Here is a 72,089-nt window from a genome sequence, read left to right as displayed (position 1 = left end):
CCATGCTCTCCGTCTCCCGCCGCTTTCATGGCTGGACTCTGGAAGCTTGCAATATTGATGTATGATGAATGTCAAACGGTTCGAGCAAGGTTTTATGTGCATGCACTCTAAGGTCATGCCTTATATGTTAAGCATATTGAATGAGCTCCAGTAAAGGAAGCCTTCTGTGCTCCCTTTCTTTTTTAGATTTCAACTGAGCCCAAAAGTCCTAATTCGTATGTTTTGAAGCCTCCACAACCCACAGTGCACTCATTTTGCATGGCTACTCTCCTTGGCCCACTTTCAAGGCCCACGGACTTTAAAAATGGATTTTCGAAAAGTCCGGTTCCCAAATAATTCAATTTCACAATCTTTCATCTTTAGTTCTTTTTAGGTTTTTTTTTTTTTTTTTTTAGGTCTTAAGTTTTAACTCTTAATTTCCAAATTTCCCCTTCATAATTATTTATCTAATTATTATTATTTTTATTATTCCATCCATTTACTTATTCACTTATTCTTTTATTTAAAATTCCATCTCTAACTAATCCTCCAAAATCCCGACTTCCGAGTTTAATTTTCAATCTAAAAAATCCCACTATTCACATTCATTCGTTTAAACATTATTTTTGTTATTATTATTATTATTCCATATTTATTTATTTATTTCTTTTAAAAATTTCAATCACCAAAGTTCAATTCTTCAAAAAATTTGACTTTCGAATTTAATTTTCAATATCATAAATTCCACTATTCACGTTCATTTATTTAAACATTATTTTTGTTGTTATTATTATTATTCCCTATTTATTTATTTATTTATTTTAAAATTTTCAATCATTAAAGTTCGATTCTTCAAAAATTTGACTTCCGAATTTAATTTTCAATCTAAAAAATTCCACTATTCACGTTTGTTCGTTCAAATATTATTTTCATTTTATTATTATTATTCCATTCATTTATTTTACAAATTCCAATAATTAAAGTTCAATTTTTCAAAATTTCGTTTTCTAAATTTAATTTCCAATCTTAAAAATTCCACCATCCTCATTCAGTTGTTTAATGATTATTTTCATTATTATTATTATCCCGCTCATTTATTTATTCACTTATTCATATATTTAAAATCTCGTCTCTAAATGATTTCTCAAATTTTCAATCTCTAAATTCAATCTCCAATATCTAAAATTCTATTTTTCGCAATTATTTACCTAATCTTTATTATTTCGTCATTGTTATTATTTCATTTATTTATTTATTCACTATTCATATATTTAAAATGTCGTCTTTAAATAATTCTTCAAAATCCTGATTTCCAAATTTAGTTATCTGAAATTCTAATTTCCCAATTCCCGAACTTAATTTTCAATTTCCAATATTCCAATTCTCGCATTTATTCCGTTACTTATCATTATTGCTATCATTTTATTCATTTATTTCTAAAATTTTTGCCCCCGAATGATTTCCAAGATTTCCAATTTTTATAATTCAATTTCCATAGTTTCTACTTCTCAAATAATTTTCAATTTTGATTTCTTTCAAAATTCAATTTCCAAGGTCCCAATTTTTGTAATTTAATTTTTAAAAAAAATCCCGAACTCTCAAATAATTTTCAAGATTCCAATCTCTTTCAAATTTAATTTATAAAATTCTCATTCTTACATTTAATTTCTAAAAATCCAATTTTCACATAATCTCTAAAACTCCAATTTTCAAATAATCCCTAAGACTCCAATTTTCAAATAAACTTCAAAAATCCAATTTTCCCTCGAACAGTTTTAATTTATGTTTGGTGATGCATGTGATATGTTTTGTGCTCTTTATTGTACACTAACTCCATTTTTATGATAGCGCATTGCTTGTTCGTGGCCCGGGTACTCATCCACGCTCTTTCTGGTCATTCTCTATGCATGTTTTGATTCTCATATGTGCATGATCGACTTGAGTATCCATTGATTTTTCTATTGATTGCCACGTTAACTTTATTTTATTAGTAGAGACCCGACTTTTGGGACTTAGAGGGGTGTTACGATCTTTACTGTACCTTCCCGATAAGTAACCTAACCCCTGGGCCCGATCCGGTTTTTCACAGACCACATTTTCCAAAATAAGAAGTCACACTTAAGGTTTTCTTTCTTATTTTGTTTACCCTCTTAAAAATAAAACAAAAATAAGTGGCAACTCCAAGTCATTTTCTAATAAATAAAATCATTTTCAAACAAAAATCAAGCTCGCCATCGAGTGGAAAACGCATAAGCCAGAATGCGGGGTCCACAATATCATATATTACTCCTTTAATTATCATTATCATTCATGCGGTAACCATGTGTGACAAAATGCAAATGAAATAGTTTTTAAGGTTGAAACTTACCACCTATGAAACAGATCCAAAATTTCCAAAAGAAATGTAGACTATGAAAGCATGATTTTTTTTTTTTTTTTCATGTTTATAATACTTGGTTAGGCCATTCCAATTTGATTGGCGTGTTGAACTAGTATAACTTAAATGGTGGCACTTCACAAATAGCATCGATCATAGATATTCTACATTTTAACTCTACTAATAATCATGTTTCTATATATGACGGAAATTAATGTGCTTAAATGTAGAAAAGATCTAAATGAAGTACTATCAAATTTATTTTATGTTTCTTATGATTTCTAGTTATTTCAACTTATCATATGTTTATGATGTTTTATTTTTGACAGGTATGAGTCAGAGCACATTAAGAAAATTACTGAAGATATTTTCAATAGGTTGAATTATGGTTTCATATATGTTAACAAGAATATTGTTGGACTGGATTCCCATTTGAATGAAATGACTTTGAAATTATGTATTAAGTCAAATAATGTTCGAATGATTGGAATCTATGGATGTGGTGGAATAGGTAAAACTACCCTTGCCAAAGTTGTTTGTAATAGAATCTTTCATCAGTATGAAGGTACCATCTTTCTTGGAAGTGTGAGAGAAGCTTGTGTAGATCATTGTGGTTTACTTAACTTACATAAACAACTTTTGGGATATCTTAGTGGGGGAAAATCACAATGTAAGTAGTTTGGACCAAGGAAAGCTAATGATAAAACATACACTCAATTGCAAAAGGGTTCTTATTATCCCTGATGATATAGACGATCTAAGCCAATTAGAATCCTTAGTTGGAAGCAAGGAATGGTTTGGTCCAAGAAGTCAAATTATTATTACAACTAGAAATAAACACCTATTAAAACTTCATCATCTAGATGATTCATACCAGATGAAGGAATTAGATGTTGAGGATTCCATTGAGCTCTTTAGTGGGAGCGCCTTTAGACAAAACCATCCCAAACAAAAGTATGCATACCTCTCAAAGTGTATAGTAGATTATGCTAAAGGGCTTCCATTGGCTCTTAAAATCTTGGGTTCTTTATTATACGAAAGAACAATACTTGAATGGGAGAGTGAATTGCGTAAATTAAAAAGAATACCTAACATGGAAATCTTACATGTTCTTTAAATAAGTTTTGATGGATTAGATCATGAACAAAAGGAGATATTTCTTGATATTGCGTGATTTTTCAAAGGGTAGGATATAGATTTTGTGTCAAGAATTTTGGATGGTTATAGTGGAATAAGACATCTATCCGATAGAAGTCTTATCACTATTTTAAATAACAAGATACATCTGCACGATCTTATACAACAAATGGGTTGAGAAATTGTTCGTGAAAAATATCCTAGAGATCCTAACAAGTGGAGCAGATTGTGGGAGCCTGAGGATATCTATCGAGCATTTACAAGGAAGCAGGTAAGAGGAAAATACATGAACTTAATTTCCTTCATACTACTATTTTTGCCTTATATATATATATGTGTGTGTGTGTGTGTGTGTGTGTGTGTGTATGTATAATTTTAGTTAGCTTATATATTCTATTTTCTAATTCTTCAAGGGAATGGAAAAGTTGAGACAATATTCATGGACTTGTCTAGAATGAAGGAAATACAATTCAATTCACAAGTTTGGGCAGAGATGATGAAACTTACATTGCTCCAAATCATTTGTAATGATGATGAAGAGTTTATGAAAATGGAGTCTAAGGTGCATTTTCCTGAAGACTTTGAATTTCCATCATATGAGTTAAGTTATCTTCTTTGGGAAAGATATCCTTTGAAATCATTGCCCTTAAATTTTTAGGGCGAGAACTTGATTGAAATCAACTTGAAGAAAAGCAACATAAGTCAAATTGGGCAAGGGAATAAGGTATGACGACTATTTAGTTATTGTGGTTTTGTCACATATTAATTTTGAGGATTATAAAAATTTATTTGTTGAAATAATTTTCCTTTGGCTACAGTGTCTTGGAAAGTTGAAGGTCTTAAATTTACGGGGATCTACGCAGCTTGACCATATATCAAATTTCTCAACTATGCCAAATCTAGAGAGACTAGATCTTAGATTTTGTGGAAGTTTGGACAAGATTGACTCATCTATTGGAGTCTTGACAAAGCTTACTTGGTTGAATTTGAGTGATTGCAAAAAATAAAATAAAATAAACCGTCTATTAAGTACAATCTAGACAATTAAAAGCAAAATAACAAATACAATCTTAGTATATCATTTTACTATCATCTCATCACTTTAGAATGTTTGCATGCTGGTTGTTATATGTTTGTTTATTATGTTAGGCTTAAACTATAGTTTGGTCCCACCCTTGTCTCCCTCTCTAGTTTAGTATACTTTACTTGTGAGCTTATATTATTTCTTTATTTATTGTTCTCTTCCATTTTACCCTTTTTTTTTAATAATAAGAAAAATAAGAAATTATATATGTATTAAAATATAAATAGTAATAATAAAATAGGAGATAATGAATAAAGTAAAATAAAAATTCAAATAAAATCATTAACTTGTTAGGCAAGCAAAGTCTAAGAGCCAAATGATTGAAAGACTAAAAAAAGAAAGAGTGAAAAGTGATAAGAAAAGAAAATACAAGAAAAGTTTCTCCTGAAGACATATTTTACCAATTAAATTCTTCTATTGTACATGTAGGGCTTTCTCTGGCTTTATCAATTGACTTAATGTATTTTTAATATTTACCGGAGAGCTTAAGGGATAAAAATATATAGAGAAAAGCAACCCAAAGGCATAAAAAGAGCAAAAGTAAGAGGAGAAAAATTGAAGGCATATAACGGCTAACACTCAATAAGAATCTATAAGAAATAAGTGTGAAAAATATTTATTTCAACAAGTTGAGGTTTCAACTTTTATGATTTTTTTAGCAATGTCCTTCCTTTCACCAAAATTTAATGTTATGTTTGGTTACAAGAAAGAAGAAAAAACCTAAATAAAAATAATTTTTCATATTTGATTTTATTATAAAAAATATAAAAGAAAGTTAAGTATATTTAATATTAATTACAAACTTATATTTATAATTAAATTATTTAATCTTTATATAAAATGATTGAAATAAGGAAAATGAATTTGAAGTGGTATAAAATACTAATTCATAAACTTCTAATATTTTTTTTTCCTTCTATTTTCTTTGGGAAAAAATAATAAAAGAAAATTTTATAATTTTTTTTATATAATTAAAATTGAGTATAACAATTCTTTAATAGCTTTGCATGAAAGAACTCCTTCATCTTTTCAAATTTTTTAAATAATTACTCATGGTCTCTCGAACAGATAGTATTAATACTTGTACCCATAAATTTCTTTTAAGATTAAATTGTTCAATTTTCTTAGCTTAAAAAATTAGAAATATTATTAAACCCTAATTAAAAACAATGCATAAAGCAAAGAGGAGAGACTTTTCTTCTTGTGTAATTTTACAAAAGAAATGTATAATAAGCTAGTGCCTTATCGTTTATTTTAGTAGGAGTTTCTATTTATCTAGTGTCTCTTATCAATAAAAAGTAATTATAATTGAAGAATTTTAATTGATTATAAATATTAATACGTGTGTTCCTATGAACTCACACTTTCACAACTTGGATTCAACAAGCGTTTAATCCTCCACCTACATGTAAGGCCCCAAGCCACAACTGCTCACCGCCCCACCTTTTTGAATTTGATCATCACTAATAAATATTTTTAGCATAATGAAACACTATAATTTTTTTATTTGAAAAGCTTTGTTGACCATAGGTGGGAATTCCCCATAAATTCTTTCATAGAAATCTATGAAAATTTCATATTCCCTTCACAGCCACCATCGCAATAACTACCCACTTTCTCTTCAAGTTCATCCCCTCTGTGTAATTTCATTCACTTTTCTATTCATATTTATTAATTTTTTTAATGATTATAATTCTGATCTTTACCTAAATATGTAATTAAAAATAATTATATTAACGGTTGTGGCCTCTGAGTAACTCAATATGTGGCTAAAAAATTAAATGGGTGGAGAACAACAACATGGATCAAGGAATTTTGCATGAAAAAATTTATATATAAAAAAAAAATATGACGAAGGTTGCTTAAAGATTATTCTGAAAAGAAAACTGAAAAAATATATATATAATTATATAGAAGTAAATAATAATAAATAAATAAATAAATATGCATGTGTGTTTGTATGTACTTTTTTATGTATTGATAATTATTAATTATTTAGAATATATAAAAACTTATCAGTATAGTAAAATATATGAATATATATTAATCACATAAAAGGAAAAAAAAAATTACAAATAAAGCTACATAAAATTCATTCAAAAAATGTTGTTAATATGTCCTATTCCAAAAACAATGAGTTGATTTTATCTATCAAGATGTAAATTTCTTGAAAGGTATAGAAAATTTCGTACCAAGTTTGTAAGGAGTTGCAAAAGAGCAAAAATAATAATAATAAAATAAAAAGTATAGCAATATTTATTTTACCACCAACAAAAGTATAGAAAAAAAATATAACAAAAAAATGATACATATTACCAACAAAAAAATATTTGTTTTTGTTTTTAATTGGGGATTTCTCATATTCATAATTATGTTATCCAATTATATTTATATTTATTTTATTTTTAGTTTCTATATATATATATATATATATATATATATATATATCTTAAAAAATAGAAAAGTCGTCCAATGAACTCCTTCTAAACAACTAAATGATAATAAAAGAAATCAAACACTTCAAAAAACGGAAGGAAAATGACATTGCAATAATGATGATAAAAGCAAATGAAGATTCAAAAAGAAAATCACATTAAAAAATATGACAACTGCAATTTAGTTCCATCAATGATTGAAGCCTAAGTAGTCAAGTCTAACAATTCCACTGTGTAAAGAACTTAACCTAAATCTTTCTCTACCATCCACTTTGGAAACATTATGAATTCTATTGCATGTGAACTAAGTAATTGAACTTGTCTGTAGGAACTATCCCAAGGCAAGCCAAGCTATAGAATGTGTCCACCTCATGGTAAACATCATTCAAACAACAGATTGGGAATCTCGAACTAACATGTGAGAACAACCTCTTAATCAAGACTAACAAGTTGAGGAAGTTTAGCAAAAAAATTAGCCCTAATAAAAACGCATCCAGGACCACGATTAAATCTCTAATGGTGAAGTACAATAATAGAATTCAACCACAAATAGTTCGAAATTCGTGTGCTACTTGTCTACCTTACCTTCAATTCATGGTTGGTGACCCCACAAAATAGGTACATCATTTGTATAGAGCTAAGGTAGCAGTGCATGACAAATCCATAGAAAGCTCATCCTAAGGCCTAAAAGCCTATTGGACTAGATACCACATGAAGGACTCTCAGAGAATAGCTAGCTTACCTCAAATTGAAAATTCTTCAAATGACCAAGCTTGGAGTTAAACAAAGTTGGGACACAAGTGTAAAGAATTATCTATGAAGGTCCATTGGTTAAAATTACAAGACGACTTAGCCCTAGAGGCATCAAAGCATTGGAACCAAGCATGTGCATCACCTATTGTTCCCCATTTGCTTCAAAGAGAGTCGCCTATTCATTATGTGACCTAAAGGTTCAACCTATATGATGGCATCAAAAATCAATCGAACATTTTTACCATTATCAACAATTCATGATGCTAGTAGGTAAGGGTCTCCAAAAAGCCCGCGGCCCGGCCCAAGCCCGGCCCGGCCAGGTGGGCTAAAAGCCCGACCCAAGCCCATTTCTGGGTGGGTCGGGCCATGGGCCCCAATTTAGGCCCGGCCCGCCCGTGGGCCCGCCACTTAAAAATATATATATATATATATATATATATATATATATATATATATATATATATATATATATATATAAATATATATTCAAGAAATAGAAAATGTTACATTAATAAAAATATTCATTGCTAACTATTTTATTCATTGAATATATACATTACATTTGAAAATGTGGGAAAAGTTTACATCACTACAAAATAAATACATCCCAACTAGGTTGGCACCTACTTATTTGTCAATCATTTGTACTTTTCAACCACAAAAATAAAAATAAAAATATGACATATATTTAGTAAAATATTTTAATCATTATCTCTTGGCGGTGATGGCGAACTATCGCAAATCCATGAAGATCTTGATGATTTTAGTTTTTCCATATCGACAAGCATATTTTCTTCTTGAATAGAATCAAATATCCTTTTATCTGCTATTGCCCAGTCTTTCACACATATATTTGCTTCAATAGAATCCGGCGCTAAACTGCATCGTTTATCACTAACTACTCTTCCACCTGCACTAAAAGCAGCTTCTGATGCAACTGTACTCACAGGAACTGTTAGTACATCACGAGCAATGATAGAAAGCACAGGATATTTGTGTTGTTGTGATTTCCACCATATTAAAATATCAAAATCTTCATCATCTTCAAATGAAATTAAATCAATATTAAGATATCTATCTAAATCAGTTGTGTTGTTTGGAGAACTATTTGTTGTCTTCTTTCGACTTTTTAACATTTCTAGAGCTCCTTTATAAAAAGATGAAGAACTTGTAGATGTAGGTGGTAATTTAATAGAACTAATATCATCACCATATTTTTCTTTATAATAGTTATATAAATTATATAATAATGAATTTATTTCATTTTTAATTTCTTAAATTTTTATTTGGTCATTAAAATAAATAATTGTTAACCATTCATCCAAAGCTTCAAATTTCAATCTAGGGTCCACAATTAAACCAAGATAAAAAATTAAAGGTATTTCTCCCCAATATTTTCTAAATTTTTCTATCATTGCAAATATTGCATCATTAAATATATCCAAATTTAAATATTTTTGAAGTACAATAAAAATATTAGTTATTTGCATGACAACTCGGTTTGAAGATGGATAATATACACCACAAAATTTTTTTGTTGAAGTATCAAATACTTCAAAAAGATCTCTTAAAAGATCTGCAATATGTCAATCATAATCATTTAATGCATCAATATCTGCTTCACAATCATTGCTAATTAATTGTATTTCATATAGTTCTACTACTTTTCTATATTTTATAATAGTTTGTAAAAGTTTATAAGTGGAATTCCATCTAGTGGGCATATCCAAATTTATATTTCTTTTTTTCATATTTAACATTTTGCAACAATAAAAAAATAATTCATGTTTTGCTTGAGAACTATTAAGACCCGCAGCAATGCCTCTAATTTTTTATAATGTATCATCAACGTGTTTTAATCCATCTTTTACAATTAAATTTAAAATATGTGCACAACAACGCACATGAAATATTTTACATTGATCTTCTTTTATTTGCCAATATCGTTTTAATCTAGATACTACTGCATCATTATTAGAAGCATTATCTAATGTTATTGTAAATATTTTATCACGAATGCCAAAATCTATAATTTCATCATTTATTAAAAATGCTATATTTTTACCATTATGTAGAGCATTTATTATTTTAAATGAAATAATTCTTTTATTTAATTTCCATTCATTATCAATATAATGAGCAGTTATACATAAAAAACCACTGTGAGTTAAAGATGTCCAAATATCAGATGTTAAACAAATTCTTCCTTCAAATTTGCAAAAAAAAATTTTAAATTTTCTTTTTGTGTTTCAAAATTTTTTATAAGATTTATTTTAACTGTATTTCCAGAGCAACCTTGAAACTGAGGATTAACAACTCGTTGCATTGTTCCCGTAAAATCATGAGTTTCCATGAAATTGAAAGGTTGTTCTGTTCTTATTATATAACCAATCATTTCTTCACGACAATAAGATTCATCATAAGAAAATGTTTTTAAATTTCCACTTTCATCTTTACCTAATTGCATATAATTTCTAATATCTACATTATTTTTAGTTTTACAATTTTCATGATGCCTTTTTAAATGACTTGTACCTGCATTTGAGCCACCACTAAGAAGTTTGCTACAAATTTTACATTTTGATTTTATTTCTTTTTTATTATTTTCTAAATTTATTTCTATTCTATAAAAAAAATTCCATATATTTGAAGTAAATTTTTTGCTATCACATGCATTAGATGAAGAACAAGAACCACTTGCCATAATTATAATTATTGATAAAAATATTATGCTAAAAATAATAAATGTAAAATTAAAATGTAACAAATAAATAAAAGTAAAGGTGAAGTATGTTACTAAATTGGAGAACCAAAGCAGAAATTCCTTCAAATTTGAACTCTTTGAACCACCAATGCTTGTTTTTCACCACCAATAATATTGAATAATTTGAGACAAAATGCAATAATCGGAAATATTGTGGAATGGGAGATAGCTTAAGAGTTGAGAGAATAGAAAAAAATTGAGGGTATTTAATATTTATAGGGAAATATTAGGATTTAATTTTTATTTTTATTTTTAAATTTCAAGACCGTTCAACGGTCATAATATTGAATTATGAGTGGCAGGCATGTTCAACGGCCACATGACCGTTGAACAGTCAGCTCACTTTTATTTTTTTTCAAAAATCATACAACATTTCTAATATATATGTAACTAATGCAAAATACTTACACAAAAGAGGGCTAGCTCAGTTGGTGGCTAGCTCCCTTATGGATCCATAAGGGAAGGGGTTCGAATCCCTTTTCCTTCAAAACTGAAAATTATTTTAATGTTTACCCAGGCCTGCCGGGCAGCCCGCCCAGCCGGCCCGCCAAGCCCGCCCAGCCAGCCCGCCAAGCCCGTCCAGCCCGCCCAGCTTGAGGGCCCACGGGCTGGGCCACGAGCCTTAGATATACGAACGGCCCGGCCCGTTGAGCTTAGTGGCTCGCCCCGGGCTGGGCCATAGGCCTTACTCCTCCGGGCCGGGCGGCCCGGCCCGGCCCGTTGGAGACCCTTACTAGTAGGCAATCGCGAAGGACTATTTTTCAGAGTTTTTTCTATCAATTTGCGGCAATCTACCCTCATATGGCCCTACTAATCACCTAGAAAGTCAATACATGGCTCCATCTGCTTTGCGAGGTCTTCTTAAAATGCTACACCTATAACTCTCGATCAAAGAAAAGTTGAGCTATCTTTCCAATGCAAGGAAGCTCACCCAACATGCTCTTTAACGATTATTTTCAACAACTAAAGAGGTTATGACTTTGACTCGAACTATAGGCTCTTATGGAAAGTATTTCTATGACAGTTCTACTTGATGCAAAAGCTGGACTAGCTCATACTACAGCCCCACCCCTAGTGGAAAAATCTCGTAATGCTATTTTTCAACAGCTTATGGCATGTTTTAGACATTAAAGGACCTTCAGCTAGCTATCACATGGGTTTACTCAACCTGTCAATCTATCAACAATGTTCCGACCTAGGATAACCCTTTTCATATCTTGAAAATGTCACTTACAAGTACCTATGGGCTTACTTACCCCAACGGCACTTAGTTGCCACGTCCATGAACCCGACATACCTAAAAAGGTACTATGCTTGACTAAAGCTACTTACTAGCTTCCTTAAGTTTTTTGTTTCTATGCACTCTATGTGACTAGCAAAATACTCTCTAAGAATAACGGATTGTGCTCCATGTGAATAATAAACCTAGATCACATCTTTTTTAGCTTCATTAAACTATTGCAACTTTCTTACATATGCCTTCAAGGGAGATAACAAGTAACACGATAAGCCTAAAGGTTGTATGAAGTGGAATTGAGGAGCGAATGAGAGTTCAACACCTGTCCAAGGAATATTCGGAAAAGCTGCAGGCCGTTAGTGGAGGGTGGTGTTTCTGTTACTGGCAGAAGAGGTGGCGTTTTGGAAAGGTTGGCTGGAGATATTTTTGTAGGGTTCCTTTTGGCTTGGGCTTGGGCGGTGACCTTCGGAGGTGGAGAGATTTTTAGGGGGTTCCTTTTGGCTTGGGGGGCAAGTCTGGAGGTGGGCAGAGAGAGTGAGGGGGAGAACTTCAGAGGGAGAGATATTTTTTTTGGAGAGTATGGGTTTTAGTTTGAGCAGCAAGCAAGAGAGAGGAGAGAGTTTTCTGAGATACTCTTAGAGAGATCCTGGGGCTTGAGGGTATTCATTGAGTTTTGAGGAGCAAGCTGCAGAGGTGAGATTGTGCTGGCTTGTGTATTTTTTTTGGTAAGGACAGATCCCACTTGAGGCTCAGTGTGAGCATGGTTTGAGTAGAGTTTTTCCCAGGTATGGTTTTTGTCATTTTACTATGATCTCATTCACATTTTGTTCTTCTTTATACCTTTTTTTTAATTCCTAGACATCGTTTGTATTTGGTATGGACATCATGATCACTTGTTTGTTTGCTGAATCTGATTGTTTATAACCTTGCTCTGTTTTAGTCGTATTCTTGGGTTCTTTGTTTTTCTCTCTGTAAGCAGCTTGATTCATTCTTGAGTCTGATACTTGGTGAACACATACATGTTTCCCTGTTTGTCTCACCTGTTCATAGGCCACTGATTTGAAACATGGAACCTGGTTTTTCTTGGTTCATTCTATTTCTATCTTTTTGTGCTCTGTTTTTGGATACCTTTCCCTGTCCCTGATACTTATCTATGAAGTTTCTTCCCAATACTGTTGGACCATGGAATTCAAATTTGGAAGAACGGGATGGAAACTTATGCTGGCAAAAGGTATCCTGCACTTTTTGTCATCAATATTATGAAAGGTGAGGTGCATGCTGTTGGAGGGATTGGCAAACCCTTGAGTGCAGGACCAATTACATGGGCTTCATTGGCTGAAGGTTTCGGTCAATATTTGGTTTTCTGTTGGGTGGTCATCAGGGACAAGGAAGCAATAGCAAAACTGTCAAGGGCAATAGCATTCAAGGCAGATCTTCACCTTCTACACCTGAGGGCAGCCTTTCATGAGCACATTGGAGATGTGTTGGGTGCACTGCGAGACTGTAGAGCTGCCCTCTCTATAGATCCTGACCATCAAGAGATGTTGGAACTTCGTAGCCGTGTCAACAACCATTACCCATTCCACCCATGATGCCTATTACCTTCATTCATTACACCCATCTGTTACAACCCATTCCACATAGCCATATCCTTTATACCCATTTTCTCACTACCCGTGTATATGCTTCATAGCCTTTATCCCTATTCCCATGCAAATGCCTCACTAATCACCACCCTACTCTCTAATACCCAGCTCATTCACTCTTTTCCTCACCACCCTACCTTCATTATCTCATACCCACCATACACCTATGTCTCCATTTCCTCTCTCTAGACTACTCCTGGAGGAGTTCACATACCCAATCAATGAAGACGATGTGCATGGAGATGTTGTTCCTGTCTTTGAAGAGGATAAAGGGAATATTCATACAGCATACTTGACAAGGCATCCCGATGCATTCTGGGTTGATTTTGGTGACTTCTAATTTATGCGTATTGAACCAAAAGTAGTGTGTTATGTGCCTGGGATTGCAACGGCTCTCTTGGGATCAGAAGAGTTTACTAAAGAGGTCTATACAGCTGCAAAAGTTGATCCAATAGCTCAGTTTTCTAAGCCTGTGGCGTCTCACATGAACAGAGATCATGCAGGAGATATTAAGCTGACTGCGCAACACGTGACATCTATTATGGGTTTCGGGCATGAATCCTGAACCAGGTATTGCAAAACAGAACGCTCTATCCGATGATGGTGCGCCAGTTGATGGGGATCCATGGCCAGATGAACTTCGGTGGGTCCGCGATTTAGTAGGCTCAGAATCAGCAGCAGTTGGGGGGTGGTGATGCTGGTAGCGGCGGCAGCGAAGATGGGGAGGCCTCGAGCAGGTTCTCTGTCAGAGGTCGCGGAGGTGTTTCGGCGCTGAAGAGAACGCGTCAGAATGCAGATCTTGATCTCGATTCCGATTATGACATTGGTTGCTGCTCTTGGCAACACAACCACAAAGCTTCGAGAACAGCGTACGACGAAGAAGATACTTCTTTGAGCTCCCAAAGGCCATGTTACGAACGGCAACCTACAGCCGATTGCTAAAGCTTGAAGACCAAGACAAAACAGACTCAACATTGTTGATGGCGAAATTCTCATGCTACAGTAATTGTCAACAGCAACAGAATCTCGGTCAACGCATAGTAGTAATTTTTCATTCCTCCTGCAAAAAGATGTCCGGATAGGATGTCCGGGCACACCCTCCGATGGTTTTGTTAGCCATGGCTCAAAAGATCAAGCTATCAGGTTGTTTCAGGGATAGTCAGCCTTACCTCCCTCTTTGTGTGAAGGCCCTTTTATATAGTGTCAGAAAGTATGGCACCGCCTTGCTAGCGGGTCCCATTGTCATGATTGCGGCTCATAGGGAGGCTAAACAATCATGAAATTTCTGATGTCAAGTGGGGGCTGTCAGGAAGGTATTTAGGCGGTGGACGTCGCCGCAATTTATTACTTTTAAATATCGGGGATGAGTCAGGAAACCTGAGAAGACTTGGGAATGTCTTGTCGAACGTATCTTGCATTAATGATGAGTGACAGTTCAGGAGACTTGGTCGTCAGTATTGTCAGAGTTATCTTCTTGATTGCGGGCGGAAGTGGATCCGGCGAATCGCGAATGTCTGACGAGCTAAGCTGCCTGGGTATGTTGTCACTAGAGTAGCCGGACATGTCTGTCCGGAGAAGTTGAATCGTCCTCCTTTCTCATCCGGCGGAAGGCGCCAGATGTGAAATATCCGGAGAAGGTGGAACGTCGATCGAATCCGGATATGAGATATCCAGCTGAGGTGGAATGTCGGCCGGATATAATGGCGGCTGTGAGTCATCCTGGTGGAATGAGTGATGATTCCTGTCTGGGTGGAATTAGCTGTGCCATGCGTCGCAAGGGGAACCGTCCGCGTGTCTAAGGGAGAGGGAGCCGCGTGGCACTTTTTAGTGAGGATCCCACAATACCCCCTTTTATATCGCCTGTCTGGCTTGGTCAGAAACGGCGGGATAAAAATGTTACCTTTACATAGTTTCTCTTTCATATGGATAGCAGTGGTACGTGGTGCTTTCTCATTGCGGGAGCCAGTGAGGTGCGCCGTCTTTGAAAACTGTGCCAGGTGGTGTGTCGTTTCGGAATTTGGCGCAATTAAGTTTCCTATCGTTTAGGGGATTTCTCAGGGCTTTGTTCTTATAAGTAAGGGCCCAGGGCCCTTTGTTGATACTTTTCATTCTTCTTCCAGCCTCCCAAGTGCTTCCAAAAACTCTTCAGAAAAAGTTCGAAGGCGTGGCGACTGGTCTTCAACTTTTCTCAGAAATTTTTGCAAGGTTTGTCATTTCTCTCTTCCTTTCTCTCTCACTTTGCTGCTTGCGATGTTGTTTGTTTGCCCTTGAGATGATGGATTGGGTTGGTAGAAGTGAATGATACAGGTAGTTTTTGTTAGAGTTCGAGCCTTGAAGAGGCCAGGATGTGTTGGGGACTGATAAGGGGTTTCTGATGTATTTTGAGGGTTTTCATAGGTTTCTTTGAATGTGAGGTTGCTGAGAGAAGGGTTTTTTCTGGCGGGTCTGTGTTGGTTTGTAGGGTTTTTTCGGGGAGTTTTGATTGTGTTTTGGGCGTGTTTAGGGTTTCTGTTGCCCCCCTGCGCCTTTTGTGGGCCATCGATTCTTTGTTGGGGTAGAGTCAAGGGTTCGGATGGATATGTTGGTGATGTTAGGTTTTTTGGGCGTTTTTGCCGTTAGGGTTGTGGGGCCGAGTCCTTGTTTTTTACTGTTGGCATTCTTCCATGTAGGTTCCGTTTCAGCCCCAGCCTAAAAAATGTTTGCTAACAAGGAAGCTACTTCGTCTAGCTCGTTCGGACAAAGCGGCAAAGATGCGTCCGGAGATGTTCACGCGGAGAAATCATTGGACAAACTGAATGTGAGAGAGTTTCGTGAACGCTTCTGCATTCCAAATGGAGTGTCCGTTCAGCTTGTGGACAGAGAGGTTGAGTCGACTGAGAAATCTGAGGACAACGCTGTCTTCTTCACCAATGAGCAATTCAATGCTGGGCTCCGGTTCCCCCTTCCGTCGTTGTTCAAGGAGTTTATCCAATTCACCCAGATTCCCCCCGCTTACATCCATCCCAACATGGTCCGGGTGCTGATGGGGTGCAACATTTTGAGCATGCTATTCAACCTGGACCTTTCACTACTTGAGGTTCTCTTCATCTACTCCATTAAGAAGGGGAAGAATGACATCTTCAGCTTTGTCGCCAACCTTCCATCCCTTCAGTTGATGACCAGCCTTCCTGACTCAACCAAGGGGGCCGCGAAAGGACACGTGCTAGTCAAGGGCCTATGGGCGGGTTTGGCGATGCATCCGGACAGGCAGTTCGCTCCCAACCATTCATTGAAGACCCCAGGTATGAATAAGTTGCTCCCTGTCCTCCTGCGGTTGCGAGTTGAGTCAACACTATTAGATGGCTGACATGCTTTGTTCTCTTGGGTGCAGGCAAGGAAAAAATGGGAAAGTTGGTAGAGTGGGTGGAAAAAGCTTCGTTCGACCAGTTGAACATACTTTTCGAGATTACGGCGGACGAGAGGAGTTGTGAAATGCTTCTCTCTGCGCAGAATCTCCGCTCGGTTACCCAAGAGCCCCAGCCGTACGTCCTCAACATACTCTCGAGGCAGCTACCCAATAATGTGGTGGTCGGAGAACACTTTGTTCTCAAGGACCTCTCATTCTACGCGGAGGTGCGAAAGGCAGACGCCTAGGCACGCAAAGCAGTTCTCAATGAACGGGAGGAGAAAAGGCAAGAAGGAACGTTGCGGAAGGCTCCTGGTGATAAACGTCCCGCGCCCTCTCCCCCTGCTAGCGTCCTAGTGAAAAAGAAGAAGAAGGTTCTTGAAAAGGGAAAAGAAATAAAACTTCCAACTCCCCCAAAGGAAGTGGTAATACAACCTCCAGCTCCAGCTTTCGTAAAGGGAATAATAATAAGAACGCCAGTTCCCTTCGGCTTGCCCTCTGTTTCAAGCGGCTCCGGACGTCTCGCGTGTCTAAACGGATCGGGGCCTTCAATTCCAGCGGCTGAACAGCTGGCTCTTCCGGCTGAGGAAGCAACCTCAGTGTATCAGCCCGGCTCTCCTCGTCCGGACGCGGATGTATCTGGGGTCTCTTGCGCTGAAACTTTGCCTCCAATGGAAGAAACAGGGGCTGAAAAGCAGGGTTTGCCCCCTTGTGAGCCAAACTCCCTTGCCCTTGTACTGGTGAAGGGGCCAGCTACAAGGAGGTCTCGTCCGGCTCGCGACTTGAAGTATGGCCTCATCGGGCGGCTTTAGGATCATCTTATGGAAACCATCGAAGTCAGCTGCTCATCCGCCCAGGAGGATCATCCGGAGAGGAGTGAGACGGAGATGGTAGAAGAGAACCCAATCGACCCAGTGCTAGTCCCGGATGGGGGTTCTCTCGAAGAGATCCAACCGACCGTGAATGATGGGGGCCTGGATCCAGGGGAGGTGTCACGCCCTATCGCCTCGTCAGGGGGAAGTCCAGTTGATGATGCGGCTTGTATCTCTGCTAGCCCTTTCAGCTATGCGGAGCTGGGAGAGATGCTGAAATGGATTCCACCCGGCTCAGATGTTGTTGTGCCTTCAGCAAAAATGTTTGAAGCAGCGGAAATGGTATAGTTTACTTCTTGATTTTTGTTGCCATACTGATGTGTTTGTCACATGGGTTGTAATTTGCACTTCTTGTTTGTGGGTATTTCTGCAACTGGTGAGCGGTATTCGCGGCATGGCTCAACAACGCGATCTTTTTTCGGACCTGCTGCGAACTGCCGATTATATGAAGGCCTTCATCTCCCAGCGCATGAACAGTGAAGAGGAACTGCACTTGAGATTGGAGCGGGCCGAAGCTAGCTTATTCGCTACCCGGAAAGCCTCTGAAGAGAGTGCCGAAGCTTTGAAGAAGTCCCAGGAGGACAACGAGGCTCTTCGGATAGAGTTAGCTGAGGCGAAGAGTCGGGAGGAATCTATAGAAGCCCGCCTGAACGAGGTGGTGGACGAGATGGCCCAGCTGAGGGTGGAGGTGAGACAACTCCGGACAGAGGTGTCAATTGAGAAAAAGCAGAGAGAGGATTTGCAGTCGCGCTTATCAGCACAAAAAGAAGAGTTGGAGGCTGAGTTTGCTGCGCAAAGGGAGGAACTTGAGACGGATTACCAGAAGTAGGTAGACTAGATGTACTTCTTCGGCTATCGTTGTTGCATGAAGAAGCATGGTATCAAACGGGACATTCCTTCGATTCCCCCGGGTGAGGAGGAAAAGCTGCGCGGCAAGCCTTCTCAATGATAGCTTTTCTTTTTGTAATTTTTACTGCGATTCCTTCCTGTATTTGTAGTCCGGAGAGTCTCTTTGTATACAATTCTTACAAGTATTAATAAAACATACTCATTGAGTTTGTGCTTCTATCTTTCTTTCATTGGTAGTATTGCTTCAGATTGGCTGCATTCCAAGGGCGGAGTAGAGGGGTTCCACTTAAGGTTTGCAAATGGTATGATCCATTTTCGTTAGCTTTTGACACCATATAAGGACCTTCCCAATTGGCCTGAAATTTTCCGGCTCCTTTCTCAGCCGTGTCTTCAAAAACTTTTCTAAACACCAATGACCCTTCCTTGAAAATTCGAGGTCGCACCTTCCTGTTGTAGTATGCAGCTGCCTTTTGTTGATATGCGGCCATCCGGATGGATGCTGCCTCTCTAGCCTCATCCGCCCAATCCAAGTGCCTTGCAAGCTCGTCGTCTTCATTTCTTTGACCTTGGACGGCAGTCCGGGCTGTAGGCATACCCACTTCAGTTGGGATGACGGCGTCTGTTCCGTATGCAAGGGCAAACAGGGTATTTCCTGTCGGCCTTCCAGGTATAGTTCGATAAGCCCATAGGACGGCGGGTAGCTCTTCTACCCACTTTCCTTTGGCTTTTTCCAACCTTTTTTTCAACGCATTTAATAAGGTTTTATTGGTTGCTTTCGCTTAACCGTTGCTCTGAGGGTACCACGGCGTGGAATACAGATTTTTGATGTTAAGTTCCGCGCAAAAACCTTTAAAGGCAGAGCTATCAAACTGAGGGCCGTTGTCGGTTACGATTGCCTGAGGGATTCCAAATCGACACACTATATTTTTCCAGACGAACCTTTTGACATCCTTGTCCTTGATGCTTGCGTAGGCTTCAGCTTCTACCCACTTGCTGAAATAATCGGTAGCAACGAGCAGAAACTTCTTCTGAGCGGCTGCAGTGGGAAAGGGTCCCACGATATCCATCCCCCATTGTGTGAAAGGCCAGGGGCTTGTTACTGAGTTTAACGTCTTAGCGGGCATATGCGGGATTGGCGCGTGTCTTTGGAATTTGTCGCATTTCCTAACATGGATCACTGCGTCCTGCCTCATTGTAGGCCAATAATATCCTTGCGAATGCGCCCGGTGCGCTAGGGTTCTGCCCCCTGAGTGGTTGCCGCAAACACCTTCATGAAGTTCGGATAGAACATATTGGATTTCCGGTTGGATCAAGCATCTGAGGTACGGACCTCCGAAGGATCGCTTGTAGAGATCACCTCCGATCAGGGTAAAGCGGGATGCTTGTACCCGAATTTTGTGGGCGTGCTTGGGATTGTCAGGCAGTGCTCCCGTTTGTAGATAGATTCTGATGTCGATCGCCCAATCATCTATCTTTGGGCTTACATTGCAAATGTGTGATTTAGCAATGGTGGGAGTGGCTTGAACGTATACCGGTAGCATTATTGACTCTTTCACGGGAAATGATGCAGCTATTCCTACCAAAGCGTCGGCCTGCACATTATCTCTCCTTGGGATTTTCTCAATGATCCATTCTTCTAGCCGGTTGAGTGATTCTTGTACTTTCAATGAGTATTTGGCCATGCGCTTGTACTCTTTTAGTATTTGCCCCACGACGAGCTGGGAGTCGCTGTGGATTTTGACTTTTAAGGCGTTCAAAGTGGTTGCAAGGTTCAATCCGGATAGGATGACATCATATTCAGCTTTATTGTTTGAGGCGGGAAAATCCAGACGGATGGATTGCCCCAGCCGTTCTCCGGTTGGCGCTCTGAGGAGGAGTCTGACTCCTGATCCGGACGAGCGGGAGGCCCCATCAACATGCAGAGACCACCAATCATCCGGAGTCGATTCTTTGTCCGCCGTGTTGGGACGTCATTTGTTTTTATTTTTGGCTCTGGCCAGCCATACCACCGAACTGTGCCAGACGGGGGCATCACAACCGGAATGGGCCAGGACCAGAGTGGCCTCCGTGTATGTAGTTGATTACTGCCCTAACAGGAGCCGCTGGGGCGCGTGGGCCTCGACCATGGGAAGATCCTTCACCTTTAGGCACTATTCGGACGTGCTGCTTCAAGTGTCTCGCCTTTAAGAGATCCTCCACCATGTAATAAAGGTTTCTACACGTTTCAGTGGTGTGCCCATGATCTTTATGGTAATCACATCTTTTGTTGCGATTCCTTTCTGAGGGGTTCGGTCTTAATGGTTCTGGCCATTTGAAGCCGGGCAGATCGCGGATTATAGGAAGCAGTTTTTCGTACGATATGGTGAGAGGTGTCCGAATGAGTGGCGGGCGTCGATCATCTTGCCCCCTATTGGATGACCCGGGATGGTTGGGTGCTTTGAAGCTTCTGGTGGCTTCGCTTCTCGCGGCTTGGCCAGCTACCAGGACCTGTTGTGTAGCGGCTCGGACGTCATCCTCTAGCATAGAGTATTTACTCGCATGCCGAAATAAATCGTCCATGGATGTAGGAGGTTTTTTGGCGAGGAACTCGAAGAAGGGGGTCCCTGGGCATATGCTCCGTTTGAAAATTTGGAGGATTGCATCCATGCTGTACGATTCGACTTGTAGGACAGCTTGTCCGAAACGCTTCACGAATTCTCTCAGAGTTTCATTTCCTTGTATTTTGATGATCTGCAAGGTGCTGATATTTTGCTTATGCCTGACTGAGCATAAGTACTGTCCCACGAAGACCTCGGACAGACCCTGAAAATTGTCAATCGAGTTCGCGAGCAGTTGGTGAAACCACGAAAGAGCGTGGCCTTGTAGGCTGGCTGGGAAAACTTTGCATAACAGCATATCATTCCCTATGTCAAGAGTCATGAGCTGCCGATAATGCATTAGGTGATCAAAGGGATTGCTGGATCCATCATAAGTGGAGAATTTCGGGACGATGAACCCTCGCGGGGGTTCATATTTAATGATACGAGAGCTGAAAGGCGTGGAGAGCATGTCGTTTAGACGCCTGCTGATAGAGCCCGGAGGGGCTGTGTGCGAGGGATCTTTACCACCTCGCGCCACTGGGGGGCGGGCGGCATGTCCCTATAAAGTAGGCGAGCTCAAGGGCTCAGAGTGTGCACCCAATGATATGGTGGCATGAGGCCTGTTTTTGTAGGGTGTTTGGGGTCCCAGACGCGCGTACATGGCATCAGATATTTGGGGCCTTTTCTCACATCGTAGTTTGGATGAGACTCGAGTGGAGCCTGAGCTTTCGTCTCGTTGGACACGGTGGGCGTGCACCGGGGTTTCAATAGGCCATGCTTCATGCGCCTCGAGGGTTGGGCTCGCCTCTCGGGGGAATGGAGCTTCCTGGCTGTGACAGGGGTCCTGCCTCCACTAATAGTGCTGAGGTTGGGGAGAGCTTCGGATCCTCAAGACACTGTTTTCTTCCCTGAGTTTCTTTGTTTCTTGGAGCAGAATTTGCATTTGTCGTTCGTGCTCTCGCTGTCGTCTTTCCATGGTGTCCCGCCACTCGAAGTGACTTTCGACACCTCTGGCTGAAGCACAACTCCTTGAGGGTGAAGTCATCTTTACAGTTGGAAGGTATAGGATTTACTGAGAAGAAAAGACGGTTCCCACAGACGGCGCCAGTGTTGATGGCGAAATTCTTATGCTACAGTAATTGTCAACAACAACAGAATCTCGGTCAACGCATAGTAGTAATTCCTCCTTCCTCCTGCAAAAAGATGTCCGGACAGGATGTCCGGGCACACCCTCCGATGGTTTTGTTAGCCATGGCTCAAGAGATCAAGCTATCAGGTTGTTTCAGGGATAGTCAGCCTTACCTCCCTCTTTGTGTGAAGGCCCTTTTATATAGTGTCAGAAAGTATGGCACCGCCTTGCTAACGGGTCCCATTGTCATGATTGCGGCTCATAGGGAGGCTAAACAATCATGACATTTCTTATGTCAAGTGGGGGCTGTCAGGAAGGTATTTAGGCGGTGGACGTCGCCGCAATTTATGACTTTTAAATATCGGGGATGTCTTAGGAAACCTGAAAAGACTTGGGAATGTCTTGTCGAACGTATCTTGCATTAATGATGAGTGACAGTTCAGGAGACTTGGTCGTCAGTATTGTTAGAGTTATCTTCTTGATTGCGGGCGGAAGTGGATCCGGCGAATCGCGAATGTCTGACGAGCTAAGCTGCTTGGGTATGCTGTCACTAGAGTAGCCGGACATGTCTGTCTGGAGAAGTTGAATCGTCCTCCTTTCCCATCCGGCGGAAGGCGCCGGATGTGAAATATCCAAAGAAGGTGGAACGTCGACCGAATCCGGATATGAGATATCCGGCTGAGGTGGAATGTCGGCCGGATATAATGGCGGCTGTGAGTCATCCGGGTGGAATGAGCGATGATTCCCGTCCGGGTGGAATTAGCTGTGCCATGCGTAGCAAGGGGAACCGTCCGCGTGTCTAAGGGAGAGGGAGCCGCGTGGCACTTTTTAGTGAGGATCCCACAAACATCGACGACGATCATAGGCTCGATCAAGAGGTTCCAAAAGAGCATCACCTCCTGTGACGACGCGCCGGCCATGATTCTCGGAATCTGCAAGTTGAGCAAACATCCCTGGCCCTCATTCCTACCAGGCCATGCATGGCCACCTTTAGTATGGGCCACCTTTGAGCCACGTGTCCCCCTCCCTCTGTTTCATTCTTGTTTGGTTTTTACAAATAATCTCTCACACTCCTATTTCTCAAATCTTTTTCAAATTCTAGCTTTTAAATAGTTTTCCAATTTCTAAACCCTTCAAATAATTTTAGTTTTTTTTCAGATTCTCATCCTTATAGTTTTAGGTTCCAAAAATCACATTTTTTTTTAATAAAAGTTGCTGCCACTTCCCATTCGGCAAGCAATCTTTACATTTTCTTAGTTTTTAAAACGTTTTTCAATTAAGCGTGAACTCAATTTTGTAATTCCTGAATAATGGAATCTCTGAAATTAATTCACGCGAAAAATAAACGGGTTTTGGTGGAGGCCCGACATATGAGATTTTTTTATTGATTAATTGATTTGATTGCTATATGTTATTGATTTATTCTATCCTATGATATGCACATAGTTATTATGTGTTTATTCACTAACATTTGCTTCCCATAAAATAAATCAAGTCATCACTCATGTACGTTCATTGCCTCTCATATTCATTCGGGTATTTTGTTGTGATTTTCATTTGATATTCGTTGATTTACTCATCAATTGTCATGATTATTTCATTTTATTAGTAAATACCCGACTTTAGGGACTTAGAGGGGTGTTACGGTTTTTACCGTACTTTCTCGATAAGTAACCTGATCCTCGAGCCCGATCCGATTTTTCACAGACCATCTTTTCAAAAATAAGGAGTTACACTTACGATTTTCTTTCTTGTTTTGTTTACCCTTTAAAAAATAAAACAAAAATAAATGACGACTCCAAATCATTTTTCAAACAATAAATCAATTTTTTAAAAATCAAAATCGAGCTCGCTATCAAGTGAAAGCGCATGAGCCGAAACACGAGGTCCATACAATGCCTTATTTTCCTTCAAAAATGCTTTTCATATTAAAACTTAAAATGGTTTTTCGAAATACTTCTAAACGGACTGTAAGTCTCACAGTTTCATTGGAAAATAAAAGCATCAAATAAAAATGAAAGGAATAAATCAAAAAGAAAGAATGCAAGAAACATGGACATGGCATAGATGTAAAAGAATGAGCAAAGGAAAGGAAATAAAAGTACAATGAGAGAGAGTGAAAAAAAAAAGAAAAAAAAATTGAAATCCAGAGTCGCAAGTCTCATTATTGAGGCCAGTGTGAACACGCCATGACTCCATCTAAAAGCAATCTGAGAAAATAGGCAGTACTGGCAGCCCCACAATTGGAATAAGACAATTTAGCTTGTGGACTCGAACAATATTATTCTTTCTTCTTCCATGAACTTTCATTCTTCCTTCTTTGCCTCCAACCCAAAAGAAAGGATAATTGCTTGCTAGAGGAGAAGAACAGTCATTTGCAACCAAAGAAAACAAAAGAAAATTGAAAAAGTGATAAAGAAAATCAAATGTAAGAAAGATGAATAAGAGAGAAAAGTGAGAAAAAAATTAGTGGAGAGTACACCTACCTATATTAGCTTTTAATCCACCCACCTACATGCAAAGCGGTAAGCCACATAATGAAATACTGTGATTATGTTTGTTTTTCAAAAGGTTGTAGGGAAAGAAGAAATGATGGATATTTGGTTGTATTATAAAAAATAATAAATGAAGTTAAATATAATTAAAATTAGTAATAAAATTATATATTTTTATGTAATTAAATAAATAAAATAAAAATAATTTATTAATTTTAATTCTATATTTTATTTTATTTCTTTTTTTTTCTTCTCTAATTTTATTTTACAATTTTTCATTTGAAAAATGGATATTGTAATTGCATTAATGACTAGAAGTACAATGGAAGTTTTGTTGACTATCCTGTGGGCATTCCCTAAAAATTCTTCTATAGAAATATGTGGAAATTTCATGTTGCCTTCACACCTACCATCCAAAGGCCCTTTTTCTTTTCAACTTCATCCTCTCTATAACCCACTATTATTGAATGTCAAAAAGATCAGGAGAGAAAGAATCACATTCTTTTCCTATTTTCCTGACTCTTATTACTACTCCCTTTCAGGAGAGAAAGAATCACATTCTTTTCTTATTTTCCTGACTCCCTTTCAGGAGAGAAAGAATCATATTCTTTTCCTATTTTTCTGACTCTTATTACTACTCCCTTTCAGGAGAGAAAGAATCACATCCCTTTCAGGAGAGAAAGAATTACATTCTTCTCTTATTTTCATGACTCTTATTACTACTCCCTTTAGGAAAGAAAGAATCACATTCTTTTCCTATTTTCCTGACTCTTATTACTAAATTTCAACATGTTTTCTTCCTATCTACCTACCATGATTAAAATTGCTTAGGAAAGTCAATGGAAGCCACTTATCTCTCAATAGGGATTAAACATATACGAATTTGATAATATTAATTTGTGTGTTTCGATGCACCTAAAAATGCTAGGTTGAAATTATTATTTATTTTTAATTTTTTAAGGTCATGTAACGATGGAAATGAGAATAGAAAAAAAAATAAATTTATAATAATATCATTATACATTGTTAAAATAATTTTTATTTTTATTTTAAAAAACTCTCAAATGAGACATAGTTTAAAATAACTTTCTATTTTTATTTAAAAAATAAACATCTTTGACCTTTTTTTTACACTAAAATAAATAAATAAATAAATATAATTACATAGAAGGACGTAAAAACCTATAAATTAGTAAAATAAATAAACATGTATGTGCCTTTGTATGTATGTCTCTCAATGTTTATAGATATTAATTATTTGAGATATAATAAAAATATATGAGTATTGATAAAGTTTTGTATGAGCTTTAAGTGACTTAAACTCAAAATGAGTTTGGATTACTTAATTTAACTTACTTAAATCTTAATTAATTAATTAATACAAATTTGATTAACTAATCAGTCAAAAGTAAAAAACCAATTTATAAGATTTAGTACAACCTTAGGCTTTTATCAAAACACTTTTATGTACACTTATGAATCTTAAATCCAAATTCCTCAAAACTAATGTACCACCATGAATTAAGTGCTCAAATGAGAATTATCGGGATTCATACAAAAATGATAACTCTCTTATAATCTTATTACAAAGTTAATTCAACATTTCACTAAATATAATCAATTATATTTCAATATCCTATGAAATCAGAATAAGGCAAAACACAAATTAATTGGTGTTCGTAATATAATATGATAGTGTAATTACTTATCAAGATTACCCTTAATATCAATTTTTACTTCACAAATACTAATTCAAAAATTGAATTCTTTGCTTTGAACTATCAAGATCATCTAATCAAATTATAATTATAATTAAACATTATTCTAAGATACCATATAAAAGTCCTTAACTCCCTACCTCAATCATTATTGCATTTATTTATATCATAAGCAAGTTGCACCTCCTACAAATCATGAAAATTAAAAATTATTTAAAACATCAAGAACCTTAGTGAATTTCTTTCCATTGTAGATATATTTTTACAATGCAAGTGGCCTTCCCACTCTTTATGGTACATTAGTCTTGAAAATAAGCTTGGAGCCTGTTTTTGTCCAAAAATAATCAGGAGAAAAAGGATCTTCAGAGACTATTTTCTATTCAAATAGAAAATTTTTAAATATCTCACTCTCCACGGGTGCAACTCATGCACAAGGACAATGATTCATTGAAAACGTCCCATAAGCCACATGGGTACCAGCATTCATGAAAGGGTCACCATGCATTCTTGGGCAGAGCAAAAGCAACTTGAATTTATAACAATTCTTTAATAAAAAAAAAAAAAAAAGGGTCCATAGCTTTTCGTGAAAGAACTCCTTTTATCTTTTCAATTTTTTTTACTAATTACTTATGGTCACCGGAGCCAATAGTATTAATACTTGTATCCAATGATAAAAATATCGATAATCACGGATATATCGATACTTCGATTTTACGGTTATATCGGAAATATATTAGTGGATATTTTAGAAAAAAAATATCGATAGACTTAAAATTGTTAAAAACTTATAAAAATATAAGAAAAATCTCATAATAATATAATTAGAAGTATAATAGACATTTTAAAATTATTTTATTGAAAAATCTGATATACATATGATATAATTTACGATATTAGATGTAATTATATCATGTCGATCTATAAAAAATGTTAATTTTGTAATTGTTCTTATTACAAAGTCACATAAAATATTTCATTTCATTAAATATCAATAATTTGTATTAAATAAACATATTTCACAGTCAAAATATACTAGTTCATATGATTTATCGGCGATTTATTGCCACTAGAGGCAATTTTTTCACAAAATCGCCGATTTATTTCCCCGAGTCGATATATCGTCGATATATTGACGATTTTTGAGGAAATATCTCCATTCCAATTTTTCTCCATGAAATATCGTGTCGACCCCTCTCGATACACGATATATCGACGATACACGATATATCGGCGATATATCCCGATATTTTCTTCCTTACTTGTATCCACATATTTCTTTTAAGATTAAATTGTTCAATTTTTTCGGCCAAAAAAATTAGAAGTATTACTAAACCTTAATTAAAAACAATGCATAAACCAAGGGAGATCTTAAAAAATACTTTTAAAAAATTTAAAAATTACTTATAATACTTCTAAAAAATCACCTGATTAATGATTCTCACATAAATATTTTTAGGGAAAATGCTTCCATTGAAAGTAATTTAAGTACTGGCAGCCCCACAATTGGAATAGGACAATTTAGCTTGTGGACTCGAACTGTATTTCTCTTTCTTCTTCCATGAACTTTCATTCTTTCCTCTTGCCTCCAACCCAATAAAAAGGAAAATTGCTTGCCAGAGGAGAAGAACAGTCATTTGCAACCAAAGACCCTTTCTTTTCGTTCTTAGCCTCCTTGTAACTTTGCCAGATCCAGTTCAGAAATGGCTTCTATCAGCACCCTACAAGCGTCATCTTCCTCTTCTAATCCTCATACTTATGATGTGTTCTTAAGTTTTAGAGGTGAAGATACCCGCAAGACTTTCACTGGTCATCTTTATGCTAATTTGGTTGCAAATGGAATTCACACCTTCAGAGATGATGAGGAACTTGAGAAAGGAGGAGACATCGCATCAGATCTCTCAAAAGCCATCGAAGAATCAAAGATTTTTGTTATTATTTTCTCAAAACGCTATGCTGACTCCAAGTGGTGTTTGAATGAACTCGTAAAGATCATTGACTGTAAGACAGAAAAGGGATCTGTGGTTTTGCCGGTTTTCTACCATGTGGAGCCAACAGATGTACGAAAACAAGGAGGAAGTTTTAAAGATGCATTTTTGGAGCACGCAAAAGATGCAGATCAAGAGAAGGAGAAGACAATAGAAACGTGGAAGAATGCCTTGATGACAGCAGCCAACCTATCTGGATTTCATCATCTGCAGAATCAGTAACTATACTTCTTTTCACCTCTACTATATAAATTTTATCCTACTTTAATAATTACAAAGCTGAGTATATTTCCTATGTGAAAATTATATTTTTCTATTTATATGGAAACTTACTCCATGCTATCACTATCAGATTTTAAACAAAATACATGAATTGGTTGAGAAACTCTAAACTAGCCTAAGTTTATGATTGGATTGAAGCTTTACGGGTCCATTTTTGAATCAAATCTACTTAATATTAGATATATTACCCTTCTGCTTTTTCTTTCTATTTGTTTAATTATATGACCAATTTATTTTATGCAAGATGGTGAAGTTTTTTATTCAAAGTATTTAAAAAAAAAAAAAAAAAAATCTGAACTACGAGATTTTATCAATATAAAACATTTAACATTTCACCACCATGATTTCATGTATATTAACTTCATCATTTTAAGTTTAATAAAATAAAATAAAATGTATAAAGCCTGAAAATGCACAAATATTAATTTAATTTAATCTAAATTATCGTTATTATATGAAATAATAGTAATTGTATCAAGGTTTGATTGGTCTATGACCAATATTCCAACATACATTTTAGTTATTACCTATACTTTCATGTGGTTTTACTTATTTTTATCTTCAAAATTTTGTTCGTGATTTTACTTTATTCAACCCTTTTGATTATTTTTTCACATGTACATGCGGTAACATGACCTTTGATTTCACGGTGAGATCTACAAGTAAATCATTCTCTTATTTTGTTAATAAAAATGGTCAGATAAATAATTTAGTAGTGTAAGGACAAGGACAATTTGGAAAGAGGAAGGGGAGGGAATTGAGAGAGGATTTTGCTTAGAGTACCTTGGATACATAATTAAAGTGAATCATGATTAACATGTTAATTTCTTGTAAGGATCTAGGGTTGGAGGAAATATTACTACTAAATATTTAATTGGTATTTGATCAATAAAAAAAAGTCAAAATGGCTTAATTTATTTTTTTATTTTTATTCCATTTTAATTTGTTATTTTATCTTTTTTCATATTTTTCTTTTTCTATAGGAAAACTACTACTAAATATTTGACTAATATTTGATCAATAATAATAAAAAAAGTCCAAATGGCTTCATTTATTTATTTTTTATTTATCTTTTTCCTTCATTTCACTTTTTCTGTTTTATCTTTTTCATATTTATCTTTTTGTTCTTTCATGTGATGATGATGATGATAATAATGATTATTATTATTATTGTTGTTGTTGTTGTTAATGTTACTACTTATAATATAAATACTATCAATATTAATTAAAATTACTATTACTAATAATATCATTATGTTATTATTATTGTTGTTATCATCATCATCATTATCCACTCTAATATATTCAGAATCTAAAGCTTTAAATACTTAATATTGTATTTTAATTTAATGAACACCTTTAGTAAGAGATTTTTTTAAAGAGTGTCTAAACTTGAACCAATTTTAACACTAGCTCAAAAGTATAGTTTGCAGGCCTTCTTGCATGAAGGATTTTGTTGTTTCTTTGGGATTCCTACATCTTGTCTATAGTCTATCATCTATATTACAGTTATTTTATGACACCTTGAATGGTCACAACTTTTTAGAGATTTGCAGTTTATAGACACAAGCCTAGTATAATGTTTAACCATTCTATATTGCAAAGACATTTGTGATTTTGTATTGCCAATGAATTCCATGCTCACTCACTACAACGATTTCCATGCACCTTCCTTTATTACTTAGAGTCTCAATTTTCCTAGTTTTTGTGCATAGAATTGTTCGTCCAAATTCGCTATGCTATAATGATCATGTTTTCAATATGATATTTTTCTTGGGTAGCTTGTTTTGTGATCTTAATGATACATTTTTTTTTATAATAAAAAGTCCATTCCACCGATTGTTTGGTCAGTTAGCCCTATGCTTAATTCCCAAAACCTCTTACAATGTTTATTTAGGATTATTTTACTAGCTTTATTCTTATAATGACAACATTGTGAGAAGCACTAACAAAAATGAGTCTCCATTCCCTTATGTTAATTTTCTCTAAGAAGTCTTTCAAATCTTTTTCAATTACATTCAAGGTTTTTAATCAACAAACAAATCTTTAAACAAATGGTAAGTTGATAAAATATAGAAACAAGTGAATGGGGAATCAAAGGATCTTTTTATTAAATGAAGGGTGAAAGAAAGTTATGTAAGAGTATGGCAGAGAGTTCTTAACAATTCTCTTCAATCAATAGTTATCTCTACTTGTGTTATGATTATAGCATGCCTTATCATGGAGTCTTGTAATATTCTATATTAGTCGACTTCAATTTGAACCCGTCAACCAAGTGAGCAATTAAAGTTTATATTTTTCATTTTTTTCTTACTTGAATTTATAGGTAGGAATAATTAGAATGTACTTAAATAAGTAATTTAATAAATTGGTTTGATTTTTTTTTTCTGTTACATTCTATTGTTCAAATTTCTTTTATATTGATTATATTTGTAATTAATTCTAATCCTATGTACTTTATGATTGGTAGATCTGAGGCAGACTTTATTCAAAGTATTTGTGAAGATATCATTACAAAATTGAACCGTAAGCCTTTACATGTGGGTGACAACATAGTTGGAATGGACTTTCATTTGGAGCAATTAAAATCACTTATAAAAACTGAGTTGGATGAGGTTCACATGGTTGGAATCTATGGAACTGGTGGAATCGGTAAAACTACCATTTCTATGGCTATTTATAATGATATTTCATCTCAATTTGATGGTAGTAGCTTTCTTGAAAATGTTGGGGGGCAACGTGAAGATGGTTTACTTAAATTACAAAAGAGACTTCTTCAAGATACCTTAAAGTGTAATCACCGTAATAAGCCAGAATTCAACAGTATTAGGGAAGGAATCAATGTGATAAAGCAGAGGCTTCGATTGAAAAGAGTCCTTATTGTTCTCGATGATGTGGACGACTACATGCAATTAGAAAACTTGGCCGGAAAATATGGTTGGTATGGTGCAAAAAGTATAATCATCATAACAACTAAAGATAAACATTTGTTAGAACTACATGAAGTAAATGAAATTTATGAGGTGCAAAAATTGAATCATGAAAAATCTGTTGAACTTTTTAATTGGTGGGCCTTTAAGCAAAATACTCCCATACCCAAATTTGAAAGCCTTTCAGATAGCATAGTAAAGTATGCTGATGGCCTTCCAATAGCACTTAAAGTTTTGGGTCGCTTTCTCTTTAAGAAGTCAACAGAGGAATGGGAAAGTGAATTGCAGAAACTACAAGAAATGCCTGACATAACAGTCTACAATGTGCTTAAAGTAAGTTATGATAAATTGGATGGTAGACAACAAGGTGTATTCTTGGATATTGCATGTTTTTTTAGAGGAGAAGACAAAAATTTTGTTTCAAGAATATTAGGAAGTGGTGCAAAGGTTGTAATAAAAGTTCTAGAAGATAGATGTCTCATTACTATTTCAGAAAACAAGTTAGATATGCATGATTTATTACAACAAATGGGTCAGGAAGTTGTTCGTCAAGAAGGTCTTAAAGAGTCTCACAAATATCCTCAAGAGCCTGGAAAAAGGAGTAGACTTTGGGATCCTAAAGATGTTGAGAGCGTGTTAACAGGAAATACGGTAAGAGCAAAATGTAACTTGTTTAAGAAATTGTATATCTATATAATTTGGTTAATTTTTGTACACCTTGTTCTTGGCTTATTATTGGCTTTTATTTTTTGTAGGGGACTAAAGCAATTGAAGGACTATTTGTAGGAGTTTCTATATCAAACCAAATACAATTTTCTGCAAATTTTTTCGCGAAGATGAAAAGTCTTAGATTGCTCAAAGTCTATCATATGCAGGATGGTTTGGATTATTTTGAGGTGGACCTTCCCGAGGAGTTTGAAATTCCTTCCTCTGAGTTAAGATATCTCCATTTTGAGAGATACCGTTTACAATGCTTACCAAGGAATTTTCATGCAAAGAATCTTGTAGAACTTGATTTAATCCATAGCAGCATAAAGCAACTTTGGAAAGAGAATGAGGTAATATTTTTATTGTTATTTCATTAATAATTTTTATATTCATGTTAAAGTTTTTAAAAAATTATCTATTAAGGCATGTTATTTTGTTTTAGATTCTTGACAAGTTGAAAGTCATCAACCTTAGTTATTCAAAGGATCTCGTTGAAATCCCGGACTTTTCGAGTGTACCAAATTTGGAGATTCTAATTCTCAAAGGTTGTATAAAGTTACTTCAAAATTCACCCATCACCATTATTATTATTAGAGTTATTATCTAACTATTTTCTTGAATATAATAGGGTGCACAAGACTTCATAGTCTTCCAAGGAATTTTCATAAATTGGAACGTCTTCGAAGTCTCTCTTGCGGGGGCTGTTCAAAGCTGAAGAGTTTTCCGGAAATCAAGGGAAATATGAACGAACTAAGAGTGCTTAATTTAAGAAGAACGGCTATTATAGAAGTACCATCATCAATTGGACATCTAAAGGCTCTTCAACACCTAGATTTGTCTAATTGCAAAAGCCTAAGAAGTCTTTCAGAGAGCATTTGTAAGTTGAGCTCTCTTGAAACTCTCATCTTGAAGGGGTGTTCAAATTTAAAGGGCTTTCCAGAAATCAAAGATGATATGGAAAATCTAAAAGAGCTTGAATTGAGTTTTACAGGTATAGAAAAGCTTCCATCCTCAATTGGACATCTAAAGGCTCTTCAACACCTAGATTTGTGTTTTTGCGAAAGCCTAAGAAGTCTTTCGGAGAGCATTTGTAATTTGAGCTCTCTTAAAACTCTCATCTTGGGGGGGTGTTCAAATTTAAAGGGGTTTCCAGAAATCAAAAATGATATGGAAAATCTAAAAATGCTTGATTTGAATTTTACAAGTATAGAAGAGCTTCCATCCTCAATTGGACGTCTAAAGGCTCTTCAACACCTAGAATTGTCTAGTTGCAAAAGCCTAAGGAGTCTTTCAGAGAGCATTTGCAATTTGAGCTCTCTTAAAACTCTCATTGTGAGGTTGTGTTCAAAGTTAAAGGGCTTTCCAGAAATCAAAGATGATATGCAAAATCTAAAAATGCTTGATTTGGAGAAAACAGGTATAGAAGAGCTTCCATCCTCAATTGGACATCTAAAGGCTCTTCAACACCTAGATTTGTCTAATTGCGAAAGCCTAAGAAGTCTTTCGGAGAGCATTTGTAATTTGAGCTCTCTTAAAACTCTCATCTTGGCGGGGTGTTCAAATTTAAAGGGCTTTCCAGAAATCAAAGATGATATATATGGAAAATCTAAAAAGGCTTGATTTGAGTTTTACAGGTATAGAAGAGCTTCCATCCTCAATTGGACGTCTAAAGGCTCTTCAACACCTAGATTTGTCTAGTTGCGAAAGCCTAAGGAGTCTTTCGGAGAGCATTTGTAATTTGAGCTCTCTTGAAACTCTCATCTTGGCGAGGTGTTCAAATTTAAAGGGCTTTCCAGAAATCAAAGATGATATGGAAAATCTAAAAAGGTGTGATTTGAGGGAAACAGGTATAGAAGAGCTTCCATCCTCAATTGGACATCTAAAGGCTCTTCCACACCTAGATTTGTCTAATTGCAAAAGCCTAAGAAGTCTTTCGGAGAGCATTTGTAATTTGAGCTCTCTTGAAACTCTCATTGTGAAGAGATGTTCAAATTTAAAGGGCTTTCCAGAAATCAAAGATGATATGGAAAATCTAAAAAGGCTTGATTTGAGTTTTACAGGTATAGAAGAGCTTCCATCCTCAATTGGACGTCTAAAGGCTCTTAAACACTTGAATTTGAAATGTTGTGCAGAGCTTGTGAGTCTTCCGAATAGCATTTGCAATTTGAGCTCTCTTAAAACACTTGATGTCCAAGAATGTCCAAAACTGGAGAGAGTGGAGGTGAAGCTAGTGGGATCTTTGCATCTAACTTGTTGGATTATAAAGCAAAGAGTAATCTGGCGGCACGCCGTAGTGGAAGGAGAGGTCCTTAACCCTCATGTTTCCTCCCTGTCATCACTGGTAGAATCATGTACAAGAGACGACAGAGGCATCGGCGGTGATTATTTCCGCCTATATGCACTGGAAGTATTTTCCGTAGGTAACTTCAGCCCAATTCAAAGAAGAATCCTCAGTGATATTTTGCGCCAATCTTCATTGAAAATTGTATCTCTTCGTAACTGCAATCTAATGGAAGAAGGAATCCTTAGTGGTTTTTGGAACCTATCTTCACTGGAAAATTTATCTCTAAGTAACTGCAGTCTAACGGAAGGAGAGCTCCTCAATCATATTTGCCACCTTTCATCATTGAAAAACTTATCTCTGGATGGGAACCATTTTAGTAGCATACCTGCCAACATCATTCAGCTTTCTAAACTGAGAAGCCTCCACTTGAATCACTGCCAGAAGCTTCTACAAATTCCAAAGCTTCCCCAAAGTTTACGATTTCTTGATGCCCATGGTTGTCCTTGCCTGGAAACTTTATCAAGTCCTTCAAGTTCACTTGGTTTATCCTTGTTCAAGTGCTTCGAATCAGCAATTGAGGTATGATTTTCAAGAAATTTAACCTTTTTTTTTTTTTTCCTTTTTCTTTTTGACAAAAACACAAGATTTACACTAATATTTCTTACAGGAGTATGAGCCCAGGTTCCTTTTCCCGAACGGAGTCAAAATTTTAATGCCTGGAAATAATGGAATTCCGGAGTGGATAAGCCATAAGAAAAAAGGATCTGAAATAGTAGTAGAGCTTCCTGAGAATTGGTGGGAGGATAACAACTTTTTGGGATTTGCCTTATGCTCTGTTTTTGAATTCAATGAAGTTCTTATTCGTTGTGTATTGACCTTCCATCATTTTTACTTATCTGAATCCGAGGTCGGGGGTCTACTCGGGTGTAGCCTTAGATGTTGCTATAATGGTGGTGAATCAAATGGAGTCTTGGTGGCATTTTATCCTAAGGTTGGTATTAAGAATGAGGTTTGGTCGAATGAATGGAGACATATGAAGGCTTCATTTCATGGTAACCGAGAGAAAGTGGAAGAGTGTGGGCTTCATCTTATATATAAAACCAACATCTTGAACAGAGATTCCAATGCCACCAACCATTGGCCTCGGTTATTGAGTGAAATACAGATTTCAATGTTAAGGGGAAGTCTTGATGATGCAGAGAACCCACACAACAAAAAATCAAGACTTCTCTAGTTTTCAACCTAACACACTTTTCTTCACCCTCCTATAAGGTACGTCTTCTTTCTTTTCATTTACTAGACTAATATTCCGTTTTTTTTTTCTTTTCTATTATTTAATTTTTAATTTTATAAATTTGTTTGCTTTTAGTTATCCCAAAATTTCAAGAAAAAATTGAGATCCCCAATTGTTGGGCTCAAAGACCTAAATTCTTTTTGTTTTTGTTAAAAATGTGTTAGGAATTCTCAAAAGCTAATCTTTGGAATGAGTTATTGGAAGGAAAGGAGCATATTTAGATATTAGAAGTCTTTAAGTCCAAAATTTAGAAGGAAAAAATGGAAAGCATGTATTGATTAACAAAAGGTGAAAAAAAAAAAAGACTTTTGAATTAATTTTATATTCAAGTTTTAAAAATTATCATATGTTTTTAAAATGTAAGTCAAGTTGGTTGAATCAAGAATTAGTATTTATTTGTCTCCCATTTTGGTCCAAGTTTGACCCTAATTATAAATTAATTAGTCACATTTTTCATACTTTAATCTCACTCGTATTTTTTTATACCTAAACCATAATTTTTTTTTGTACCTTAATCATATTCTTTATGCTCTAATCATATTTTTCGTTCCTTGATCATGTTGTTCATCTCATTATAACATTTTTTTTTATACTTTAATTATATTCTTCACACCCTAATCACATTTTTTTTTTTGTCTTATTACCTTAGTCATATTTTTTATATGCTAATGATATTTTTGACATTATAATGACATTTTTGTACCCTAATCATATTCTTGTACCTAGATCACAATTTTCATCTTTTTCTATCTTGATCACATTTTTCACATACTAATTACATTCTTCATTTTTTTTTTACTTAGATACATATGTGATATGTATACCCTAGTTACATTTTTGGTAGGTATGCCTATTTTATGAAATAACTAAAATATCTATTTTTGAATCGTTATAACTTTGAATGAGATTTAAATAAAAGTTAGTTTGTAGTTTTATCTATAAATACATAATCATTTAACATAGGAAAAAAATTAACAAAACAATTATAATTTTCTAATCTACACATCTTTTCTTCCTTAAAAAAAATAATAGACATACAAAAATAAAAATAAAATTAAATCTAAAAAAATAAAAATAACTTCTCTTAGATTTTATTATTTTAGATATTATTTTAATTTTTTAAAGATGATTTTTTAGAATTTATTAGTTTTAATTTTAATTTATAATTTAGCTTTTATTTATTTTTTTTTTATTTGAAAAAAAAAACCTCTTTGTTCAAATATCTTCTCTATTTTTGTTGTTAATTTCAATATATATATATATATTAACAAATTCTATAAGAATGACTTGACTTATAGGTAAATCATCTTTGTTTATTTTTTACTTTGTTCATATAGATGGTTGTAATTCAATATATGACGTGAATTGTTGTGATGATGGATTTGGATTAGTGGATGATCCCTCATCTAAATGTTGGCCCATGGGTTTGGATTGCAAAAGATACTAATGCTGATGGACAGAGAAACTATGCCTCCCAAGATGATAAAGAGAACCATATACATAAATTGTTGAAGCTTCTCTACAAATTTGTTCAACGGATTTACTGTAGAAGACACTAAACATGTATCTCAAGCTTTTGGTACGCCACCTTCCTTTCTCTTCTTAGTTTATATTGTCTGATTAAGTGATTTAAATGGCTAAAAGACTTAGTTTTATTACTCCATTGTACTAAATAGTTTTCATCTAAATGGCTTTAGGAGGAGGGTGAAGTATTCTCAAATTTCGGTATACAGATGTTGTTATTCTCGTATTTTTAGTGGTGATGTATTACGGAAGCTTTTATCTGACAAGGATGTATACAACCAATTCTTGCTTTCACTCGATTGGGTTAAAATTCAAAACAATGTGAGTTGGAATTTTGCTTTATGCAATCCATCTTCATTGACATCATTGTGATCTTATTATTTCAGAATATTTGCACATTTGTTTCCTATGGTTTGGTATACAATTCTGTTTATATAGGGCTTCACTTTGAAAATAAATAACTAAATTTCATATCTAAACACCTAAGTTAGGGGCATATACCTTTTTGTTAACCCACTAAAGAGATAGTGATTCTTTTAGTTCATCAGATTTTAGTTTAACCCAGATATTGCTTTGATAGATTTCTGTTGTATATTTCTATGTAACCAGGCATGTCAACCCATGAGGTGTTGCCAACCATTTCGCTGTAAGTTGGTGCTGTTCACTTGTGGACAGTGATGGTGCGGCTACACTAGTGCTAGGGAGCGGTAAGAAGGCAGTTGAGCTTAGACTCCAAGTGATTGCTAAGATTGCAGGATATGGTGATGCTACTCAGGTACTATTAACAAGTTAACTTACATCTGTCTTGATCTTGATATGACAACAGATGACTTGATACTAAAACATGATTGGCTTGGGCAGGCACCTGAGTTGTTTACAACTACCCCAGCCCTTGCAATACCAAAAGTTATTTCTAATGCTGGCCTGAAGGCTTCTCAAATTGATTACTATGAAATAAATGAGGCTTTCGCCGTAAGGATTTATTCTTGTGCTTGTTATACTTCTACCATCTCTTTTATCAATTAACAGTTTATGCTAATTTTATGATCTCATTTGTTTTCTGCAGGTTGTAGCTCTTGCCAATCAAAAGTTGCTTGGTCTTGATCCTGTGAGTGTTCTAGTTCACCGTCTCTACTATAACAGTTTATGGCCCAGGACGCCACCAGACCGCTACCATAAAACCCATATATAAATTGCAACATTTCTCTCCTGCTTGGCTTGGTTGCCAAACCCACTTCTCTACCCTTCACCCTTGATTGCCAAACCCATTTCCTCTTTCATCATTGTCGGTACCGAAATCATTGTTTTTTTTTTTTTTCTCTCTTGTAATAGCTGGCTGATTCTTCAAGCATTGTGGGATGCGGCTTGGTATTTTTTTCTTTCAACATTGTCACTTTGTTTTATTTTTTATTTTTTCGATTTCACTCTATTATTTTCTACCTTATGGTTTTCTCTAGGGTTTTGAATTGCTAGGGTTTCAAGTCACCAGAGGATTTGGAGGCTTTTCAGGTACGACTTCTCCATTTTTTTGTCCACTCATTACTGTAGAAATTTCGATTTGGAGGTTTTCTAGCTGATTTTTCTTTCTTTCTTATGGATTGAGATAAGCTCTTAAGTTTGATGATTTCTCAAAGATATTGTTGGTGTAATTTGAAGCCCTAAATGTAGGTATGAAAATTCCACCTGAGAGTGCCCCAAAAGGCTTTACTGGTGTTTTAGATAGGAAAGGTATGAAGATCATCCACCTAGTTGGATATCATTGTGTTTTAGACAAAAAGACTTCTCCATATGAAAATTCATTTCTCAAAGATCTTTAACTCATTCCTGTGCTTAGGTAACCCCTGATTTACTGATTCTAGATGGTGGAGAATATATAGGCCTGAAGCATTTTAGGTCGGTAAAACCCTTGGGATCTAGTGACACTGGCAGGTTTATATGGTTTTTCTATTTTTTGCCCATCTTTTTGCCCCAATTTTGTAGGAATTATGTTCTATCCTATGGCTTCTATTTTGGAACCAAAGGATTTATTTACCTTTTAGGTCTAATTCAACTCCATTCATTTCTAGGTGTTGAAAATTTTTCATTTTTGAGAAGATGTGCTTCTGGGTATTTATTGTGTGCGGTTTATCTTGAAGAAGCTGCATCTATCAGTGGCAATTTGCTCTTACAGGAGGAGCAAGTTACAGGTATGTTTCCTCTTGATTCTTTCATTCTCTGTTCCCATATATTTGTGTTCCTAGGTCATGTTTCAGGATGAATCTATGTTGATATGGTACTCTGCCAAAAAAGTGAAACAACTTAAACTAAGCAATGTTTCAAGAATTATTTATGTTTCTATAAATCAGAACCAGAGACAACTTTTAGACCATTCTTGAATTCAAACTTACATCTTGTTCTTATGTTTTCCATTCTGTTGTTGTAGTTCATCCAAATCTCTCTCTCCATTCATATCTACTCTTGAGTTAAGGCCTCAACCTTTCAATATATGCCACCGATTTTGAGGATGATTTCTTCTTAAAAGCTGCAGCTAGAGTGAATTTTGTTGCTCCATAACTACTCTTCAATGTTTGTTAGCATTATTTATGGTTAGTTCCACAATAGTGTGACTAATATATATGTTTGTGTTTGTGAGAGTTTTTTCATATATACAAATGGAATCTTATGAAGTTATGCTAGAAGCAATTTTTTCTTTTTAAATTTCTATCATATTCTGATTTGGATTTATTTATTTCTTTTTCTTGGCTGGTTGCACCTTCTGATTTGCAAGAAAAGAGGATGAAAAAGAAGAACTCAAGATATTCTTATTAATTTAACCATCTGATTCTCTTTCAGAGCGGAATATGAGGGAAATTTGAAGGAAATCCTTGGTTACACTAAGGATGATGTGGTATCAAGTGACTTTGTGGGAGACTGCAGGTGGGGCAAATCTTGCAATATCTCTTTTTCTTCCTCGTCTTCAATACTTTGCTTATTTTGCAAGTGAATTGTATAATCACTTGCCCTTTGGCAGGTCGAGTATTTTTTATGCCAAGGCTGGAATTGCTCTGAATGACAACTTCATCAAGTTGGTCTCTTGGTATGGTATGATAATGAATGGGTTTACAGGTAATTTTCACTGAATGTTCATAATTTAAGCCACTAGTTATAAATAATGAATATATAGTTAAATGAACTACTTCCTATGTGCTGCTCAGCTTCTTTTTTAACGATTCAAATATGTAAATGTAAATCGATCACACCTGCATCATTGTTCAAGTTGCATTTTCTGAATACCTACAAAAAGTTGGTTAGCTACAAGGTCAGTTTGCCTGGGATGTGTTAGTTTATACCTTTGGAACAAACAAGTACAATCTAATTTGCATTCCAGTTATGGGGATTAACACCATTGGAAAATAACACCTATTTCTTTGGCAAAGTTGAAGGCCATAGCATATGGGCTGGGGGTTTGAATTTTTCTGACATAATATGCAACTAGTTTTCATATAATGTTTGGGGCAATGCATAGATTTTCATGATTTTGGCAGTTAAGTGCCAATGTCCATGGATGTCTGGGGTGTGGTGGGACTCCAGGAGAAGCTGTTGCGAGGTGAAGAGGCCATGCAACTCCTCTTTGCAGTTGACAAGGAGGGAGTTATCTTTGGCATCTCAGGAATGTATGCTTAGGCGAGAAGACAAAAATAGAGTTAAAGGAAATTGAACCCTCAGTGAATTATGAGGAGAAATAGGGAGGGAGGGAGTGGGAGATGTGGGCTGAAAAGGGAGTGGTCCAGATGTTCCAATCCCTACAGTTAAAATCATTAGATCCTGTTTCCAGCTGTTCTACATCACTCTGAGGTTTTTCAAAGCAGTGATTTTATTGTTGTTGAAATTAAAAAATAATGTAGCTTTTCTATTTATGTCTTTCAGTTGGTTAAGAAGAAGATGGATGAGGAGTACGAATTGACTATGGAGGACATTGATTCGAGTTTGGTGTTCATGTACATCCTGTAACAGAGGAGGATGTTAAAGGAGAAGCTCAATATAAACATACAGATTTTGTAAAAGCAGGTATGAGGTAGATGAAATTTGTGTTACATATTCTAATAGATCTGGTTTTAGAAAACACATGAGATATCTTTTTGGAATGGTGTTCTCTTGTCAACAGATCATCATATCCATTAACGTGACTGTGTTTCGACTCATTATTGAGGAAGTGTGCAACAAGTTGACTGTAGCCATTAGTTTAGTGCTAGCATTTTAAAGCCAGCATTACTGATTTGGGGGGTTGGGTTTATACTTTTATACTGGATCTAGTAGGAACTTTTATGGGGATGTGCAGAATCATTAAGTTGTATACAATGTGCAACAGTTGAAGTTCTATATATGGTTATCTGACAATTGTTTCAAAACAGATCACCTGATTAATCCAGTACTGGTACTCCATGTTCAATTGAAAAACTGGGATTTCCACCAGAATGGAATTAAGTACTTTATATTGTGTTTCTTTTATCAATACATGTGTGATATTCTGCGTCATCTTTACTAGTGGAATCAGAATCAAAGCTGTGTACTGAAAAAAAATATTAATATTTCCTTTCCTGTTTTTTTGGCAGTGGTGCTGAAGATGCTACTTAGCTGGTCATCCATTAAAGGTGTTCAGCTTGAACACCGGAAGGTTCAACCTGGAAACATATCAATTCTTTGATACTGTTAAGAAACACTATGGCATCCGCATTGAATGCATGTTTCCAGATGCTATTGAAGCTCAGGGCTTGGTGAGTGTTGCCGTGAGGAAAGTGAGACCTCACCTTCTAGCTCGCAAAATTTAATTGTTAAACGTTAAGTCTCATTGATGTTGGTTTCAACTATAGTATGTAGTGTTGCAATAGTAATGCAAAGCCAGTACAAACTTGACAACTTGAAATCAAGACAGTCAATGACCCAAATTTGCAGAGTCAATCAACTTTAGCTACTTTTTTTATTTTCATTGTGTTTCTGCAAAAACCTGAGTCTTCCAAGCAACATTTGTAGGTTGGAGTCCCTTAAAAGACTCGATCTCAATCATTGCTCAAACCTGGAGACATTTCTGGAAATCATGGAGGACATGCAAGAGTTGAAAGACCTCGATTTACGTGGAACGGCTATAAAAGAGTTACCATCATCCGTTCAACATATAAAGCGTCTTAGATCTTTGGATTTGAGTAATTGCAAGGACCTTGAGACTCTTCCACACACCATTTATGATTTGGAATTTCTTGAAGATCTGATCGCCCATGGGTGTCCAAAACTGAAGAAGTTTCCTAGGAACTTGGGGAATCTGAAAGGCTTCCGCTCCTTAGAAAAACTGGATTTGAGTTATTGCGATGGGATGGAAGGAGCAATCTTCAGTGATATCGGTCAATTTTATAAGCTGAGAGAGCTTCATGTCAGCCACTACAAGTTGCTTCAAGAAATTCCGGAGCTTCCATCAACTTTACGAGAAATTGATGCTCATGATTGCACGGCCTTGGAAACTTTGTTTAGTCCATCAAGTCCACTCTGGTCTTCTTTCCTCAAATTGTTGAAATCAGCTACTCAGCCACTCTGGTCCTTAAACTTTTGTGCAGGATTCGGAATGTGACACAAACGGGAATCAGTAAAATTAATATTCCAGGAAGTGGCGGAATTCCAAGGTGGGTATTACAAATAGTGTTACAACAACTATCCCTTGGATGTGGGCTCATCATCGGATCAGGGCAATTATTCTTTTCTTTAATTATCAGGGCAGTGAGTGGCTTCAAATAATGCAGTTGTATGTTGGAGGAAATGCATCCCCTTCTGATTCAGTGTATAATAGGTTTCTTTAGATTTGTGTCTGCTACATATCTTGTTGTACAATCTAGGCAATTAAAAGCAAAATAACAAATGTAATCTCAGTATGTCATTTTACTGTCTTCTCATCACTTTAGAATGTTTGCATGCCAGTTGTTGTACGTTTGTTTACTATGTTAGGCTTAAAACTATAGTTTGGTCCCACCCTTGTCTCCCTCTCTAGTTTAGTATACTATATATATATATATATATATATATATATAGTAATAATAAAATGGGAGATAATAAAAATAGTAAAAAAGGGAATTCAAATAAGATTATAGGCAAGCAAAGTCTAAGACCAAATGATGATCATTGAAGACTAAAAAAAGAAAAGATTGAAAAGTGATAAGAAAAGAAAATGTAAGAAAAGTGAGTCTTGAAGAAATATTTTTTCAATTAAATTTTTTTATTGTATTTTTAATATTTACAGGAGAACTTGAGGAATAAAAATATATAGAGAAAAGCAACTCCAAAAGCATAAAAAGAACAAAAGCAATAGAAGAAAAATTGAAGGCAAATAACTGCCTAACACGATGAGAATCAATAAGAAATAAGAGTGAAAAATATCTATTTGTTGTGGTTTCAACTTCTATGATTTTTTAGCAATGCCCTTCCTTCTGTCAAAATTTACAATTATGTTTCATTAAATGAAAGAAGAAAAAACCTAAATAAAAATAATTTCTCATATATGATTTTATTATAAAAAATATAAAAGAAAGTCAAATATATTTAATATTAATTACAAACTTATGTATATAACTAAATTATCTAATTTTTACACAAAATGATTGAAATAAGAAAAATAAGTTTGAAGTAGTATAAAATACTAATTCATAAACTTCTAATTATTTTATTTTCTTTTATTTTTTTCCTTTTATTTTTAGTTTCTATTTTCTTTAAACAAAAAGTAATAGCAGAAAATTTTAATTTTTTTTATAATTAAAGTTGAGTATAACAATTCTTTAGTAGAAAAAAAAAAAAAAGTCAAAAACTTTACATGAAAGAATTCCTTTATTTTTTCAATTTTTTAAAATAATAACTTATGGTCTTTGGAGGCAATAGTATTAATACTTGTACCCATAAATTTCTTTTAAGATTAAATTATTCAATTTTCTCTGCTAAAAAAATAGAAATATTATTAAACCCCAATTAAAAACAACGCATGAAGCAAAAAAGAGAGACTTTTCTTTATGTGTAATTTTACAAAAGAATTGTATGATAAGTTAGTGCTTTATCAATAAAAAATAATTATAATTGAAACATTTTAATTGATTATAAATATTAATACGTGTGTTCCCATAGACTCGCACTTTTAACGACTTGGATTCAACAAGTGTTTAATCCTCCAACCTGCATTTTAGGCCAGAAGTCACAATTGCTCACCGTCCCACCTTTTTGTATTTGAACAACTTTGTTGACTATAGGTGGGAATTCCCCATATATTCTTCCATAGAAATCTATGAAAATTTCATAGTCCCTTTTCACCTACCATCTTAAGACCCTCTTTCTCTTCAAGTTCATCCCCCTCTGTGTAATTTCATTCACTTTTCTATTCATGTTTATTAATTTTTTTTATGATTATAATTTTGACCTTTACCCAAATATGTAATTAAAAATAATTATATTAATTGTCGTGGCCTTTGAGTGACTCAATATATGGTTAAAAATTAAATGGGTGGAGAACGACAACATGGATCAAGGAATTTTGCATGAAAAATTTATATAAAAGAAATAAACAATATAAGGAAGGCTACTTAGAAATTATTTTGAAAAGGAAACTGAAAAAGAAAAGAAATAAATATAATTATATAGAAGTAGATAATAATAAATAAATATGCATCTGTGTTTGTATGTGCTTGTCTATTTAATTACTAATAGTTATTAATTATTTAGAATATATAAAAAAACTTATCATTATGGTAAAATATATGTATAAATCTTAATCACAAAAGAAAAAACATTACAAATAAAGCTATGTACAAGTCATTCAAAAATATCGCTAATATGTCCTATTCCAAAAACAATGAGTTGATTTATCTATCGGGATGTAAAAATAATAAATAAATAAAAAATGTGTAGCAGCATTTATTTTACTAGCAACAAAAGTATAGAAAAAAATAATACATATCACCAACAAAAAAAATATTTGTTTTTAATAGGGAATTTCTTATATTCACAATTAATTATGTCATCCAGTTATATTTATTTTAATTTTATTTATATATATAATAGGAAAGTCGTTCAATCAACTCCTTCTAAACAACTAAATGATGATAAAAGAAATCGCGCGCTTTAACAAACCGAAGAAAAATGACATTGCAATAATGATGATAAAAGCAAATGAAGATTCAAAAAGAAAATCACATCAAAAAAGAAAAAAAAATGACAGCTGCAATTCAGTTCCACCGATGATTGAGGAATAGCTTTTTTGACTATCATGGGGGATCGATGGAAGCTCCTCCACAAAAATCCTTGAAAATTCAAAGTATCCAAAGACTTTTTCTCTTCCACTTTGTCCCATCTGTAATCCACTATTGTTGAATGTCAAGGAATGGGAGAGAAAAGAATCACATGCCTTTCCTTTTTATAGACTAGAATGCTGCCATTCCCTTCGTGAAATTTCAGGCTTCCTTCTTTCTTATCTGCCCACCTACTAATATTTAAGTTGCTCTTGCTTAGGAAGGTCATTGGAAGCCACTTACCTTCCCAACTTTTTACTAAGAAACAGCTTGCTATCCTCAAGTCTGAAGAGAAATCGAGCCTCACACTCTTGTGATGTTGAGAGACCAACAATGGCTCCCACATGTTCCCTAATAGCTAGCCTTCATGAGTCCCCTAATAGCTTCCATAGTAACATTCAAAAGTTTCCTAATATTAGCTTCCATAGTAACATTCAAAAGTTCCCTCCCTTGTGATGTTGAGAGAAACCAACAATGGCTCCCACATGTTCCCTAATAGCTAGTCTTCATGAGTCCCCTAATAGCTTCCATAGTAACATTCAAAAGTTCCCTAATATCCCTATTGGAGTAATAAGGTTGAAAGAAAAATACAAATAATTATATAAAAGAAGATAAAAATTGAGGAAAATTAAAATTTATTGTCTTCCACCGTTCTGTTATTCAAATATTACATAATTTCTTATTTATAGATGCTCATGCTTGATAAAATAGAATTTTTTAATGACAAAATATAAAAACCTTCTAGGACTTAACTACTCAAATATAAAAACTCTAGTACAATCACTTAAAATAAAATATTTTCTTTCACTTGTAGTGATTAAATCTAATTCTAATTTTTAAAACTTTCTAAATCAAGTTTAAATTCCCAAAATGCATTCTTAAACTTGATTTTTTTTACTCCAATTAGCATCCTTAACCCTCTAAAATCTTCAAACTTGAGAGGCTTGGTAAAAATATCCATATTTTGATCTTGAGAATTTTCAAATTTTAATTGCACTTCCTTCTTCATAATACATTCTCTAATAAAATGATATTTTGTATTAATGTGCTTACTTCAATCATAAAAAGATTAATTTTTTTCTTTATAATGTAATCAATGATTTCTTGTTCACATTGTGGATGCCTTGTTACTTGCAATGCTTAATCACCAATATTTTTTTGTATCTCTTTACTCCTCTTTTTGCATTCTTCTTTGTTTATATAACTATATTACTTCTATTGTCTTTTTCCCTTTTAGAAAGGATTTTAGTTCTCGTGTGTCATTCTTCCTTATTACTTTTATTTCCCCATTTATAGCATCTTTCTATCTTTTATCTTGAATTGTTTCTTCAAAACCTATTTTTTTCAAAATCTATGAAAAGACAAAAGAGGGTCATATTATTTTATTTTTTGTTATTTCATAAATCTCTCATAGGCTTGTAAAAGTGGGTATCCTTTTACTTGAGCTTTATAATATAGATAATGTTGTAGAGCTTTGTGAATTGACAGAGGTAGTGAGTAGTAATTTCTTGCAAGCTTTCTTTTATTTATTCTTCTTCTTCATAGAGGAGAGGAGTATCATAGTTGCCTCCTTGAGTACTCCAATCTCATGCTTCTTCTTTGTTAAATTTGGCATATTTATTAATAATAATATTTTCATTGTTTGGATTATATAACTTATAGCCTTTGGAGCTTGAATTATAACCAATGAAAATATATTTCCTACTCTTGTTATCTAACTTTGATTGTTGTTGATCCAACACATGGGCACAAATAATGCTTCCAAACACTCTCAAATGTAAAATACCCGACTTTCTTCAATTCCAAGCTTATTGTGGTGTTTTCTTTCATACATTTTGATTAGGAGAATAATATGACTAATAAACTGCACAATCAATTGCTTTGGCAAAAAAATCTTTAGGCATCTTCTTACTTTTCAACATACTTCGAACCATGTTATGGATGGTTCTATGTTTTCTTTCAATTATACTATTTTGCTATAGAGAATATGACACCATTAAAGGTTGATGAACCTTGTGATTTTCACAATATTATTTAAATTCTTTTGATATGAATTTACCTCTATTAGTGCATTAGATTGCTTAATTTAAGTTGACGATTTTGTTCCATTCTTCTTAACTTAGGAATTTTTTTAGTTTATTGTCTTACCCTCCTTTAAAGACTCGATGTTATAGCATGATCAATTATAAATAACACAAGTATAGAAAAATTTGGAAAAGGTTAATAATTCTAAATTTTGGCTTAATATGGACTTTAAGGAAATTTAATTAAGCATAAAGTAATTTTCTTAATTATTGAATTAAATTTGATCTAGTGCTCAAGCATACAAAATTGGCACTTAAGTGGTGGGAGCACCCAAACACTGTTTGAGACTACTCAAGTGTTGTGCTCAAGAGCTTGCAAGAGCGACTAAAAAAACTCAAGCACTAGAAGCACTTGATTGATTGAGTGGAAACTCAAAATTTTCTTCTAAGAGTTTGAAGACAAACTTTTTGTACCTTATCAACTTCTTTGTATGTATTTTGTAATATCTCTCAGACTTTCTTGGAGTTGATTGTATTTGAAATCTTCTAAAAGTACCTTCATCCATTGATTGATAGTTGATGTTAAAAGTTTTTTCTCTCTCTTCCCCATATCTTTCAAAAAATCCATTTGATTTGGGGGTAGAATGGTTTCATCTTGTGTCTCTTTGTAGCCTTTCTCTATAACCTCCCATGCAGCTTGTGAACCAAGCAAAGCCTTTGTCTTGATGTTAAAATTATCGAATTTTCTTTGCTAAGTTGGGGGCTTGAAACAAATGCATCCCATTAGCCATCTTTTTCATTTGGCTTTGATAGCAATTTGTTGGAGTAATAGGGTTGAAAGAGAAACACAAACAATTACATAAAGGAAAATACAAAATTGGGGATAATTAAAATTTTATTGTCTTCTATCACTTTCTTATTCAAATTTTACATAATATTTTATTTATAGATACTCACATTCAACAAAATAGAAACTCTAAATGACAACTATGGAAACTTTCTAGGACTTGACTACTCAAATATAGAAATAAAAACAACTACTCAAATAAAATATTTTCTTTGACTTGTAGAGACTAAATCTAATTCTAATTTTTAGAAACCTTCTAAATCAAGTTTAACTTCCAATTACTTTCACCCCTTAAAAGGTTATCTTGAGTTTTAAAGGTTAAGACAACCACTACAATTTCACTAATCACCTCTACAAAACTTTGGTTAATAAGGGTATTTGCACTTTTAGGGATGATAAACTTAAGAGATGAGAAGCAATTACACTGGAACTCTTGAAAGTCATTGAAGAATCAAGGTCTTCCATAATTGTTTTCTCTACAAATTATGCGTATCCAAGATGGTGTTTGGATGAGTTGGTAAAGATTATGGAGTATAGGAAAGATCTGGTACAAATTGTTTTCTCAATTTTCTATCATGTGGGTCCATCCCATGGACGAAAGCAAATATGAAGTTTTGGAGAAGCCTTTGTCAATTACGAATAAGATTGAAAGGATAAGGTATAATATACTATATGGGAAACTTTAATAATAACTTTAATTCCCTTTCAACTTTTATTTTAAGGATAAGGTATTATATTATTATTAAGCCCTTTTATTAGCTCTTAAAGTTCTAGGTTTTCTCTTATCTAACAAGTCAATACCATAATGAGAAAGTGGATTGTGCAAATTGAAAAGATAACCAAAAGCAAAAATTCAAAATGTGCTTAAAATAAGCTTTGAAGGACTAGATCATACATAAAGGAATATGATCTTTAATATTGCATGTTTTCTTAAAGGTGAATGCAAAGATTTGTTTCAAGTATATTAGATGGTTGCAATTTCTATGTAGAAAAATGAGTAAGGAACTTAATTGATAAATGTCTTGTAACTATTTTAAACTATTGAATACATATGCATGATTTGATACAACAAATGAATTAGCAAGTTGTTTGTGAAAAGTTTCTTGATGAACCAAACAAATGGAGCAGATTGTGGGATCCCCATGATATTGAGCATCTACTTATTGTTATGATAAACCCCTTAAAAGTATGACATGATATAACAAATGTGGATTTATTCTTTATGAGCATTATGACCTGCATCTTTTGCATTGAACATGAATTAGGTGCATTAGAAATTACATGGAAGATCCAAGTTATGTGTTCCTTACAAGTTGATAATTTGTTCATAGTTAATTCAAAGTGTAAACAATCCATTAGAGGTTGTAGTGTACTACCTTCTAATTGGAGAGATGATTGATCTTAACCATTAGGTTAGGGGTAAGTCATGACGTAAGACTATTAAATAGTCATAACTTCACTAAGTTGCTATGTTGTATTGTCTTTCGACTTTGAAAGAATACTGAACTTGTATCAAAGTTAGCAGTGACTTTGGCCTATAGGTGAGATCCTATAGTGATTATATATTTCCTATGGATTTGGTCACTATTGATGGAAGCTAGTTGCAATAGGTATTCTCAATAGAAGCATCATGATTTCTCATAAACTCTAAGACAGTGTATACCTTTGGGTAATCCTAAAGATGTGTGTTTAAGTAAACTATAGTCATAATCATTCCTTAAGCTGAACTTGACATAAACTCTATGTGAGCGAGGACATGTTAGTTGATCATACTATAGGAAAATTTGCAATTCAAGGATGGTAGAGGTAATCTTGAGAGGTTGATAGCTTTCACCTTGTTAGATTATAGACATTGGTTCATAAGGAGATTGTACAAAATGGATAGCAAGTCACATATTCGAGCACTTATTGTCTCATTGTAATATACATAGGGTATTGGAGTACATTTGACTTTCTATACTAAAATGTACGTTAAGTCAACTTCAAAATTGGATAATGAGAGAGCTAGTATTAATCTATGGGTCTCAATGGTCCTCGTTCAAACTCATAGATCTTAATGACACAGTTTATCATGATGAGATTAAATTTTGGTTTACTTATGTGCATAAGGACATTTTGGTAATTGCACAAGGTTGCATAGGAATTAATGGATGACATATTTGGAACGGGCTTATTGATTAGTTAGAAACTTGATGGGTTAGTTAATCAATTAAGACCTTTTTTAGGCTTGATTAAGTGACCCAAGCCCAAGATGGACTTAAGTCACTTGAGCCAAGTAGAAACCTTATAAATACCCCTTACAGGATTAAGGATTCAGGTTTTTTCATTATTCTCCCTATGTTTCAGAGAGAGAGCCCTATCCTCCATCCTTCAGACTTCCCTCAAATGAGTGTCAAGCTTCGAGGTTGAGTCATCAGGTGGAAGATCATGGGTTTGCAAGATCATTTTTACTTCTAAAGTGGTTTATGGGATTCTTTATCGTAAGGATTAGATCTAGGAACATCCAGATCTAAGTAACCATCCTAAACATGTAATCTAGATCATGCAAATTGTTTTAAATGTCATGCTTTTGTTATGTATAAGATCTAGTAGCCTTAGTAGTAGTTTCATGCACCTAACTTGATCGTAGGATTTGAGACAAAGTAATGCGGAGTTCTTTACACTTAAAACATACAAGGTAAAAGCTAAGTGCAAAAATCACTAAAGATCTAACTAGTTGAAGATATAAACTTCAATAATATCGTTCTTATATAAGAACATAACTATATATATATATATATATATGGAGGGAGAGAGAGAGAGAGAGAGAGAGAGAGAGTTAGTTTGATTTATGTTTGTCTTATCTTCAATATTTTTCAAGGAATAAAAGGAGTTCAAACAATATTCATGGACTTGTCTAAGTTAAAAAGGGTACATTTCAATTCAAATGTTTTTGCAAAGATGACTAGATTTTGATTGCTCAAAGTTCATTCAATTCAAATTTCTATCTAATAATCTCGAGTATCTCGAGGATGAAGATATTCTAGAGAAGTATGATGCTATAATGAAATATATTTCTCAAATATGATCTGGCTTGGATTTTGAAATTCCTTCTTATGAGTTAGGGTATCTTTGTTGGGATGGATATCCTTTATATTTTTTACCATCAAATTTTGATGGAGACAACCCCACTGATGAACTTCAAAGTGTAGCAACAAAAACAACTACGACAAGGGAAAAATTTATTATTATAATTTAATAATGACTTTATTTGCTTTATATTAATTTGAAATTTTTGAATGATTTTTCTTTTATTGAAACAAATTTTCTTTTGGTACAATATCTTGAAAAGGTTAAGGATCATTGTTCTAAGTTTTTGAAAGAAGCTTATTCAAATAACGGGATTCTCAAACATGTCAAGTTTAGAGACACTAATTCTTGACCGTTGTGTAAGCTTAATTATGATTCACCCATCTGTTGGAGTTGTGAAGAAGCTAACTACCTTATATTTGAATAGGTCCCATAAGCATAAGGGTTTCCCAAGTAGCATCTAGTAGAAATCTCTTGAAATTCTTGATCTGTCTTAGTGTTCAAGCTTTGACAAGTTTCCTGAAATCCAAGGAAATATGACATCTTTGTGGGAACTATATTTGAACGGAACTGCTATTAAAGAGCTCCCAAACAACATTGCCAACTTGGAATCTATTTGGTTTCTTGATCTCTCTAATTCTGCAAAGTTCAAGAATTTTCCTGACGATGGAAGGAATATGAAAAGCCCAATGGAGCTTCATTTAAATAATACTACTATTAAAGAACTCCCATATAGCATTGTCAACTTGGAATTTGTTGAGATTTTAATCTCTCTAATTGCTCAAAGTTTGAGAAATTTCCAAAGAACAGAGGGAGCATGAAAAGTTTAGGGGAGCTTTATTTGAACAATACTACTACTATTAAAGAACCTCCCAAATAGAATTGGCAACTTGGAATCTGTTTGGTGTCTTAATCTTTCTTATTGCTCAAAGTTCAGGAATTTTCCTGATCATGATAGAGGGAATATGAAAAGTTTAAAGGAAATTCATTTAAACAACACTGCTGTTAAAGAATTCTCAAACAACATTGCTAACGTGGAATCTCTTGAGATTCTTGATCTCTCTAATTGCCCGAAGTTGGAGAAATTTTGAGAGAATAGAAAGAATATGAAAAGTTCAGAGGAGCTTTATTTGAAAAATACTGACATTAAAGAACTCCCAACAAGTGTTGGCAACTTGGTAAATCTCTTCAGATTCTTCATCTTGGTGGATGTCATACTCTCTGAACGATACATAAAATTAATGAAAATACTGAATTTCCAGGAGAATATTAGAAATCATTCACAGGAGAAACAGAGTGGTATTAGAGAACTTTCTAGAGAAACAGAGGGAACATGAAAATTTAAGGGAGCTTTATTTAAACAATTCTGCTATTAAAGAACTCCCAACATGTATTGACAACTTGGAATCTCTTTGGATTCTTGATCTTCATGCATGCTCAAACTTGCTGATCTTCCTCCAAGTCTACAAGAAATAGAGGCACATGATGATCCTTAAATAACAAGTAGTTGGAGACAACAGCAAATGAAACGTCAACCCAGAGGAAACGACAGTTGTAACGTAGTTCTGCCGACACCAAGTTCAAGCCGGATCGGACTCAGAGTCTAAGAGCCAAACTTGTCCATGCGGAGTGCGTGAAATAAGGAATTGGACCGCAGTTTGAGGCGAGAAGACATGTCGGAGATAGCAGTGGCAGCCACCGAGCGGACCTGGGAAGGAATTAGGTCAGAGTGGGAGGCATCAATATCTCGGAGCAGGTGGTAGGGAACAGAGAGTCGCTTGTGAATTTGGATCTTGTTGGTAGTGATGTCAAGGCCTCTGTAGAGTTGAATTTTGCCCGAGTTGATGATCTCGGCGAAGCCGTGGCACGAGGTGGATGGTGAGTTTGGATTTCCCGGTGCCGGGCTCCCATGATGACGATGACCTTGTGCTTGGCGTGATTACGGCCTACTGTTGAATCCATGCGAGCCCACCCGATTCGTCATAAGGTGGGCTTTAACGATATCGTCTGTGAGTAGGAGCGTTTGAACTTTACTGCAATATGGATGATAAATGGTGGATATGGGAAGTTTCATAGGAAGAAAAGTGTTGGTTGTTTTGTGCAGTACTGCACTGGTACATCACTATACGACAGAGACCTAGTTGGGGCTTCTTAATCTCAAGGAATTACTTGTCATGGTGCTATTGGAGATTCATATGATGATCAAAGCGGAACGGGTCAGACTCAGAAAATCCAAACTCTCCTTCGACCTCGCCATACGCTTCCCGTCGAGATCATCAACTCAGACAAAATGCAAGTCTGCAAAGGCCTTGACATCACCACCAACAATATCAAAATGCACGAGCGACTCGGTCTTTCCCACCATCTGCTCGGAGATCCTGACTCCTCCCACGCGGAGCTAACTCCGTCCCAGTTCTTCCCAGAGGCTGCTGCTGCTATCTCCGACATCTCTTTTCATCCCAAACTGCCAATCCACGCTGATGGCTCGAAGACCGGTTTGAATCGAGTGTTGAACCTTTTCCACCCAATTAAGATACTACTGTTGTTTCCCTACCCAATCTAGTGAAAGAGCCATAAGGGCTTTTTTAACTTCTTCAGCAAGCTTTAAAAACAATTCTAATTACAAAAGTACTGATAAATCAGCCACACTTTTTGTCACGTTATAATTTATCTATTCGAGTCCGATCTCTCACAATTTTCATATCAATAATACTTGTTAAAAAATTAAATTTAAATTAAAAATGTCTTTTCAAAAAATATCTTATATAATTCTAAAAATTAAATTTATATTAAAAGTATTTTTTAAAAAATATTTTTTTATTAGTCATATATATATTAAAAAAATTAAATTTATATTAAATAATTTTTTAATATATATGATTAATAAAAAAATTATGAAAAAATATCTTAAATTTTTTTTTAAAATTTTGCGAAATTGTTAGAGTTGTCTATGTAAATTTTCAATTTTTTAATGGTTTGAACATTTACGGTTATCAAAAGAAAATTCAATTTTTTAAACATCTGTTGTATGAAAGGTGTCTCGAAAAGAAACGTATTCTAATATCATAAAAAAATGTTATAAATTAGAAAATATCGGACAATGTGTTACATTTTTAAAAAGTAATTTTAAATTCACGGTACTTTTGTAAAAAATCCCACGCTGTAAAAGACGGAGATCCCACAAACTTAATCACCAGATACGTTGTCAACCTCTTCTTTATTCGTCCAACTACTTCTATCTTTTTGAATTATTCATTCAAACCATAATGAAAATTTAATAGGTAGTGAAGATGCCAGACTGTGTCCTTCCTATGTTTGCATTGTTTTTTTATATAGTTGGATAGAAGTCAAAGATGGTGACGTGGATGTCACATGGCGGTGCAGCTATTTGGATTAGATCGCTTAGTTTGCGCCGATGGGAGTGGATCGAGGCGAGTTGAGTTGCATGGCAAGTTCTCTGTAAATTCGTATGGAAGACCCGCCATTGGTTGGTGGCTTCATTTTAAACGGGTGTTATTGGTAGGTGATCATTTTAAAAAAAAGTCAAAGTCGTAGTCATCAACTACGATTTTAAACTTAAAGTTAAAATCGTGGTTAGTAACTACGGTTTCTAACCACTTCAGAAAAATAAAACCGTAGTCACCAACTACGATTTTATGATATGACAGCTTATGTGGCACAGACGTATTAGATCGGACATTATTTTGAAAACAATTTTATTTTTTGGAATTTTTTTTTAAAACGCACTATTTTGAGTCAAAGCTCCTCAGGTAGCTCATCTTCCTATCCCTTTGTGGTTACTACACATTAGATTTCTTCATTTTTAAAAATAATAAATATATGAAAATAAAACAAACATAGGGAGTTGCCTTTCTGCATACTCTATCCCTTGAGATGCAAGTATTCCATTCCATTGATCTTACATGCGCCACTGCAAGTGGTGACATGCTCATGAAAGTATACATAACCATTGATCATATTAATTGTATAAAAAACTTGTGATAGTGATGGAGCCAACAATATTGTGCCGATGAACAACTTGAATCTAGATGACCCACCAACGGCCCATGTTTATAACGGGGACATATTCCAAAAATACTAATAACATCATCATCTATAAAGTTCTTTGTTCCAATCAATGATAAAAATATCAGTTTTTATGAAATATTGAAAGGTAAATTTTATAAATATATTAGAAAATATCAATAAAATTTTTAACAAATATAAGCAGAACAGAAATTCATAAAAAAAAACTTACAAATTATTGAAAAATTTAAAAAAAAAAGTAATAATAAAAATGTTCTGTTAAAAAAATAATAAATATATAATATAATTTGTAACATTCAACAATAATATAAAGAATTTGAAAATATATTTTGAATTAAGTTATCTATCTATTTCATATAGTTTGGATATATTCAAAATATTTTAAAATAAAAAAACATGAGATGATATATTTTTAATTATTTTTTAAAAATATTAATAATTTTATTTATAATTAAGTTTATATTTTTCTTATATTAATTAATATGCAAAAGGTATATAAGACTCATTAAAAATTGTCATAATAATTTTATATTGTTAACAATAAATTAGAATTAGAATATTAGTAAAGTATAGGGCTCCATGAATTAATTAAGAGTTGATTATAAATTCCTTCCTATTGGAATGGGTGACTATCTCACTATTGATATAGGTAGCTAAACAACAAATTATACATGTTTGACTTAATTCTTTAAGTCAACTTATGACAACCATGATATATTGTAATTTCCTACATAATAAAGTTATGATTTGAATATTTTAGAAGCATGATTCAATTGCAGTATCTTCAATGAAGCACGAATGCTTGATGCAATGTTTGAAGCTACATTAGAGCACTCAAGCTCTTTTAACATTACATGGGCGCTTGAGCCACCATGTGCAGCCCTTGATAATTTTTTTTCCTTCTTGGGCTTCTTCCAATCATCTTTTGAGCATCCTGATTGATCTTAACACTCCTTTGAACACTCGGGATGTTTTTTTTTTTTTTTTAATTTTTTTTTTAAGTAAAATACTCCCAAAATCATTCAAAATTTTTTTAGGAAAAATTCAAATACAAATACAAAGGATGTTAATTCACATATTAATAACTTTTAAAATAACATTGAAACTCAATATATTATAATAATCATAAATAAATCAAGTAACCTAATAAAAAAAGAACTCAAATCACACAATATTTTTTTATAAAAATTAACATGAAAATTGAGTTAATTACAATTTCGATTCTAAAATTTTTAAAAATAGCAAATAAAATATAACAAGAATAAAATCATCTAAAAAAACCTAAGTTCAAGGTCATCAATTTATTCTATTAAAGTTATATAATTTATAAATCTAATTTATTCATTATATTATGTTTGACTTTTTTTTTTTTTTTCTATTTTAAATTCTTTTCAAATAAATTTGGCTCATAACTTTAATAAGTTCACACTGTCTTTTAAGTCATTATTTTTAATTAACTTAATCATACTTACCTGTTTAATCTTAAGTCGATTGTGCAATAATCTTATACATAGAGTTGTAAGTTAGGATTGTCAATTTAATGTAAATAACCTAATGCACTAATCATTATGACAATTACCTAGAAAATTGCACAAATTTTGTATCTTCCCCAATAAAAATAACTGAAGAATGCCCCTATATCGTTACCCCCATTTGCTAACATCCATGGCAGTAACAGGATTGTTTTGTTGCTGCCACCGTATGAATATAGAACATTTATAATTGTAACAGATAATAAGAACTGAGGTACTTTTGGTAAATAAAATTTCCTTGGGGAAGAAAAATATGCAGAGAATGATGTATTGATAGTTTCATTGAATGCATGCTAATGGTTGCAAAGAATGAGATAAGGGATGAGGAAATAAGGCAACTCTTGTTGAAGAAAGAATGGTAAAAGAATGTGATTGCAGAGACGAAGAAAGGAGATTTGTGCTTAACAAAACCCCAAACACTTGCATGATTTTGGATGTGAATAGATGAAGTCCCTAAACTGGTAACTAGCTCCATTGGCCCAGTAATCTTCGTTAACGTTGATTCGTGTAACCAAGCCCTTCTTTTTGTTGTGTCTTTCTTTCTCAAGCGCTTGCAGTTCATTGATTCTGAGAGCTACCCGAGTTGCAGAGATATCATGAGCTTAAGGGGATCATTTCTTCGCTCTTGAAAAGCTATTTACGCTGTAAAAAGCTTTTCACTACTATACTTCAACCTCCTCCATTCAAATATTTCTTAAAATAGCTTGTGGATTGAACGAATATGAGTGCAAAGGATTTGTGGTTTGGAGGCTGTAAAATTCTAAAGAAGCCCAGACCAAGATCCAACAACATTCATTTTGATTGGGCTCATGGCTCAGCCCATGCTCATCTTACCATAGTGAAACCTTGATAAAATCATACTCTTGGAATTAAAAAAAAAATATTAAATAAACACACTATAAAGTCATTATATGTACTTATGTTGTTGAATTGCAACTTGGTCTTATACTTTGGTGTAGTTTTTGAAATTTTTTTGTAATTGATTTTTCTAAAATTTATTGCATGAAAAAGGTTAAATATATACTTTTTGGAAAATAAGTATCCTTTCCGTCCTTTGTGTTTGATTTGGATAAATGAATATCGTCTTTTATAAATATATATATAAAATGAAGTTTAATGTCCAATATAATAATAACTTACAACCTTCTTAAAAGGAAAAAAATTAAGAAAGCTTTTACCCAAAAAAGATAAGAAAAGCAAGTTGAACCCTTCTTACTTTTTAATTTTTTTAGTTGATCAATAACATCTACATTTTTTTTGTTTATTTTTTGTTAAAATTTAATAATAATTAAATTTCAAATTTTCTTGTAGTTATAGTAATCACGTGATGAATTTTTATCTAAGTATATAATTTAAGACTAACTTGATTTTAGAATTTCTTAAGTTATCATGAAAATTTTATCACACATGGCTTAAATAGCACTCTAATGATTTAGTTGATGATTAACACTTTTTTTGGTACGACTATTTTAACATCATTCTTTTTAAAAATAACTAATTCAGAAAGCAAATTCATTACTTTGGCAATGTGAGATTCTCTAATCAAACTATGATTCTAATTAAATATTATAATAAGACGATATATTTATGTGATTGTACCTAACCCCATCAATCAACAATTACCTCCTATTTAACTAATAGCTATAGACAAGTTGTATTTATTTATGCTATAAGCAAGTGACTTGAATATAGACTCACCTACCACCATTGAAAGTTTGGTTGGGCAAGTTGGTTTCCCACTTGTGGTTTAAAATTTTTAAATAAATCAAACTTATTCAACCGAATCAACCCCACACGGATGAGGCTTTCATATATATATATATATATACATATATAACAAAAATTTTGTTCAAATATTGTACGAGTAATAATTTGAAAATGTAAATTATTTTAACTTACCTAAATTAAAGGTTTAACCTTTATAATAAATAATTTTCATCCAAAATTTTCAAATCTTTGCAATCAAATTTTTCTTTGATATCTAGTTATAAAACTTAAGACCAAGTTAGTTATGAGATTTCTTATATTTCCATGGAAAATTTATTGAACATGATTTCAATGGCATTCTAATGATAAAGCTGGTACTTATCATTTTTATCAACATGTTCATCTTAGTATCATTTTTCCTTCATAGTCACCAATTTATAAGGTAATTGTAGACCCCCCCTGGAGAGAGAAGAAAGTTTGTGTATAATCTTCTGACCACCCCGGGAATTAAGGGATGGGGGCGGCCAGATGGGACATGAGAGGAAAGGCGGGAAAAGAGGAAAAATATCTATGAGAGAGGGGATCTTGAGAGAGTCTGGGAGAGCTTGGGCGAGAAGGCAAGCTGCCGGAGCTAGAGAAGAAAGGAAGGGGGAAACCATTTTTTTTGGCTTACGGGAGAAATCCAGGTATAAACGTGGCAACTATCTCGTTTCCCTCTATTCGTTATTTTCTTCAGTTTTCTATTGATCATTTCCGAGCATTAGGTTGACTGTGAATGGGTAGGAGGGTCGTACGACTATTCCGAATGTTTTCCTTTTCTTTAGGTTGCTTTGAAAGGGTCCTAACATGTTCGTTCTCTTTTGTTTGGTTTTTTTTTATTATTGAGATCTGCTGGGCTCTGTTTTCTTTTGACACTTGTAGTAGTGTTTTTCTTGTTTGCATCATCCTTACCCATTTTCCCTCCAAACTCTCCACCCATTTCATGCCTACCAATCAACATGCATGCAAAACTGGACGTGGAAGCCAAGATAGTTGAGCTGGGGATGGATGCTGGTCGTGAAGGCTACGCAAATGACGGAGCTCCCAGCAGAATGCGCCAATGACAGCCACGCGTGGCCCCCGTGACGCCGGCGCTAATGGCGCCCTCCTCGCGGACAGCGAGTGCAGCGTCTTCCGTGTTGTCACCCGCACTCACGACGAAGGCCTCCATGTCACCGGCGTCGGGGACAGTCCCAACTCCGGCGACTGCAGCGTCCATGATGGAAGTTCCTAGATGGAAGGTGGCACCCAGGCGTGAAGGCAAATTTTGTTAAAGATTAAAAGCTTGGGTTTCACGCTAATGGATATGGGCTAGAGCTGAAGCCCAAGTCCAAGTTTCTGTCCACCCACTTTACCTTGGTCCATGCCTATTTCAAGCCCACCCATTTGCCTTTTATATATATATAATTTACATTTCTTTAAAGCACTAATTTTTTTATAAACTTTCTAACTTCCAATTTCCAAGCCCAATTTATAAAAATTCGACCTTCAAATAATACTTCAAAATTCCGATCTTTAAAATTCAATTCCAATTTCCGAAAATTCTCATACTCACTTTAATTTATTTAATCACTAATATTTTTTTATTTATTTTAAGATTCTATTTTAAACAATTCTTTAAAATTTCCGACTTTCAAATTTAATTTCTAATTCCAAAATTCTAATATTCACATTAATCTATTTAATTATTATTATCTTATTTATTTATTCTAAAATTCCATTTTAAACAATTCTTTAAAATTTCCGACTTTCAAATTTAATTTCTAATTCCAAAATTCTAATATTCACATTAATCAATTTAATTATTATTATCTTATTTATTTATTCTAAAATTCCATTTTAAACAATTCTTTAAAATTTCCAACTTTCAAATTTAATTTCTAATTCCAAAATTCCAATATTTACATTAATCTATTTAATTACTATTATTTTGATTATTTATTCTAAAATTCCATTTTAAATCAAATTCTTTAAAATTTCTGATTTCCGAATTAAATTCCTAATCCCAAAAATTCCCGTATTCCCATCAATTTATTTAATCATTAGTATTTTATTTATTTATTTCAAAACTCCATTTTAAATCAAATTCTTCAAAACTTCTGATTTCCGAATTAAATTCCCAATCCCAAAAATTCCCATATTCCCATTAATTTATTTAATTATTAGTATTTTATTTATTTATTTATTTCAAAACTCCATTTTAAATCAAATTCTTTAAAATTTCTGATTTCCAAATTAAATTCCTAATCCCAAAAATTCCCGTATTCCCATCAATTTATTTAATCATTAGTATTTTATTTATTTATTTCAAAACTCCATTTTAAATCAAATTCTTTAAAATTTCTGATTTCCGAATTAAATTCCTAATCCCAAAAATTCCCGTATTCCCATCAATTTATTTAATCATTAGTATTTTATTTATTTATTTCAAAACTCCATTTTAAATCAAATTCTTCAAAACTTCTGATTTCCGAATTAAATTCCCAATCCCAAAAATTCCCATATTCCCATTAATTTATTTAATCATTAGTATTTTATTTATTTATTTATTTCAAAACTCCATTTTAAATCAAATTCTTTAAAATTTATGATTTCCGAATTAAATTCCTAATCCCAAAAATTCCCATATTCCCATCAATTTATTTAATCATTTAGTATTTTATTTATTTATTTCAAAACTCCATTTTAAATCAAATTCTTCAAAACTTCTGATTTCCGAATTAAATTCCTAATCCCGAAAATTCTCATATTCTCATTAATTTATTTAATCATTAGTATTTTATCTCCATTTTAAATCAATTCTTTAAAACTTCAGATTTACAAATTAAATTCCTAATCCTGAAAATTCCCATATTCACATTAATTTAATCACTAATAGTTTGTTTATTTATCTTAAAATTATATTTTAAACAATTCTTTAAAATTTCTGACTTCTAAATCTAGTTTCCAATTTCAAAAATTCCGGCATTCCCATTCATTTATTTAATCATTATTTTCGTCCTTATTATTATTATTCTATTTATTTATTTCAAATTCCATTTTTAAACATTTTTTTGAATCCCAATTTCCGAACTTAATTTTCGATTTCTAAAGTTCTAATTTCTTTCAAATTTGACATCCAAAATTCCAATTCTTAAATTTAATTCCCCAGACTCCAATTTTCAAACAATTTTTGAGACCTCAATTTTCAAATAAATTTCAAAGAAAAAAATACAATCTTCCATCGAATAGTCTTAATTCTATTATGGTTTTCAAATAACCTTCTGTTTCTTTTTTCGGTGGAGGCGCGAGATCCGAGTTTTAAACTGAAACATGACGCTTGATGATTTATTATCCAATTTGGTGGCGGGTGTGCTATGTTTTATATCTATTCGTTGTGCACTAACCCTATTTCATGATAGCGCATTACGGTTCGTGGCCCAGGTATGCATTTGCTCATTCTGATTTTTTTCCTATACATACTCTGATTCTCATATATGCATGATTGATGTGAGTATCCATTGACTTTCTTATCGATTGCCACGTCAGCTTCATTTTATTGGTAGAGACCCGATTTTAGGGGCTTACAAGACCCAGCTTTATTTTATTTCTTATTTTGTTTACCCTTTAAAAATAAAACAAAAATAAGTGGCGACTCCAAGTCATTTTTAATCAACAAATCAATTTTTTAAGTAAAAATTGAGCTCGCCATCGAGTGGGAAACGCATTGAGCCGAAATGCGGGGTCCACAGTAATCTATTACTTTAGATTATTTATACTCTAGAATTCCTCTTTTAACTAAGGATGATATTACATGAGTTACATTTATTTATATTACAAGTAAAATTACAAGCTTCTAATTCATAACCTATATGCAATAGTTAAAGTTTGATATTGAACTTGTTGGTTTGGTTACATGTATTCTTATATTGGAAGTAATCTAGAGAATATTTAATGTTTGGTAGTGATTTCATTCCTCTATAATTCTTCTTTAACTAAAGCAAGTGGCATGTATATATTAAAATTTCACCTACTATAAAATATACTAATTAAACTATATATAACTTATCATTCATATTAACGTTGATGTATTAATTGGTATTGACAATTTTATTTTATTTGTCATTGATACTTTGATGCATCTTACTTCCTTTGATCTTATTATACTTAATTAAATTGACTTAATTTAGACTACTTCACCGTTAGTAAATTTTGAGGTATGCATGTATTTGGTGTTGTTAGAGTCGATAAAATATCCAATACATAAAATTAAGAGGAACATTATGAGAAAAAAAAGTCGTAAAATGAGAATTGGAATTGCAAACAAGAGAGAGAGAGAGAGAGAGAGAGAGAGAGAGAGAGAGTATTTAGACACTTTGAGCATTTAAACGCTCCATAGGACATTCAAACATCCTCCACGACTCTCAAACATCCCTTCAAATGTTCAAATTATCCATGGGGAGTTTAAAAGTCCTCATGAGCATTCAAATGCCATCTTGGAGGCATTGAAATATTGGACGTTTTATTTTCATAATTTTACTATGTTTTTATTTCTTTTTTTTGGTAAATTTTAAGAAGTGAAACTTTCCATATATAATTGTCTCTTAGGGTTTGTTAATTATTATGCATACATTTGAATGTTATTCTGCAAACATAGGGCACAAGAGAATAACCATTCTTAAAGCTTTAAAAACTTGAATGAAAGGAAAGCTTTGACTATCAAGGAGGTCAAAAATTCACATCGCATAAACTTTAAGGACTTTGAGCGATTTGCTAAGGAGCATAGAGGAGTGTTATGTCTGAGATGTGGAAAAAGAGTTTTAAGTACTGAAAAATATAAAACCCTAAACAATAGAGCAGTCAATCAGATAAATCATCCATAGTTGTTTTACGTCTAGGCATTTTTAGGTGGTTTTTTCATATTACGTCATGTGTAAAATTGTATAATTAAAAATCTTGTACACGAGAAAATTCTTAATCATTATTAAAAAATAAATATTAATTAAGTGATTAGAATAAAGGTTTAATGTTGGGGAATATAGTTTGGACTAACTATTTCCTCCTCCCTTAACCATATGAGCTTCCTATTTTTTATCATGTATTAATCTTAATAGTTGGCCTATAATTTATTTTTATTTTATTTTTGTGATAAAATCTAGCTAATTGGAGTATGACTTAGTTACCTAGGTCTTTTGGAATGGAAATTCCAAAAATTATCTTTAAAATTTTTAAATTATTAGTTTCACTAATAAGACAAACCCGCATGGATGCCTTCCACATGTACAAGGATTAAAATATGTAGAAAACACACCCATCTATAAATATTATTCAAATTAAGCACACTTACCTTGACCCGTTCTTATTCAACCTCCAAGGGAAATGCCTATGTTGTTCCAAATGCATTAAAAAATGGAAGTCTTTGTTTACTTTTTTTTACTTTGAAAAAGGAAGCTTTCCTTTTACCATATATGGATTAAAAAATGCCTATGTTGTTCCAAACTTAACTTGGTTAAATTAAGAGCAAAAGAAATACCAAAAAAAAAATAAAAATAAATTAGTAAAGCATATTCCCAACAAAACTATATAGATTTAATAGTAGATTTCTCATATCCATAATTATATATGGAATCTAGCTGTATAAATATTATGAGAGAAAAAGTTATGAGAATTACATGGATTCTTGTGCTCTTAGAATGATTTAGCTAAATGTGAAATGGTTGGAGAATGACAACATGGAATAAGGACTTTTTCTAAAAATTTAAATAGAAAATTAATATAATAAGGGTTTCTTCTTAATAATTATTTTGGGAGAAAAATTAAAAAAGAGGGAAAAATGTAATTATATAGAAAACATGATATTATCTTATATTTAGATAACTAAATAAACAAATATGTATATGCATATCAAAACATATTAATTTAATTAAGTATAATAAAAATTAATTAGTATGACAAAGCATAGGAACAAATTAATCCCAATCATATAAAAAAGCAAAAAATAAATAAATGAACAAAGGTAAGTTTGTGCCAATTTTTTTATTGTTTTTTAAAACAAAGATAACTGCATTGAGAAAATAATTGTGAAAAAAAAAATTCTTGTTGAAAAACAAATTGTTAATATGTTTTATTCAAAAAATGTTTCTAATGAGTTATTTATAGTCTTATCTTATCAAAATTATTTAATTTTATTACATTTCATGTAAATTAATTTACTTTAATGGAAAATATTTTCTTCTACCTATGTACAAGGTCAAAAAAATCACGAAATTTTTTAGATACATGCGAAAGGGCTAAGTCAATAGAAAATATGATGAAGAAATGTTGAGTGTTCGAAAATCGAAAAAATATTGTCAAAATTTGGATTTTTCCCATATTTTATGAATTTTTGACTTATTCTCTACCCACTTCTTGCCAAACATTGCCCTTGTTTCATGCGGTTTGCAACCCTCACTCCATGCGTTTTGACCAAAACACCAAACGGTCTTTTTAAAAAAAAATAAAAAATAAAAAATCAAAGGATGTGAGGGTTAGGCTATTGGGTTTGATCAAGGATGAATATATTGATCCTTTGATTTTATGAATACATGAGAAATATTAATGGATATTTTGATAAAAAATCGATAAAATAAAATTTGATTAAAACTAATGGAAATATTAGGGAAAACTCTAAAAAGTAAGAATACACGTGTTGAATTATAAGTGAAATTGACATATGTATGATATAATTTGTGATATTTGACAACAATATCATATGTGCTGCTACATAAGAAACGTGAATTTTGTAAGTGTACACTCAACATTAATATATGATTACTACTCAAAAAGTGCTATTTGATAGCTTGTAATTAATCCTTTTAAACACTTTTGAGTAGTAGTTATTGCCTTTTAACCCAATTAACATGTTAAGGCCTCTTGCAATCAATTCTAATCAAAGTGCCTTAAGTTTTGGTGTTTTGATAGCTTTTTGATCACCAAAGCAATATGAGATTGAGGAGAGTTATTTGGAATCCTTGGCAAAGAAATGGGAAGCTTAGAGGCATGAAGGCTTAGAGCCATGAAGAACCAAAGCTTTGAAGCACTTTTGCCATAAGCAAAGTTGAAATGCAAGAAGGGGAAGCAAAGAGAATCCAGCCATGAAGCATTCTTGATGACAGTTATTTCAGCCACTTTTGGAACACTTACTGATGTCCAATTTATGCATACAATATGTCATTTGAAAGCTTAGGAAGTCAACAATCCAATGCTTCAAACCGTGTACGATTTGAAGCTGAAATGAGGAAGTTACAGCCTTTGGAAGACAACTGCTCCAAGCTGAAGGAAGGATTCAGCAAAGTGTTGCGAAATCAGCCTTTTGTTGCGGAATGATTTCGCAACACTTTTGCACAGTGCTATGGATTTCCCCTGAAGTTTCACGCCGCGATGGAAGCCAAACACCACAAGATGGAAGCCAACTTCGCAAAGGTGTTGAATCAGCCTTTTGCTGCAAAGAAATTTCGCAGCCCTTCTTATGCACCTGCGAAATTTCGCGGACCTCATTTTTCACCTGCGAAATGGTCCTTAGTGCTTCCTGATATTTGTAACCGACACTTGGAGATATTTTTCATTAGATTTTTGTTGTCTAAATCCCCAAATTCTCCTTGTAAGCCACCAATTATAGGATTCCTTAGCTTTTAAGTTAGGAATTTGGCTAAATATCTATGTAACAGCTGTTAATGTAATTTTGATATAAATAGAGCCCGAGGAGCCTGTTCTGAGGGTGATGAACATTTTGTAAAAGTTTCAAAGGAAGAAATATACAGAGCTTGAGCTCTGCTTTACCTTCTCACTTTGATTGTGTTTTTTATTTAATTACTAAGTTATGCACTCTCTAAGGAGCTTTCCCAGAGAATGAGTAACTAAACCTTTTAGTTCCTTGGAGTTAAGGTTGCCAGGAAAGGTTCCAAGTGCAAGAATCAGAAGCTTTGTGGTTTCAGCTATGATTGAAGAGAAAGTGTGTCCCATGAATGGTTTCTATGTTTTTAGTTAACTTAAAACGCCTTGGAGTCACCTGGGCCAACACTTGGTAAGGCAAGTGATCTCTAACCATGGAGATGCACTAGTTTACCCCTTGCAAGCCTCTGGGAGGTGACTTGAAGGTAGGATTTTCTAGAATTGCCAACACTTGGTAAGCTTTTGGACTCTAAGGAGACATCCATTAGTTATCTCTTGCGAGCTTGTGAAAGGAAGTCCAAGGTTAAAGATCACCTTGAATGGTAAAGGCTAAGTGAGAGGCTCAAACCATTGCAAGTTGCATCAGTGAGAGGATTAAAGCTGAAATCCAATTGAGGGATGCATTTGTGCAGCACCTGTTAGAGAATTGACTTTATGTTAATTCTCTACTGTGAAAAAATTGCACCAACTGACCGAAGCTATGCTATTGCATGAGGAACCTCCCCTGTAAACCTGAATCTCCAAGGAATGTTTTTCTTCTTAAGTAAATTCCATCACCTGCTGTGTTGTTAATCTAAACCTAAACTTTTTTCAACCAAAGTTTATGTTTTATTTCTTAAGCTAATCTTGAAATGAAACAGCACCAATTCACTTTGAATTGGTATCATTTTCAGTTTGAGTACCCTTCCCAGTGAACGATCCTAGAGCCACTATGCTATAGTAGCTTTTTCTTTGCTACCCTAGTTCATGGTGTTATAGGTTATAAATTTTGTTGATTACTCCCGCCATCAAGGAGCACCAGCTGGACACAAATCAGCTGAGACACCAATTAGGCATGAATCAATGTACATTAAATATTTTATTTCATTAAATGTCAATAATTTATATATACTACATTTCAATGATCCTTTAATACCAAAATGAAGATCAATGTGATTCTATCACATTGTTCGATAAAGAAGTCTCATCTTGTTAGAGACAATATTGGTACCAAGACATACAGTGTTGATAATATTGGTTGTAAGTACGAACATGTCATGCATAGGTATCTTCAGTCCTACCCACTTCCTCTTCATGAATGAGAAACTCAAGGTTCTCCCATATGTTTAATTAAAATCATCTTTGCATCTAATATGAAATGTGGTATGACATTTATGTAAATGGAGGATAGTTAAACATATCACAACCTTCATTATTTGAACTTGAAGCCACAGAATAATTGGGTAGACTGATCATGACCCATTGTATAAGGGGGATAAATATTGACCTCATTTGATGAGTCACATAATTGAGTTCCTATATTCATCAACTTAAAACTAGCTAAAAGTGAGTCCTCGTTATATGGTGTCATCCTTCATTGATTTCTTATATATGAATTTCCAATAGCTCAAACACTTAGACCAACTCCTTTAAAGTCATGGTCTTCATCTTGTGTATAATGTATGAAATCATCTTCACAAGTGAATAGGATTAATGGATGTTGACTTTGGTATTGCTATCCAATATCCCCTCCATCATTTATAAGGTCATCATCATTTCCATCATTTTTGTAATCATTTTCTTCATTGGTTCCCTCTCCATTGAAACATTATAACCATAATTAGAAGTACTAGTAGCACTAGGTCTACTACTTTGTTTAATACTCGTGGAGTCAATGAAAGGTTGGGAATCAATTACTTGCTGAAATGAATCTCCTATGTTTTCTCTGAAACTTATAGTATGAGTTTCTTTAGAAAACACCCTTTCAACATCAATACCTAATTCTCAAGCATGTATGAGAATTTATGGATCAAGATTTTCAACATCATCATCTAATTGTAGAAGCTTAATCCATTGGAACAACTAATTTCCTCTTCTTCACTTACCTCAATTGAAATGTCAAGTAAATCAAGACAATCTTTTTCAACAATTTTATCATTCTTTGCTTTCATATTGTCTACTTTTAGTTTCATATTATAATAACAAAAAACTAATTGTTAAAGCTTAGGGTAAGCAAGGTAATTTTGTTGTTTTTGTGTGGATTAGATCGAATATACTCCAATTTCTTTCACAAGCTAATCAAGAGGATGTAGTTTCCAAAATGTAGGAGTATGGTTTTCACACATGAACCACCATTCAACTACAACTAAATAAATGATATAAGTATTATGTTGTAAATCTTCATTGATATGATCATGAAATCAATTTTCTGTTCATAAATAATATTCACTAAGAACCATTTTTGACCTCAATGCAACCATTGCTCGAATTAACTTATAGACAAATGGCATTGTAGGAACAACTTCTAAATCCATGAGTCAAAGAATCGAGTATTGTGGCTTATGTATTGACACTAGCTTTGCTACTTTGTAGTAATAAGGATGGTCAAATATTAGTTTTTCGATCTTTTATTTGGTTGTTTTACAACTTAACTTGTGTTATGTCCATTCATCACTCATAAACAATTTCTTCAAATCAACCTTTTTCTTAGAAGACTATCAAGGGCAATGTAAATTTATTGAAAATTTAGTTGCTCCAACTTGAACTATGCCTCCACTATCAATCTTTTGCATCCGCCTAAGCAAGCAACTATGCTTGTATATGAAGTTGGTTATCTTTCGAGCATTGGTAATTAGCTCTACAATACTAGGTCTTTTACTAGTGTCTTCAAACGCTAAGTTAATACAGTATGCTGCACACAAAGTCCAATATAAATTACACTTCTTTATCAACAACTTCCCACCCTTCACGAATATCGACCCATTATCCATGACTAGTTGGACTACATTTATTTGGGTGACATCATTGATAACAAACTTTGACAAACCATATGTATTATGGTCTTTAAAACTATTTGTTGTATCCACAGATTTGAGAAAAATCATGGTATTTTTTAATATATATGTTATGAAATTAATTATACTTAATTTTATCGACTTTAACCATCTTTAAGACATTACTATGCATTTATAAGTCTTCTATTTTTCTCTTTGAATGTTGATATAATTTTTCATGTCTTTATACTTCGTATCCAAGTATTGGTGCTTGATTTCATATGGAGACAAAGGTTCTATACTCGTACTTGCAATTCATGTATAATGAAAACATGTAAGACTATTGTAAACTTATTAATTATACTATTAGTCATTTTGTTAAAACATATAAGACCATTGTAAAGATATATTATTACCTTCTTAGTGTTGCACTAACTATCATGTTCTTGAAGTGGTGAGAGTCTATTTTATGTGGTATAATACACTAATAAATAAAGAACTTGTTGAATAAGCACCCTATGGTTCTTTGATATAACCACCTTTCAATAGATCTTTCACATTTTTTTGTCTTGCTATTGAAGATATGTACAATGAGGCTGTAATTGCTAGGAATCACAAATTACTCCGTTCAATAGCCCTAGATTACTCCATTCACGAATTACTCCATCCAATTCAAAGAAGATGTCATAAGCGTCGTAGAACTTGTTTACGTAATGATCTTCCACCTGATCTATCCTTCTATGGATCTTGGTATAAGAGAATGGTGAGCTTTTCTCTCTTTCCTCAAGGATGGTTAGGGTTCTTCTTTCTAAAAATTTCAAAAAATTGAACTGCAAGATTGAAGCCCTAATCCCTAAGGGGGTTTATAAGCGTTTTCCAGTGGGTTAAGTGATTTGAGCCTAAATTAGGCCTAGATCACCTAATCTAGCTCACTTGGGTCCCTAATGAGTTTCAATTAATTAATTAGGCCATTTTAGAAAGTCAATTCATAAGATATAGTGTAACCTTACATTTTTACTAAAAATGCCCTTATACACACTTATGAATTATACATCCAAAATATCCTTAAAACGTGTGTCATTATGAACTAGGAGTTCGAAAGGGGGGCACTAAAACCAATAGGAAAATACTACCTCCCTTAAAAAGCAATTCTAAAGTTGAATCAACACTATATATATATATATATATATATATATATATATATATATATATATATATATATATATATATATATATATATATATATATTATATACCTCTATATCTTGGCCATCTTCGTCCTTAACAACTTCACTATTCTCATTAATCCTATAGGCTTTTAGGATACTATTTCTATCATCAAAAGTGAGATAATTATCCCACCAACCCTTAAGCTGACCTGTAAACCCAGCAACAATGATCTGAGCTACAGCATGATTTGGCAGTCTATTGTTTAATTATAGGTTGTACTTACCATGGTCATTTCTTGAAGCTTAGTGAGTATGTTATACTCGGTCATACTGTCTATGTTCCATTCATAGATAGTACCACTGGTGTATGAGGCTTGAGTATACTGATTTCTTTTCTCAAACTGCATGTCAGGAAATATAGGTCTAGGATAGTAATTCCTAGTCTTAAAGGCTTCTAAATTATTAATATCTTTTGAAATAATTTGATTATGGGGTTCCTCAAACATTTTAATTAGTTTATCAGCTTCTTCTTCTGAACTAATATCACCTTTAACCATATTGATTCTCTTAGGATGGGTGTCTATGGAATCAAAGCCATCAGGAAGGGAAGTTGGGTTTGTTTTGGGTGTTTTGACCTATCCTAGGATAGGTAGCAGTGTGCCTAGGAGCGCGAGCCCTGCTGGTTGAGCCATTGTTAGCCATGGATAGGCATTTGTTAGGCTGTAAGAGGGTTGGGGTGACGTCTCATAAGGTTTGTCAATCTGCTATTAGGCTTTAGATCAAAACCCTAAAATGAGTTCAATTTTCAGAACCATGTCTAGGAGATCCAGTGATTCTCAAGATACTGTTGTAAACAGTGAAGAGATCAATTATCCTAAGATCCAAAATGATTTAGATGATTGGAAGTTACCCAAGGTGTCTAATCAAGAAATTTATAAGAAAGGAACCTTTAAGTTTTTCACAGATTATACCATCAAGACCTCTGAAATGTCAGTGAGCTTAGAACAAGACGACCAAGTCATAAGACTTCTAGAGAATAGGTCCATTAAAAAGCATAAGAAAGATGGCTATAATTTCATACACTTTGGTATGATTCAAGTAGCAGCTAAGCCTTTGACAAGATTAGGTTTAAACACCTCTATTATCACGTGTTTAAGGGATAATAGGCATCTCGAATATCGAGATTCTATTATAAGCGTAGTCCAAACTGGACTGAATGATGACCCATTTTATTTCCAGTGTTATCCTAACTTCACAG

General features: G+C 33.9%; 3 protein-coding genes across 13 annotated transcripts; 2 read left to right on the top strand and 1 right to left on the bottom strand.

Annotated features, from left to right (window-relative positions):
- Positions 1-20,549: 20,549 nt before the first annotated feature.
- On the bottom strand, positions 20,550-21,880 carry LOC117905845. The gene is made up of 2 exons (XM_034818705.1): positions 21,788-21,880; positions 20,550-21,656 (listed from the first exon to the last, which is right to left on the bottom strand). The coding sequence occupies exons 1-2, from the start codon at positions 21,878-21,880 to the stop codon at positions 20,550-20,552; spliced, it is 1,200 nt and encodes a 399-aa protein (XP_034674596.1).
- Positions 21,881-27,986: 6,106 nt separating this feature from the next.
- Positions 27,987-33,438, top strand: LOC117906912 (disease resistance protein RPV1-like). The gene is made up of 6 exons (XM_034820188.1): positions 27,987-28,642; positions 31,177-32,287; positions 32,392-32,694; positions 32,787-32,889; positions 32,973-33,258; positions 33,336-33,438. The coding sequence occupies exons 1-6, from the start codon at positions 28,140-28,142 to the stop codon at positions 33,436-33,438; spliced, it is 2,409 nt and encodes an 802-aa protein (XP_034676079.1). The 5' UTR covers positions 27,987-28,139.
- A 484-nt stretch (positions 33,439-33,922) lies between these two features.
- Positions 33,923-43,438, top strand: LOC117907702 (acetyl-CoA acetyltransferase-like). Of its 11 annotated transcripts, XM_034821340.1 has the most exons (14): positions 37,315-37,501; positions 37,620-37,767; positions 38,122-38,221; positions 38,308-38,418; positions 38,513-38,554; positions 38,779-38,814; positions 38,904-38,955; positions 39,103-39,174; positions 39,513-39,632; positions 40,279-40,362; positions 40,457-40,551; positions 41,353-41,493; positions 42,039-42,200; positions 42,457-43,438. In XM_034821340.1, exons 2-10 carry the CDS (start codon positions 37,685-37,687, stop codon positions 40,299-40,301), a joined length of 639 nt encoding a protein of 212 aa, XP_034677231.1. In that variant the 5' UTR covers positions 37,315-37,501; positions 37,620-37,684; the 3' UTR covers positions 40,302-40,362; positions 40,457-40,551; positions 41,353-41,493; positions 42,039-42,200; positions 42,457-43,438. The 11 variants fall into 11 exon arrangements, with proteins under 11 accessions (XP_034677222.1, XP_034677231.1, XP_034677227.1 ...); XM_034821336.1 differs by lacking the exons at positions 40,457-40,551; positions 41,353-41,493; positions 42,039-42,200; positions 42,457-43,438 and adding an exon at positions 39,869-40,031 and having other exon boundaries at positions 40,279-40,364; XM_034821339.1 differs by lacking the exons at positions 40,457-40,551; positions 41,353-41,493; positions 42,039-42,200; positions 42,457-43,438 and adding an exon at positions 39,869-39,978 and having other exon boundaries at positions 39,115-39,174; positions 40,214-40,303.
- Positions 43,439-72,089: the final 28,651 nt, after the last annotated feature.

Source organism: Vitis riparia, chromosome 18, assembly GCF_004353265.1.
Source record: "Vitis riparia cultivar Riparia Gloire de Montpellier isolate 1030 chromosome 18, EGFV_Vit.rip_1.0, whole genome shotgun sequence".
In the NCBI taxonomy this organism is placed as follows: Eukaryota; Viridiplantae; Streptophyta; class Magnoliopsida; order Vitales; family Vitaceae; genus Vitis; species Vitis riparia.
Note: the sequence above shows the minus strand (reverse complement) of the source record. Positions and strands in the feature narration are given on the sequence as shown.

Coding starts and splice junctions, on each gene's coding strand:
- LOC117905845 (XM_034818705.1), bottom strand. CDS start 21,880: ATGAAGCATGGCCTATTGAAACCCCGGTGCACGCCCACCGTGTCCAAC. Junction 21,657..21,787: donor AGTCTCATCCAAACTACGAT/GTGAGAAAAGGC, acceptor CCTACTTTATAG/GGACATGCCGCCCGCCCCCC.
- LOC117906912 (XM_034820188.1), top strand. CDS start 28,140: ATGGCTTCTATCAGCACCCTACAAGCGTCATCTTCCTCTTCTAATCCT. Junction 32,288..32,391: donor GCGTGTTAACAGGAAATACG/GTAAGAGCAAAA, acceptor TATTTTTTGTAG/GGGACTAAAGCAATTGAAGG. Junction 33,259..33,335: donor GAAACTCTCATCTTGAAGGG/GTGTTCAAATTT, acceptor TGAGTTTTACAG/GTATAGAAAAGCTTCCATCC.
- LOC117907702 (XM_034821331.1), top strand. CDS start 33,933: ATGATATATATGGAAAATCTAAAAAGGCTTGATTTGAGTTTTACAGGT. Junction 34,172..34,384: donor GATATGGAAAATCTAAAAAG/GTGTGATTTGAG, acceptor AAATCTAAAAAG/GCTTGATTTGAGTTTTACAG. Junction 35,208..35,295: donor GCTTCGAATCAGCAATTGAG/GTATGATTTTCA, acceptor TATTTCTTACAG/GAGTATGAGCCCAGGTTCCT.